This window comes from Mustela lutreola, chromosome 9 (genome assembly GCF_030435805.1).
Source record: "Mustela lutreola isolate mMusLut2 chromosome 9, mMusLut2.pri, whole genome shotgun sequence".
Taxonomy (NCBI): domain Eukaryota; kingdom Metazoa; phylum Chordata; class Mammalia; order Carnivora; family Mustelidae; genus Mustela; species Mustela lutreola.
The window spans coordinates 54379841-54451393 of NC_081298.1; the positions used below are offsets into that span (position 1 = coordinate 54379841).

At 47.7% G+C, this 71553-nt stretch overlaps 1 long non-coding RNA gene across 1 annotated transcript; it reads left to right on the forward strand.

Annotated features, from left to right (window-relative positions):
* Window positions 1–5559: 5559 nt before the first annotated feature.
* Window positions 5560–21807, forward strand: LOC131808285 (uncharacterized). Its single transcript, XR_009344768.1, has 3 exons — window positions 5560–5735; window positions 20064–20207; window positions 21697–21807. It is a non-coding gene; the product is annotated as an uncharacterized LOC131808285 (long non-coding RNA).
* The last annotated feature ends 49746 nt before the right edge of the window (window positions 21808–71553 follow it).

The following is a 71553-nucleotide window of genomic DNA, read 5'->3' on the forward strand; positions in this document are numbered from 1 at the left end:
GGAAAAATTATTTGGCAGGTAATTTTCTTAATTGCATTATTATTTATTATTATCATAGTCTGTGTGTGTCGGTGGGAAGTGGCTGCTATTCCAGTGAGTTCCATATCTGTGTTACACTGAGGTCCATGTCTGTAGTCAGTCTTCTTTTTTCTTTTAATTTATTTTCAGTGATCCAAAATTCATTGTTTATGCACCACACCCAGTGCTTCATGTAATAAATTCCCTCCTTAATACCCACCACTGGGCTCACCCAACCACCTGCCACCCTCCTCTTCAAAACCCTCAGTTTGTTTCTCAGAGTCCACAGTCTCTCATGGTTTGTCTCTCCCTCCGATTTCCCCCAGCACACTTCTCTCCATCTCCCAGTGTCCTCCACATCATTCCTTATGTATTGAGTCTTATAAAATCTTTTATTTCTTTCCCTATTCTGCTTTGCATATGCTTACCTTAGATGTTAAAATGTTATAAACCTCTCCTGCCTGGTCCATTTTCTCTCTCTTCTCTCATGATTTCTCATGCTCTCCCTGCCAACCCCACATGCCTTACAATATCTGGATATGACTAATTTCTTCCTGAGCTACTTTATTCTACTCTGCCATATGGTTGCCCTTCCCTCTTCTGTACCATAACTTCTATCCCCTGCATTTGTGCTTTAACAATACCTAATTCTTTTCACTACATCTGTATCTTTGAGGTCAATACTCAGTAGTGCAATCGCTGGGTCATAGGCTAGCTCTATTTTACTGGAAAGAAGGGCCATATGCACCCCAGTGTTCATAGCAGCAATGTCCACAATAGCCATTCTGTTGAAAGAGCCAAGACCCCCTTCAACAGACAAACGGATAAAGAAGATGTGATCTATGGATACAATGGAATATCACTCAGCCATCAAAAAGGATGAATACCCAACTTTTGCATCAACATGGATGGGACTGGAGGAGATTATGTTAAGTGAAATAAGTCATGCAGAGAAAGTCAATCATCACTTATTCACTTATTCACTTATTTGTGGAACCTAAGGAATAGCATGGAACATTAGGAGAAGGAAAGGAAAAATGAAGTGGGGGGATTGGAGGGGGAAATGAAACATGAAAAACTATGGACTCCAAGAAACAAACTGAGGGTTTTAAAGTTGAGAAGGATGTGGGGATGGGTGAGCCTGGTGATGGGTATTAAGGAGGGCACATATTGCATGGGGCACTGGGTGTTTTACACAAACAATGAATCATGGAACACTACTTCAAAAACTAATGATGTATTGTATGGTAACTAGCAACATAATTTAAAAAAAAAGGAGGGGGACAATACCTAACACTCAATCTTTACTAGTTTCTTGTTTAACTCCTTTTAAGAGTAAGCTCATTAGTGGTTTTTTGTTTGTTTGTTTGTTTTTTCTGTCTCAACTAAAAGAATAAAAATAATACACATTATTTTGAAAACTTTTTGAACAGTGTACAAACGTTAGTCAAGTCCACAATGTCTCATCTCTTCTTCCTCCTAACATGGCTAAGTTGAAAAACCCTTTATCTGGGAAAAGATCATTCTCCTGCCACCTTGTGTAAGATTTTGGCTTTAGCTTAGATTATCCTTTCTTTCCTTTTCTGAAAATAAGTTGAAAATATTAATAGCCTCAGTTTCTTCTTCCAGAATATGACTGCTTCATTACCAAGTGCAAAAGCAACCCATTTTGACCATAGTAAACAGCTTGGACCTACTTTTTTTGGCTCACTGTTTTAGTGAGACAAGTGGAGTGAAGATGACACACCATTTCCAAATGTATTAATAATTGGTAAACCATACTTCTAACTTGAAGTTTTGTTGCCATTAAACTACGACCAGACTCGCTATAATTACAGAGGTAAATTCTTTATATTTACTATATTTGAAATTACCAAATAATACCAAAATAAAATTATGATTATGTGAGGAGTCTGTAATATTAAGAAGATGACTTTGAAATTATTGCTTATCTAAATGAAATTTCCCATTTTATAATCTTGTATAGGATTCCATTGTCATTTTCTATTTAAAATCTATTAGAAGGCACTCTTATTGTCCCTTAAGTTGGAATTCAAATGTGGAAAAAATCATCCCAAAGGAACTGATTCTATATTCCACTGTGAACCAGGTGGCTTCCTTGTGGCATTTTGCCCCTTGCATATTGTTCATCTCCTACAACAAATGGGGGTATGCTCTTTAGTAAATTAATTCAACTCAATTAGAGACATTGTCTTCAAGGGATAACATTATAGAGACTAGAATCAGAATCATACTTTTGGGAAAAGTGGGCCCAGGTTTTTTGTTTTGTTTTGTTTTGTTTTAAGATTTTATTTATTTATTTGACAGACAGCGTCCAGAAGTAGGCAGAGAGGCAGAGAGAGAGGGGGAAACAGGCTCCCTGCTGAACAGAGAGCCTGATGCAGAGCTCGATCCCAGGACCCTGAGATCATGGCCTGAGCCGAAGGCAGAGGCTTAACCCACTGAGCTACCCAGGCGCCCCTGGGCCCAGGTTTTGATGGCTTCTTTCCTCAATCTTATAAAACCTATTTGAACTCTACTGGATGCCAGAACTGCTTACAAATATTTGGTCCCTTGTAATTTTAACCTTCCAGTATTCAATGCACCTGATCCATGTAATATCCTATAGTATTTTTGTCAAATGAAGACTCTCAAAGTGTGTTTCTTGGGAGACACTTTTCAATTGGCTGCTTACATTTCTGCATTTATTATTTGTTATAGACCATCCTTTGAAGATGGTTGTATTGAATAGACTTCGAAGACAGAAATAGTATCTTTTTTTTTTAACTTAACCTGTTGTGTTTGCAAATATTATCTGCCTCTGTTTTGATTCTTCTTGTGGGAACTGAGGCTCAGAACTGAAATATAACTCCCACCCCTACACACACACACACACACACACACACACACACACACAAATACTGTTAATATTCTGGCTACCTCTATTGCTGTGAATAATAAACTATATTATTTCTGAACCATGAGTCTGCGTCTTCTATCAACACCCAAGAAACCACAGAAGACTCATACACCAGCTTTCAAATAAGGGAAAATAATCTCAGATGCTTTATATTTTTTGATAGTGTTACCTACTTCTGAACATATGACTGAACACATATAAAGCTGGAGCCATGACCATTTAGAGCTTCTTCTGTGGAAGAACTATGCATTCACTAGTAAACAAAAGTAGTTTCATCTTTTTTTTTTTTTCCTCCTGGACACCATTTCCTCTCTCACACTGTTGCTCAAATTGGATGGAGTCTAAGGTCCTTTGAGGAAATTTTTGTTTAATGACTCAAAATAAAATAGGAAGAGTCTAAAGTGCTAAAAATAATTCTAGATAAAAGGTATAAGATCATGCCAGAAAGGATAGTAATTTTATCTAACAACTGCCTGTTCACCCCTTATTTGTTCATTAACTAATCTCCAAATTCCTGACTAAATCCCTTTTGTAAGCCAGAATGTAAGCTAAAAACTGGGATTTTAAAAAAGTTTTCATTTGAAATCCAGTTAGTTAACATATATGGTTGTATTAGTTTCATGTGTACAATATAACATATAGCACTCGGTGCTCATCATGACAAGTGCTCTAATTAACCCCCATCACTTATTTAATCCATCACTCCTTTCAGATCCCCTCAAGTAACCATCAGTTTGCTCTCCGTAATGAAATGTCTGTTTCTTGCTTTGTTTCTCTTTCTATGTCTTATTATTTTCCCCTGTGCTTGTTTGTTTTGTTTCTTTTTTTTTTTTTTTTTAAAGCTTTTTTTTTTTTTTTTTTTTTTTAAATTTTTTTTTTTTTTATTTATTTATTTGTCAGAGAGAGAGCAGTGGAAGGCAGAGTCAGAGGGAGAAGCAGGCTCCCCGCGGAGCAAGGAGCCCGATGTGGGACTCGATCCCAGGACGCTGGGATCATGACCTGAGCCGAAGGCAGCTGCTTAACCAACTGAGCCACCCAGGCGTCCCTGTTTTGTTTCTTTTGTTCCATATATGAGTAAAGGTATTTGTCTTTCTCTGACGGACTTATTTCACTTTTAGCATTATACTGTCTAGTTCCATCCATGTTATTGCAAATGGCAAGATTTCAGTCTTTTTTATGGCAGAATAATATTCCATTGTATATACATACCACTTATTCTTTATTTATTCATCAATTGATGGATACTTGGGCTCTTTCCATATCTTAGCTTTACAAATAATGCTGCTATAAACATAGGGTGCCAGGATCCCTTTGAACAAGTTTTCTTATATTCATTGGGTAAATACACACCAACAGGATTGTTGGATCACAAAGGACTTCTATTTTTAAATTTTATGGAAATTCCATACTGTTTTCAAATATGGCTGTATCAGTTTGCATCACCACCAACAGTTCACAATTGTTACTTTTTCTTTTTTTTTACGATTTTATTCATTTGACAGAGAGAGATCACAAGTAGAGAGAGAGAGGAGGGAGCAGGCTCCATGCCTGGCAGAGAGCCCAATATGGGATTTGATCCCAGGACCCTGAAATCATGACCTGAGCTGAAGGCAGAGGCTTAACCCACTGAGCCACCCAGGCAGCCCCCACAAGTGTTACTTTTTCACATCCTCTCCAACACCTTTTGTTTCTTGTAGTGTTGATTTTAGCCATTCTGACAGGTGTGAGGTGGTATGTCTTTCTAGTATTGCTTTGTAATTTCCTGATGATACATGATGATGGACATCTTTTCATGTATCTACTGAACATTTGGATGTGTTCTTTGGGGAAACACTTGTTCATGTCTTCTATCCATGTTTTTATTGGATTATTTGTTTTTGGATGTTGACTAAAAACTGGATATTAAGTAACACACAAGACAGGTTTCCTTGAGCTTCAATTTTATTTGCATGAGTATCATTAACAGGAAAAAATATGCATATGTGTATGTACAAGTGTGTTTACATATACATCTATCTATCTATCCTCTATCCCCTGTCTTCTAATTGTGGTAAATCCTGTAAGGTGGGGAATGGGATAGTCTGAAGTAATGTGCTGCTGGATATGTTGGGTAAGCAAATTTAATTGCACTCAGATGCATTGGATATAAGTGAATCACTCAAATGAGTTATTTAATATAATATAGAAACAAATTAACATTTTATGTAGTTGAAAATAATAGGTAGTTAAAATAATTTTTGTTGTTTTTTGTTTTTGTGTCTTTTTTTGTTTATATATACTATGGTTTGAATGTTTATGTCTCCCAAAATCATATTATGAAATCTAACTCTGGAAGTGATAGTATTAAAACATAGGAGCCTTTGGGAGGTGACTAGGTCATAAGTGGGATTACAGTCCTTTTAAAGGAGACCCCAGAGAGTTCTCTTGATTCATTCATCATGTATGTTTACAGTGAGAAGATAGCCATCTATGAGGAAGTGGGCTCTCCCTGGATCTGCCCATTCCTTAATCTTGAACTTCTCAGTTCTAGAATTCTGAGAAATAAATTCCTGTTCCTTATAAGCTATTCAGTGTATATCATGTCCGTTATAGCAGCCTGCATGCAGAAGGACACTATGACCTAAAACGAGAGCAATAAATATAAAGTTTCAGTAAAGTCAGTTGGTACATTGTTTTTTTACTTAGAGAAGACATGCTGCTTCATGTTAAACCTTGATATTGTATATGTTTCTTGAAGGGCCACTTCTTACTCCTTTGTGTGTTCTCCACAAAGTCCACGATGATGCCTTACATAAAGGTAATATTTTATAAATACTGTTGGAAATATATACTTCTCTAAAATCTTATTTTGCCTACAGATTACATGGATCCACTTTGCCTTGTGTAGAATATTTGAAATATATTAAGAACAGGATGTCTCTCTAAATAACATTTAGAATCATCATTAGTTTATGACTCCTGACTCATTTGTTTATGCAGTGATACTTACTGCAAGAACACTGAAGTTTGTAATATAATTTTTGAATTAATCACCAAGCTAGTTTATTATAACTTATGAAAAAATAATTTCTCATGTTGGTTTAATTCTGCTCTTTTGTTATGGTCATGACATTTTCATTAAAATAAAGTAGAAACTAGAAGTAAATAATAAATGAAAAATAAAAAATAATAAATAAAAAAATAAAAGTAAAACTCTTGTGAAATGTTAAACTTTTCTTACATATTTTGTTTTGCTTTTCCTCTACCATACTGGCAAAGCTGTATTTTGCAGATAGATACAATTTTCTATTTCCTAGGTTTGTTACTTTTGCTAAAATTTTCAAAATATAAGAAGTTGAATAGTCATGGATTGTTTATTAAACTCCTTATCTACACATGTAAAAATAAAACAGTGATGGTGACCTGGGTATTTCTAAAATTGTATTCTGTTTTTCCATATTATGTTTTACAATGTAATTAATGAAGATTCTGCATATATTAACACCCATCCCCTTCTATCTCATCTGTATGTCCATTACAGAGCATGTATGATTTCTATTCATTGCTATGTTGTGGTGAAGAGATTGTCTGAAGTAGTCCTATATTTATGCAGGTAGATCTTAAGCTACGGTGCTCTTGTTTATTTGCTTGTTGGTGATCAGTATGTCTGAAAGATGGTAACTATTGCATCAGGTATGACGATTAAAAAATATTATTGGTGCCTGATAAATTGTGATGAAATAGGTAAGTCGATTCATAATTTGTTAATTAAATTAGAAAAAAATTCCTTTGGATTTGTCCTTTATTAAGAGTTTTTTTTTTTAAACAAATTCCTTGGGATGTTTTTTGTGTAATATATATCACATGCCTCAACCTTTAAATTTGAATGTAGAAAAGAGTTATCAGAATGAGCCTAGAAAATATTGTTATGAAATATTTGTGTTCTGTTATATTATGTTAACTTGGGAAATAATGGTAGTTATTTTTATTAGCATTTCCTACTTTCCACATGCCCTTACAGATGAGATATCATGTTTTTCCTACTTTTTTTTTATCGTGGTTGTTATATTCTTCATGATCAATAACAATCAATGAAAATTCATAACATTAATTTTCTTTGGGAAAGTGATATTTAGCAAGAATCCATGACCAAAAATTTTAGCTGTTGTTCTTCCAGGAGATGAGACTATCAATGTTCCCGAAATTTCAAGAAATAGAACTTATTAATTGTGTTGGTTGATGTTTATTGTCTCTGAACTTAGAGGTGCATAATTCACTTTAAAATTTATTTTGGGGGCGCCTGGGGGGCTCAGTGGGTGAAAGCTTCTGCCTTTGGCTCAGGTCATGATCCCAGGGTCCTGGGTAGTAGTTTCAGTGCCTACAGTATACTTTCAGGGAGAGAGTCATATAGGCTCTGAGTCACTTTCTGCCTAGAGATGACCTTATAGTGGTTCTGCCATTGTTTCTTTGTTTTTAAAATACATTCCTGGGCGTCATTCAGAAAATGCAGAGTTTGGCAATCTATATAAATTAAGAATGATTTTTTTGAATGTTTGTCTTTCACTACATCAAATTAACAGAATTAGACAGAAATTCCACTAAATTAAGCATTGTTAGGAAACGTGTAAATTGGAGCTGCTCAAATTAGTTGCTCTTTGAACTATGTGCTGTTGGTTCAGGATTAGATAAGGAGTTTGAAGGAAAACCTAAACCATTGCTTCATTTTTTGAGAGAGTCTTAGCATATTTTCTTAAAATTAGCTGAAATAAACAATGTGTTTAGTTGCAAAGTGATTTGCATTTTTGCACAAACTCCCTATCTCCTTGAGAATTATAAAAAATATTTCATGAAACATCATTGATCTTTACTTTGTGACACTGCTGTAAAGTACATTCAGAATTGCCAGTTAAAAGTGTTAGTGTTGAGATGAAATGTCATGCATTTTTTCTTCACTTCCATGCAAATGAACACAGTAATTTATTAAGAAACAATGAAGAAAAAAAAATTGACAATAAGTTCCAGATTTTAAAAATCACTTGCCATTCAATCCAAATTGTGAGTTTGATCAGTTACCGAACACTTTATAATGCACCCCCGGTAATTTTACAGAGATTATTTTTTTCTTAACAATTCTTGATTATTCTGTCTTGCAATGCAGAGAAAGCTAACTAATTTAAAATAAACTTCCGTTAATTTTGATTGTTGTAAACTTAAAATTGATTAATTTCCATATACAGAGTTGAAAACGTTCACAATTTACATTAAATATATATTCTGTGTATACCTTGGAAAAATTATACTGAAAATTGAAATTAAAATGATGTTGTATATAGCTGCAAGAAGCCGCCTGTCCCATTTCATCTTCCTATATACGTTGTGTCAGGTAATTTATAAAATCCCTACTGCATAACAAGTCTATTTTTTGTTGGAATGGGTAGTAATGTTTCTTCTTATTTCTAAATAAGAGTTGGTCTATGAGTGCATCTGCAACTGTATTTTTCCTAAGTGGCTTCATGGTCTTGAACTGAGAAAGCTCAGAACATTAAACATCAAAATAATATATTTTGACATAATTAGACATCAAGGAAATGCAATTAAAATGACACTGAGATATCACTACACACTTACCAGAATGGCTAAAATAAAATATAATGACAAGACCAAAAGAAAAAAATATACCATTTGATGATACACAATGGCAAGTTGTACCATCACTTAACCATCTCAGACTAGTGTAGTGTTAAATTTGTTTTTCTAAGCAATGTTTTGGGTCACTTACCACTTTTCAAGGATATAAAGTGCTACCATTTTACTTAAAACTGTGAAATTTGGTCAGATTTAAATTTCAATTTATGTTAAAACATTCTGTAAACTGTGTTAAACTTTGACATTTGTTCCCTCTGTTCAGTGAATAACACTATATCATATTCTGAAAAATACGCTAATTTTCATTTTGAAAAATATCCCTTTTTCCTATTATGGTAATTATTAATATGAATTAATAGTAGAATTTGATATGGTTCCATATGCCCATAAATACTTTATTGTATATTATCAAATTTAATAATGAATATAATGTACTTCTTTGGACAATTTTTAAAGACCAGTCTACTCTTAAAACAAAAAAATGGAGACGCACTTCTTTAGTTCAAACAAAATTCATTTTATTATAAAAAACCTCAGATAAATTTCAACCAATCATAATTTATTAAAATTATGTGTACTTAAAATTCTCATAGAAGAGTAAAACCATCATAAATAAAAATAAACACACACATCACCCATGTATTGGCAAATTACAATTGCTGTAACAATACATTAGGCATTCCATAGTTAAGGGCTATCAAAATTTCCATCAGTGGCAAAAAGATTTGTATCCAAATGGACTGATTTTCCAGAATCCAAGAAAAAGTCTCCTAGGGTTTATTTAAAGATAAATATTTGAACAAATACTTCTTAAATTTAGGAAATTCAGAACATACGATTAAAGAATATTTGCAGTGCAGACTATATTCAATCCTTCCTTTAAAATGGGCCTTTGAGTACATAATTCTGTTTTCTCTATCTAAATTGAGCTGTCCTCCAAGGAAGTTTTCTAAAATGTGTGTCTCTGTGTGATAAATGTTCTAAGACCTAACATGCTTCATTGTATTTTTACTGTGCTCTCAAATTTAATCAATAATTTGGCTTGATGTATAATATCTAGTTTCAAATATCTTTTCCATCTATACAAACACCCAGCTGTCACCTTTATATGCTATTACTATTGAGAATTCTGCTGTCAGCATTATTCTTGTACATTTTAGGTGATCTGTTCTTCTCTTGGGCATCATTTATGCTCTTCTCTGCTTTTGATATTCTTAAAACTCACCATAATGTATATGAGTGGTTTTGTGTGTGTGTGGTTTTTGTTTCTGATTTCTCATGTTCGGCATCATTTTAAGTCTGGTATCTTTTATCTTTCTTTAATTCTCCAAAATTCATCTCAGTACTTATTTAAATATTTTCTTTATTTTTTTTCTCTTCTGCTGCATTTGGGCAGAAGTCATTAATTTGTTTGTTTGTTTGTTTTTCCCAACTCTTTATTCATTTTACAGCTATATTCATCTTAGTCTCCATTTATTGTATTCTTTATTTCAACAATTTTCACTTAATTTATATTCACAGTATAGTATCTTTTCTTTGTATATGTATATCATTATTTTATCATATACTTTTAAGCTATTTTTAAAAATATTTTATTTATTTATTTGACAGTGAGAGATCACAAGTAGGCAGAGAGGCAGGCAGAGAGAGAGGAAGGGAAGCAGGCTACCTCCTGAGCAGAAAGCCCGATGTGGGGCTTGATCCCAGGACCCTGAACTCATGACCTGAACCGAAGGCAGCGGCTTAACCCACTGAGCCACCCAGGCGCCCCTTTTAAGCTATTTTTTTTAAAGTACAGTCATTCTTTTTTTTTTTATAAGATTTTCTTTCTTTATTTATTTGACAGAAAGAATTCACAAGTAGACGGAGGGCAGGCAGAGAGAGAGAGAGAGAGAGAGAGGGAAGCAGACTCCCTGCTGAGCAGAGAGCCTGATGCAGGACTTGATCCCAGGACCCTGAGATCATGACCTGAGCTGAAAGCAGTGGCTTAATCCACTGCCCCACCTAGGCGCCCCTAAGCTATTTTTTTAATTCCTGTTCCAATAACACTTGGATTGCCATATAAAGTTAACCACATCATCTTTTTTAGGTAAGTAATTGTACTTTTTATGTGCATAGTTATTTTGATCCATGAGTTCAGCTCCTCTTAGGATCATAAAATCTCTGTAAAGTCTGGATATGCTAGGATATTCTAAGCAACAATAAAATACATTGAAACCTGGTAGCTTAATTATAATAATGATTTCTTTCTCAATCATTCACAATAGCATTACATTCTGAGTAGCTTCCTTCTATTTTGCAGCTATAGTGTTTGGAAAAACTTGAATTGTGATATCACTGTGATAATGTGAATTAGTCAGGGTTTTTCAGAGAATCGGGAAGAGAAAACAAGGAAGATATTCTCCAGGGCCAACTCTAGAAGTGACTATTAAAACATCTGTCCAAATTCAATTGAACAAAACTCAGAAATGCCATCTCCAGTGAAATACAAAGAAGATTATATATAGTTCTGGGCACACACATCTCATTTGACCCAATGATGTACATCAATGAAAGACTGAAGGCCAATCACCACTCCATGGGAGAATTTAAAAATAAAATTACTAATGAGGCCAAGAATTCAGAATCACAAATACTTCAGAACTAATAATAACTGCCTTCACTTGATGTTATTCTATAAGATAAATCCTACGATCAAGTTTCAATTTTAAATTCTTACAATTTTAAATTCTTAAATCCTTATGAAGAAGCATCATTTGGAGGGAGCAGTTTTCATAATTTATCATCCATCAGCCTTTTTTAAAGATTTTATTTATTTATTGGACACAGAGAGAGAGAAAGAGAGAGAGAGAGAGATCACAAGTAAGCAGAGAGGCACGCAAGCAGGGAGGGAAGCAGGCTTCCTTTTGAGCAGAGCCCGATGTGGGGCTGGATCCCAGGACCCAGAGACCATGACTTGAGATGAAGGCAGAGGCTTAACCCACCACCCACGTGTGAGAGAGCCACTCAGGTGCCCCTCATCCATCAGTCTTAATTGATTGGAGGAAAATGTGTGGAGGAATAATGCCTTAGGGAGCTAATCTCTCTAAAGAATTTTCAAGTCTTTACCCCTTCAAGGTTTTTGTACAGTTCTGATAGCCTCTAAACATCCAGCTGATTTCTACAGTGACAGGCCTGTTAAAATCTGTCTTCAAACCAGGAATAGAGCTTGAAACATACCAGTCAAGTGCAACTTTGAATCTTTTAAGGAATTTATAATCATTTCTTTGTTTTTGGTTAATATCTGAAATAGTTCCATATTACACTTGCATAATTTCTCCGGAGCTGACTTTGAAGGAGGCATTCAGTTCCAGCTAGTTCCATATTTTGGCAAGAACTATAATTCTATATAAAAAAAACATATTTTAGGGCGCCTGGGTGGTTCAGTGGGTTAAAATCTCTGCCTTCGGCTCAGGTCATGATTCCAGGTTCCTGGGATTGAGTCCCACAGTGGGCTCTATTCTCAGCAGGGAGCCTGCTTCCATTCCTCTCTCTCTGGCTGCCTCTCTGCCTTCCTGTGATCTCTGTCAAGTAAATAAATAAAATTTTTTAAAAACATATTTTATACCGGTTATTCATGTTTATTAACTACGATATCACAATACAAATAATACAAACAGTTGCTCTTTATTAATACCTTCAACCAAGATCAAAAAATATGTCATATTTTCTCCAAAAATTTTATATCATCTGATAGGTCAGATATATATAAAATTACATTTAAAGTTTTAAAAATATCAGCAAATATTTCCATTTAAATGCAAATTTTAAAAAAATCTACTTTTCCAAACACGACTTTTATCCTATTTTTTTTGAATTTAGTTGACAACTGATAAAATGTTTAGCGAGACTATAAATGTTAGATCGAAAAAAATGATTAATACATGTAGGTTCAAATTATTATGTTCCATTAAAAATGATTTAGTCTTTGATGAACATCTGTTTGGTAATATGTTGTATCCAGATATAGTAAATTAATGATATATATAAAATTATAGGGAAATGACACCTTCCATTCCATTATGAGTAGAGCTTTTAAAATGCTATTTGTCACAACCTGTCATCTTGTCATTATGTAGCATTTAAAAAATGTATACTCTTCACTTTGAAGTCTTTAGAAATCTAAAATATGACTTTTTATGGTTTGTGTCTCCATATTCCTTTATTGCCAGTTTGAACAAATCCACATGCTTGGATTCAAAGGTAATAAATTCCTCTTATTTTGAAAAATGATGTTTATTTTTGTTCTCTCACCCTTCGCAGGTGGTTTCATTTTAGCACACTTCAGAGTTAAATTTCATGCTTATTAAAAACATTTATTATGATCTACATAGATGAATGAAACTTTTATTTTATTAAATTATTTGACAAAAAATCTGTTATTTTTAAAAATGTATTTCCTTTGAAGGGTTATTTTAGAGCGTTCAGAGAGGATCTAGGAGTGTGGTATTATGCAATTTTTAAGCAGGTATGAAATGGTTATTTATATGATTGTTTCTTTAAGGCTTATGTATATTGTCCATTATATGCTATAAAATATTTTGAAAGCAAATTTAAAGTATGTTTTACATAGTTTATTTTTTGGAAAAATATTTTTTTTTAAAGATTTTATTTATTTATTTGACAGAGAGAGAGATTACAAGTAGGCAGAGAGAGAGAGGAGGAAGCAGGCTCCCCGCTGAGCAGAGAGCCCGATGCGGGACTCGATCCCAGGACCCTGAGATCATGACCTGAGCCGAAGGCAGCGGCTTAACCCACTGAGCCACCCAGGCGCCCTTTTTGGAAAAATATTGAAATGACTTATGAAATTCAGTATACTCTCAACATTAATTTATTTTGAAATTTACCAGTTGTCTACTGAACCTATTATATGGCAGATATTACTTCAGACTACACTGGTAAATGAAATACTTGGCTTTATAGAACTTTTATTTTCATGGGTGAGACAGTTAAAAGCTATAAACCTTAATAAAAATTGCATAGTGCATTCAAAAATGATGAGTACAATGGGGAAAAAGAAAAATTCGATCAGGGTGAGAAAAATCAAGGTTGCTAGGCAGGGGATGGGGAGTTAAAATTTTTAATAGGAAGATCAGGGTAGTTACAATGAAGCTGACAATTGAACGAAGGTATGGAAAGGTGATGAATTTGCCCAGAACTATCAGCAATAAGGTCACTCCAGACAAAGGAATTGGCTATCTTGAAGGCCATAAGGTTGGATCATGCCTGGCATATCTGAGGAATAGCAAGGAGGCCACTGTGAGTGACTGAAGAGTAGCAGGGAAAGAGGTCACAGAGGTTAAATGAGTGGCTAGATCATGTAAAAGCTTAGAAGTCATTGTAAAACTCTGGCTTTTATGTTTGGAAACTTACTGTGTGATAGAATTTCTGCTAATAACGGAGAGTTCAAATGTCCATAAAATTTCAAGGATTCTTATTCCAGTAAGACAGAATAAAGAAAAAGAGTTCATATTTTCACATGGTGTAACAAATGCTCGGAGATCCAAGTGTAGGAAGCTATGGGAGCACAGAAGAAGGTACTAACATCACACCAATATATTTGATGACTGTGACTATATATAAATTTGTATTTTCTAGATTTTTAATAGTCATGGAATCACACAGTATATACTATTCATTGCCTGGCTTTTCTTTTCTCAGCATCATTACTTTGAGAATCTCCAATTCTAAATAGTTCATTTTGATGTTGAATAGTAATATCTTTAATTTATTGATCATAATTCGTCTTTGCTCTATTGATGGACATTGATGAACATTTCCACTGTTTTCAATTCTTAAAAATAAAGCTGCTATGAAATTCATATACAAGTCCTTGTATGAACATAGGGTTTGTTTCTCTTGGTTAAATGCCTAGAAGTAAAATGGCTATTTGTGTATCTGCAACATATTTTGCATTTAAAAAATTTTTCAAACTATTTTCCAAAGTGGTGGTATCATGATATATGCCAACAACAGTTTAGATTTTTTGTTGCTTCCCAATCTAGCTCAGACGAAGTACAATTAGCCTTTATAATTTTAGCCATTCTAATAGATATGTAAGTATGTCTCATTATGATTTTAATTTGTATTTCTTTAATGTCTAAATGTTGAGAAATTTGTCATGTGCTTTTAAGCCATCCATATACTTTTGGTGACATGTCTCTTCAATAATTTTCTTCACATGTAAAATTGGATACTTTGTTTGGTTATTAGTAAGGTTTTTTATTTTTATTCATTTTTTAATAATCAGAGTAGATGTCCATTATCAGATATATAATTTGAAAATCCCTTCTCCATCTTTACGGTTTCTCAATGGAGCTTTGATAGCTGTGTCTTTCAAGAAATATGCTACTTCTTTCCTGGTACATGGAGGTAAGACTAGAACAGTATCAATGTTGACCTTTGCAAAGAAAATCATGGCTTAAGTTATAGGTAGTCTGCGGTTGTTGGGAGTGCTCTGTAATATCAAGCATATCTAGTTAGTTGATAATTTTGTTCAAGTCTTACATAACTTACCAATTTGATGACCATTTGTCTATATAATCTTATATAATCTTAAAATAAGGGTGTTGAAATTCTTTTCCATTTCTCTTCTAAGGTAGAAGTTATGATTTTTGTTCTTAGTTTTTCCCTATATATCCCCAAATCTGTTATTAAGTATTAAAAGTCAAGAATTATTATACTCCATGATGAATTCATCCTTTTACTCTTCTGTAATTTTGACTTGATCTTTATGTCTGATAATGAAATTTGCTTTAAAATCACTTTTCATTATCTTGATATAACCACCAAAGTTATAGTGTGATTAGGGTTAATATAGCATATTTTTTCTTTTACTTTTTAAAGCACTTCTATATTTAATCCTGACAAAGAAACAAAACAGCTTTTTAACTTTGGAAGCATCTTTCTAAATTATCTTTTTTTTTTTTAAATAAAGCAGTAGCAATTTTTGTTAAGGGACCTAAAGTGAAAGTAGATTTAGAAATTAATTAATTTATTTAATTATTTATTTAGTAAAAGATTTTATTTTGTTTATTGACAGCAAGAGAGAGAGATAGAGAAGAAGAAGCACACAAGCAGGGGGAATCACATGCAAAGGGAGAGGAAGAAGCAAGCTCTTTGGGGTGCAAGTAATCCCATGCAGGGCTGGATCCCTGTACACTGGAATCATGACCTCAGCCAAAGGCAAACATCTGCTTAAACAACTGAGTCATCCAGGCACCCCTCGAAAATTAAAAAAAAAAAAGACATTTTAAAAACATATTGTTTCTTTCTTGTATTTTCTTTAAATATTTTATTTATTTGACAGACAGAGAGACAGGATGAGGAACTATAAGCAGGGCAGAGGGAAAAGGAGAAGCAGGTTTCCCACTGAGCAGAGAGCCTGATGTGGGGCTCCATCCCAGGACCCTGGGATCATGACCTGAAAAGAAGGGACACTTATGGAGGAAGCCACCCAGACACCTCTTTTCTTTGTTTTTAATATATGGCAACTGATGCTTCCCAGCCACGAGGAGCATATTACCCATTGATTAAATCTTTGATAACAACCTATTTAAAAAGGTGTGTAAATATATACTTACTCAGATTTATACACTTTGTGTTTTCTTCATAGTTTGGGGCTGGACCCCATGGTCACAACACTGCTTCCAGTCTTTGCCTTCCCATCTTTTGATACCAGGTATTTGGTCAGCAAAGCAAATTAGTATCAAAATTAATAAGCCCTTGGCACCATATCTCTGGAGCAGGGGTTGCTCTTAGCCAAGGCCCAGAGCAGTTGACCTCCCCTCGCTAGTGCTATAGCCCCAAGGACTAGGTCCCTGCCACCAGAACTCAGTCTTACATGTTATGCTAAGCAGACAAAACCAAAACAGGAAAGCTCCGTCAGCTCTCACTGGCATGCCTCATCTCCAACTCCCTCGACGTCCAGGCAGTACCAGATGACAGGGAGGGGTCTTGGTCCAACATATGGGAGGGAAGGAAGTAGCCATGAGCAAGTACCTGCCTCTCTGTTCCTTTCTTTCATGAGCAGGTTGTAAGGATGAGGAGAAGGAAGGGGAAGAGAGGTGCACTTCAAGGGGTGAAGGCCTCAGGTAGGCAGCTGGCTCCTGCCAGTAGGAAAGGGGCAAAGGAGAAGGCCTTGAGTCTTTCAGGGAGGATGGGGGGTAAGGGTTACAGCTTATGATGGAATCTGTACAGGAGTAATAGGGATACTAGTCATTTGAGTCTACCATTGGCAAGCTGGGCTGGGTGTCAGGGCAGATAGGCCTCCCTGGGCAATGGCAAATGAGAGAAGGTGGAATTCTTCTCTGAGGAGCAGGTGGAGCTTTGGGTGTTGGGAAAGCATAGACAGTATTGTTCCAGGGCAAAGAACAGGTCCGGGTACTCCTGGTTGGAGGTCAAGGCCACAGTATGATCCAGGTCTTCTACCAGCAGCTCGAAGGTACCACATGCCAGCCACCCCTCATCATTGTGTATAACTCTCTGGTGCACTTATTGGCTTATCCATCAAATGACTCCTTCAGCAGCTTGAAAACCACCTCCACAGGCACTCCAGGATATGGGAGGCTCCCAGAGTGAAAATTTTGCACAGGATCACCCCCAAAAGACCAGAAGTCACTCTGGTGGATGTAGATCTGGTCAAACATGGCCTTAGGGACCATCCACTTCACAGGCAGTCCACTGTTGGTTGTCTTTTTATAGTAACTGATGTGGTGATATCTCTGGCAAGGCTGAAGTCTGAGATCTTCATCATGTTGTCCTTTGTCACCAGCACTTCCCTGGTGGCCAGGTCTTGGTGTATGCACTTCTTGGAGGCAAGGTACTCCATGCCTCAGGCTACCTGGTAGGCACAGGATACCAGGTCCTTGGAGGAGAGTTGCTCTGCTGCATTGTGGCTGATATTGTAACAGTACTCCAGGTCAGGAGGCCTCTGTGCATGCAGGTACTCCTGTATGTTGTCTTTGGAGGCATATTCCATGAGAGTGTACGAAGGACCATCCTGTGTGCAGGACCCAGCAGGTTGATGGTGTCCTTGTGCTGTCCAATCATCTTCAGCATCTCCATTTCTGAGATTAGGTTTGACAGGTCGTTCTCTGTTGCATCTGACTTCAACATCTTCACAGACACATTAGTCAAATGGTTGGATTTGTCTTTGTCCAGCCCAATGGCCTCCTCCAACACCACCTGCCCAAAGGAGGCCTGCCTTAGTGGTCTGCCTAAACTGCCTACAACCAGCCTGCCTCAAGGCAGTTATGAACTCTAGATTATCCTCAAAATATTAACATTAAACCACAAGCTAAAAATTCTCTTCACTAGGTCTCTGTCGCAGGTCTAATTTTCTTATCTTTCATCATTTATCTTTTTCCTAATTCTTATTTTCAGTATAGTTTATTTTGCTTCCAGTTGTTTCCCCTGGTTTCTGTATGCTGTTTCATAGGGAAGAATTATCCTGTCATAAAATTATTTCTTGAGCATTCATTACATCTCTCAGTTAAAATGGGTTCTTTTATGGTATTGATTCATTTGAGTTTTCTGAAAATGGGAAGAATTTTCAAAATGGTGTTTTCCTCAAGGTTCAGAGTATGTCTTAGCCTCATCTTTACTCTTTTTGAAATTCACTTTTCAAATTCTTGTCCCTCTTTTTCTCTTTTTAAAATAAAATGTTTAATTTTTACTATTTTTTATTTGAGTATAGTTGATATTCAGTGTCATTTGGTTTCAGGTTTTCAATATCTCCATACATTATTCTATGATCACTACAAATATAGCCACCATCTGTCACCATATAACACTATTATAATATCATTGACTATATTCTCTACACTGTCCCATATCTCTTTTTAAAATCTCTGATTTTTATGTTTTCTGTTATTCTAATTTTCGACCATCATTTTACTTGGTTACATTAATAAAATATGCCTGATTACACACTCTTTGCTGAACACCATAGCATTTGATTTATAGTAGTCTTCTTCTTCTTCTTCTTCTTCTTTTAAATTAACATATAATATATTATTTGCCCCAGGGGTACAGGTCTGTGAATCGCCAGGTTTACACACTTCACAGCACTCACCACAGCACATACCCTCCCCAATGTTCATAACCCCACCACCCTCTCCCTACCCTCCCCCCCCACCCCGGCAACTCTCAGTTTGTTTTGTGAGATGAAGAGTCTCTTATGGTTTGTCTCCCTCCCAATCCCATCTTGTTTCATTTACTCTTTTCCTGTCCCCCAAACCCCCCACATTGCACCTCCATTTCCTCATATCAGGGAGATCATATGATAGTGTCTTTCTCTGGTTGACTTATTTTGCTAAGCATAATACCCTCTAGTTCCATCCATGTCAACGCAAATGGCAAGATTTCATTTCTTTTGATGGCTGCATAGTATTCCATCGTATGTATATATACATATATACCATTCATTTATTGATGGACATCTAGGTTCTTTCCATAGTTTGGCTATTGTGGATATTACTGCCATAAACATTTGGTGCACGTGCCCTTTTGGATCATATAGCAGTCTTCTTTACCTCTATCAGAACCCCAGGAAGCTTTATTTATTTATTTACTCACATAAACAGATGATCCAACACAACGTTTTCTGATGTTCTAATGTATTATAATGTCTTACCGCTTAACACTATGCTTACTGCTCTCTTTCACTGTCTGACTAAATCCTCATCATCACTATGCCATTTAATGAGAAAGAACATTTGAACTCAGAGTTTTCTCCATATCAGGGAATGAAGACTCCACCCTTCTGTTTGTGCAGGTAAAATAAATGTTGATATTGTCTGTCCTGCACATACCCCATCCTGTTCACCAGAATATTCATCATCAAAATATATACAAAATGAAAACCATACCTCACCACTTCTATTACCACCCAGCATGCTAAAAACACCATCATATGTTCCTGAATTATTGACTTGATTGATAACCCCACTTCCACACACCTGCACTCCTTTCTACCTGCAAATTTATTTTGGTACAGCAATTTAACCTAACAATCAAGTCAGATGATTTTATTCTGCTGTTGAAAGTCTTTTGGTATCTTCCCCTTTCATATTAAATAAAAACTGAAGGCGTTTCAATGTACTAGAAGGTCATACATCAATACGTTCTTCCTCTCTCCACCACTATGAACTCCTCATTGGCCTCCTTGCTTTTCCTCAAAAGTAACAGACAAGCTGTTCACACAAAGTCTATATACTTACTTGCTCTGCCTAGAGCAATCTTTTCCTTTAATATTTGTATAACACTCTCCTTCACTTCCTGGGTCTTTGTGCAAATAACATCTCCTAAATGAGATATAACCACCCAACACAAAATAAAATTAAATTTCATCCCAGCATTCTGCAATGGCTTTTACCTTTCTTGTATTTCTTTGTAACACTCATCACCATCAACCATCAATCATTATTCTATTACTGGTTTATTTTCTTATTTGAGACAGAGAGAGAGAGAATTGGGAGGGTGCGCAGAGGAAGAAGAAAACACTCCACTCACTGCCTAGAAAGCCTGCTGGGGAGTTACATCCCAGGACCCTGAGATCATGACCCAAGCCAAAGGCAGTCACTCAAAGGACTGAGCCTCCGAGGTGCCCCTCTATTATTGGTTTATTTCACTATTATATTTCAAAAGAATGTAAGCTCTTTGTGGTCAGGTATTTTATATGTTTTATTAATTGAAGTATTCTCAGAAAGGTAGCTGGCAGATTGTAAGGGCTCACTAAACTGTATTTTGTTGTTATTATTGGGCTCCTTTATGGGCTTTACCTCTTACGCTAGAAGTCTATCCTTCCAATGTAAGCAATAAGTATAGAGCCCTGCTGCCTGTTCAAATGTGTATAAAGCCTATATTAAGTGGATATTTTAAAAGCTAAATGAATGGCTTAATAGTTGTATATAGGGAGAAAGGGAACATATTTTCCACAGTTCAGAAGTGGAGTTCTTTTATAGAGTTCTTGTACAAGCCTACACTATTGAACGATAATGGGCAGTTGTACATTACAATTATACAAACACTTTGGTAATTTATATCCTTTTTTTGTAATTCATGACTGGATCATTTAATTCCTTAGGAGCATTATAGCATTTCAACTTTTCATGTTCAATAAACTTATTGGGGTTGCTACCTTTTTTATTCAAATGGAGAAATAGTCATGATTTAATCTAAATAAAGTGCTACTGATTGTGTTGTTTTCTAGGAATGAGTCGCACATGCTAGTTTAAAAGTTTTGTTAAATTCCCAAGTCTGTCACTGATAAAAGCCTTTTGTAGATTAGTAACTTGATCAAAACGGAAAAGTTATGTAACACCAATTGTTATACTATCTTTGTTTCCATCTTGAATTGTAATAACACCCATCTTAACTCTATTTAAGACTAATCATTGTCAGATGGATTTGTGGCATTGATTGCATGATATGAAATCTAGTATAACTAAAAGTTTTTGGTTTTAGTAGCATATAAATCAATTTAGAAAAATATATGTATTTGAATATAAGATAAAGTTTTAAATTATTTGGCAATAGTAAACTAAACTTTTTTTTGGTAAATTTTTATTTTCTAAAATTTCATTGAGCTCTTTTGCAATAAGAAACAAGTTACAAAAAATTAAGGTTTATTTACCCCAATTCAAAATTATTAGGAATATAATCATTGAGGTTGAAGTATTTAAAATATTGAACCCAAAATATTTTATTAGGTAAATTCATCAATGCTGAACATTCACTGTTTAAATATACTAATACTATTGATAGACTGGTCGAAGCCTAAAATCAAATATTTATTAAATATTTATATCCATATCTTTTCATGGCTTGGTAATTCATTTTTCTAACATTAGATAATATTCCATTGTTTGCCTGTACTACACTTTATTTTTCCTTTCACCTATGGAAGGATATCTTGGTTGCTTCCAAGCTTTTGTCAGTTATGAATAAAAGTACTATAGACATCTTTGTGGGTATAGATTTCATCTTCTTTGGATGAATACCAAGAACTGCTACTGCTGAATCATCTGGCAAGAATATGTTTAGTTTTGTAAGAAACTGCCAAGTTGTTTTGCATTCTTTATTCTCAATAGACATGGAAGAACATTCCTGTTGCTCCACATCCTCACCAACATTTCGTGTTCTGTTGTCAGTGCTCTGGATTCTGGGTATGTACTGGTGTCTCTTTTTTGTTTTAATTTGCATTTTCCGGATGACATATGATGTGAAGCATCTTTTTATATGCTTATTTGCCATCTGTAATATTGTCTTTTGTGAGGTATGTGCTAAGGTCTTTGGCTCATTTTTAATCAGGTTTTTCCCCCATTGTTGAGTTTTAAGGGGTCTTTGTGTATTTTTGATTTACAGTCCTTTGCCAGATGTGTATTTTGAAAATTTTTTCTCATTGTCTGTGCTTTGCCTTTTCATTCTCTTGGCATTGTGTTTCACAGAGTAGACATTTTTAAATTCAGTGCTTGTGCTTTTGTAGCTAAAGTTATTGCCAAAACCAAGGTCATTTAAATTTTCTTCTGTATTACCTTCTACATGTTTCATGTTTAGGTTTATAATCCAATCTGAGTTAATTTTTGTGAAGAGTGTATGATATCTGCCTGGATTTATTTTATTTTATTATTTTATTTTATTTTATTTTATTTTATATTTTTACATTTAGCTTCACCATTACTCCAGAACCATTTGTTTAAAAGATTGTATTTTGCTCTCTTGTATTGCTTTTGCTTTTATATTAAATATAAAATATAATTGATAATATATATTCTGTTGCTTTAATCTAGTCTTTCTGTGGTATTACAATATCTTGCTTACAATTATCGTTATGGTAAACTTTTTTTAAAATTTTTATTTATTTATTTGACAGAGATAGAGATCACAAATAGGCAGAGAGACAGACAGAGAGAGAGATGAGGAGAAGCAGGCTCCCTGCTGAGCAGAGAGCCCAATGCGGGACTCGATCCCAGGCCCTTGGGATCATGACCTGAGCCGAAGGCAGAGGCCTAACCCACTGAGCCACCCAGGTGCCCCATCGTTATGGTAAACTTAGAAGTCAGTCCTCAGTCTTTGTTCTCCTTCAACACTATGTTGACAATTGTGAGTCTTTGCCTCTCCATATAAACTTTAAAATAAGTTTGTTAATATTTAAAAAAAGAACTTGCTGGAATGCATTAATTGTATAGATAAACTGGGAAACCAGTGACCTCTTGAGCTTAGCAGGAGATAGACCATGGACATCAGTTGTCACAGTGGTGCCTCTGGCAGAACCTATTGCAAATCCCTAGGCAAAATGAGACCTCAAGGATCTGAGAGAATGTCTAAGAAGTACTTGATACATCCCTTGGGTATGGTTTATTGAAGTGTCCACCTGTCTGAAAGCTGGGGAATCTAGATAAGGGAGGGAAAATTAGTTATGATCAAACATATCAACAAACATCAATAAATTTTGTAAAACTAATTGTCATGGCTCATATACACTATGACCAACAGAGGGACCATCAGAAGGAAAGCATCAGTTATGTTTATTGTGAAATTTTTTATTCAAAATAAAGCAATGTGAGGGGAAGACACAATGAGAAAATTACCATTTTTTAAATGGTTAAACTTCTTACAAAATGGAATAGGTTTTATATTCTAAGTAGTATATTGAAAAGTAAAACATTGGGGCACCTGGGTGGCTCAGTGGGTTGGGCTGCTGCCTTCGGCTCAGGTCATGATCTCAGGGTCCTGGGATTGAGCCCCGCATCAGGCTCTCTGCTCTGCAGGGAGCCTGCTTCCCTCTTTCTCTCTCTCTCTGCCTGCCTCTCTGCCTACTTGTGATCTCTCTCTGTCAAATAAATAAATAAAATCTTTAAAAAAGAAAAGAAAAGAAAAGTAAAACATTAAAAAATAAAATTTTAATTAAAAAATTATGTAATTTAAAAAAAAGGTTAAACATAGCAGAACCATTTTTCTTATAACTGGAAAATACATTGTATATATATCTATCAAAAATAACTTGTATGGGGGCGCCTGGGTGGCTCAGTGGGTTAAATCCTCTGCCTTCGGCTCAGGTCATGATCCCGGGATCCTTGGATCGAGTCCCACATCGGGCTCTCAGCTCAGCAGGGAGCCTGCTTCCTCCTCTCTCTCTCTGCCTGACTCTGCCTACTTGTGATCTCTGTCAAATAAATAAATAAAATCTTTTATAAAAAAAATTTTAAAAAACAACTTGTCATGTCTGGAATCAGGAGCATATGGAAAAAAATAATATCTGAGGACAATACTTCTGCCATGTTTTGTGCCTTGTTAATATTTTTAAACCATCAGGCAACTTTTAGCTTTATTGAAATACCTGCTAAGATACCAGCAGTGCCTTTTAGAGCCCTATGACTATAAAAATTAATTGCAAATATTCAAAATGTTTACTATGGTGTCACTATTTAGGGCCACCACCAAGTATGTTTCAGAAGTAAGCATAACTGTTACTCTTCCTTAAGGCAAAAGGGCATATTTTCAGGAGTTCCATCTGCTGTACCAGGAGGTGAATCAAGTAATGATTTTTGTCTATAAAATAATTCACTTTTCAATCTAACATTCCTCATTCCACATTATAATAATAAAAACTAGGAGGAGACTAAAACAAACAAACAACTACAACTACAACAACCAGCTTTTCCTTCAGTGGAAAAGTAAATATAACCTTATGAGTAGCCTGAAATTTATTTTTAAATATTTTTAAGATAAACGTTTTTGTTAGAAAACCATATATTTTATATTACTAAGAAATAACAGGCAAAGTTTTATTAACTTCTAAAAAGTCTAATTACTTCTATTTATCTATTAACTCATCTCTTTATGAAGTAGAACATGATCACACCTATTGTATCTACCCAAGTTTGTATGCTTTGGTTATTTTATGTTTGCTATTTCCTTGCTTAATTTTTACAATATTTGATACATAATAGTATCTTTAAGTCCATCTATGGTTTCACAGAATTTGTTTGAACTTCATAAAAATGTACCATACTTTTTGCACTGTCCTTGTTTTACTTCTCTATTAGCTTTCCAAGATTTATTCACTTTAGAGTGTGTATTTTATTTTTATTCCTCCATAATGCTATGTTTACAAATTTGTATTTATCTGTACTTTTAAAAATATCTTAATTATATACCATTTCTCATCTCACGTAACACTCATGTTACTCCTACACTTATCAGATATTATGTAACTGAAAACCACAACTCAGCAACAAGAGAACACCATTTTTCAAAATTAAGTGGCTTACCAGAATTCTTTAATTCTATCCTTTATTTGTATTAGATGACCCTTTATTCTGGTATTTGGCATTGTTCATATGGAGGAAAGCTTATAAGTTGATATTCCATAAATAGAAGGATTTATTATGATTGAGTAATTATTTTCATTTATAATGCATAGAATATGGTTGATTTAATATTTCTTTCTTACCCTCTGCCTGGAACATAGTGCTATCTATGTAATAGCCACTAAAATATTAAGTTAATTACCTAGACTTTAAACTGCTTATTAATAGGAATGACATATGGAACTCTTCTCACATTGGGACACCTGGGTGGCTCAGGGTCCTGGGACTGAGTTCTGCAACAGATTCCCTGCTTAGCCGGGAGTTTGCTTCTCCCTCACCCTGCTGCTCCCCCTGCTTGTGCTCTCTCTCACTCTCTCTCTTACAAATAAATAAAATTAAAAAAATAAATTCTTCTCAGATAGCTAATATAGAATATCGTCTTTGTATTCATCAAAGGGAAAGTGCCATATAATAATGAAATTCAGACTACTTCAAATTCATTTTTTAACCAGTAAGAAAGTACTGGAAACAAGCCAAAAATGTCTTCAATGAATTAAAGAAATAGATTGATTTTCAATATCTTAATATTTCTAAAATAAATTGCAAGATTTTTATACTAGATATCAGTGTAAATATTCATTATACAAGGATATTCTAAAAATAAACTCGAGAAAACTACTTGACATATATGATGACCAAAACGAGTTTGACAAAAGTCAGTTTGGGTAAAACTTACAACACCTACCACCTGAAACTCTTGTTCTATAATTTAATTATTTTAATTTACAAAAATACAAAAATAATATGTCAGAGTAAGTATATTGATAGCTTTGAAGGTATGCTCTGGTTGTGCACTGTTTACTATTTAAAGGGAAATCAAATATGTGATGCTTATGGTGTGACTATATTAAAATTCAACAAGTTCAGAAGCATACGAGGAATAGAATAAAGACAAAAGATGACCCTTACTTATCCTAAAGATAGACAATGGTATATATGTGCTAGTTGGGGAGAGAATCCAGTCAGTAGATGGACGATGTGGTAGTGGAAAAAAAAAGACACAACGTTTTGGTTGAAAGTTTAGCACTATATTTAACAAAGTGAAATTGTATGTTAATAGCCTTGAATAAAATCCAAAAAATATTTTCAATTCATTGAAGATTATTTAGGAAAAACTTGAAAAGTACAACTTGATAAGGATTCCAATAAAAGATTCATAAGCAATACAAGTTTCAGAATTTTTAGTATATTTTCCCTAAAAAGCCATTTGATTTAAATTAAAAACAATTCTATTTACCTGCCACTTAAATAAGAGGAAATTATTTGGTTTTGTAATAAGTCAATAAAATAAATTAACATATCTTTAGAAAACAGATATGCACACTAATTTAAAAAGAATAGTGCTTAATCTGTTCAGCAAACATTTGTAAAATTCCTTGCCATCAGCTAGCTCTGGAGTTCTGCTAGGTGAGTAAGGCCATGTATGTTACTGCTCAGAGTACTGACGAAAAGCAATTGTCCCCTTCACATCCATTTTTTGCTGTTGATAAGTCATGCTATGTTGTTTAGAGATCCATAGATGGCCCTACATGAAGACCTTCTTTTGGGTGTATATGGGTGACTGTGATTTACCTTTCAAATAAGATGGCTCCTGATTTACAATGATTCAACTTATGATATATTTGGCAATGATGTGAAAGTGAAAATGATTCAGTAGAAACTGTACTTTGAATTTTGAATTTGGGTCTTTATAAAAAGGGCCAGTGACATGTGGTATGGTGCCATCTTGTGATGCTGGGCAGCGGCAGTAAGCCACAGCTCCCAGTCAGCTATAAGATTACAGGGGTGAACACCTGATATTCTTACAAGCATTCTATATATAAACATTCTTCTTTTTTTTAGTGTAATATTTAATAAATTGCATGTGATATTTGATACTTTGTTATAAAATAGGCTTTGCTTAAGATGATTTTGCCCAAATGCAGGCAAATGTAAGTGTTCTGAGTATGTTTAAATAAGCTTAAGGTAAGCTATGATATTTGATAGTTTAGGGGTATTAAATGCATTTTCAATTGTTTATGTGTTTCTCTGTACATAGCCCCCTTGTAAGCTGAGGAACATCTCTATATGTATATGTAGCCTTGGTATGGCTTACATATTGGCCATGTAACATCTAGAACAGTACGTGTGCCATATAATTGTCTACAACATCCAACAAGTTTCTTGAAAACTTGTGCCAAATGGTTATATCTTTAAGGATTCTTATTTCAGAAGGGTTCTCTCAAACGTAAGATTTTTCAGAAGTTAAGTGAAAATCTGACCAAACTAAACATTTTTCCATTTTCCCTAGTGAGCAAAGATAGCTAAAATCTATCTGCCATTTTCAACACTGTACTCAACGATTGTAATTCTAATTTAAGAACAGATTATTTATATCAAAACCACATGTTGGTCTAATCTTATACAATATTCATAAATCTCACTCAGAGCCCTGGACACTTTTATTTGTTGAGTCTATATGGTACTACGGACATTCATCTTTTTGGACCTCATAGCTTCATGTATGTCTATACTTTTGAAAATACATGCATCATAGTTCCATTGTAAAATGTCTGGGTTATAAAATGTGCTATGCTATCAAAATGGTAATAAGAACATACAAATGACCTGATGTAATGAATTGGACCAGATTGCCAGATATCACATTTCATGCCAGAAAGATTCAGTGGTAAGTTTTAAAATGGCCAGCTATACTTCGACTGAATTATAACTCATTTAACTTCTTTCTTTGTGTACAGTATTATACATTATTCAGTATTATAGTAAATAAGTATTTTGGACAGATGTAAATATGCTGTAATAAAAAATGTTTTTCTTCTTTCTTTTAGTCCTTTTTACTTGTAAGACTAGCCACAAATACCATGCCTCCCCCAAAATAATTTGCAATCCAAATTTATCTCTAAACGAATTTATTGCACAGAAAAAAAAATATATATATATACACTCACAGTAGACATGTTCAAAAATAGTTACACAACAGTTACACAACAGCAGTATCGTTGTTTTGTTTTGTTTTGTTTTGTTTTTTTCTTTAAAAAAAAAGAGGTTATGTAAAATATTGGAATTTTATTTCCAGGCCTAGTATTTCAAGACAGTTAACTACACTTACGGTGTCAACAGCCTCTTGTTGGCAGTATGATTTTATTGGCTCCATGGAATAACAGCAAGAATTTACTATTGCTTCTTTCTTTTATGACACACACAGAAAAAAAAATTAACACATTTGCTCAAGACCAACCAGAATCATTTTAACCTATCAAAATTGATGGGAGGCCTTCACTGCCAAAGTCACTGCTGGGTTTTCACAATTCATTGCAGACAATCTGCTACTCCCATTAGGATAAAGGAGAGAAGAGTCATAATCAGGGAAGAAAGCTGGATTAATACTTGTAATTATCATTGAATTATTTAGCCTGCTATAGGATTATTATTATTAGTGTCATTTGATAATTTTCTCTCATCTTATTAAACACAACTGTGAGTAATTACCCTACCTAATATTTCTCTGTATTGGCTGACTAGCTAGCAAACATTCATGAAAATATCCATTAGCCACACATATAAAATGCTGCATGATAATGCTGTTGAATCAGAACATACCACTACCTGATCCTGTAGCTCTTTGAGGATTTGCAAATCAGTTAATTCTATGTTTATTGGATTCTTCCCATACAATTAGAAAATTTATAATAGAGTCCATGAACATTATTAGTTTTACCATTTTAAACCAGCAATCACACTTTGATTTCTACAACAAAAGCAGAAATATAAACACACACATTTGGATCAGTTTTCTGTTAGTCTGTCTGGACTTCAAAATCCTATTCCTCAAGATAATGCACACCAAAGTTTTGGATTAAACAAGAAATTAGATGGCACCTGAACACTTGGTTTAATATTCTCAAAAGAACTATGCAACTTATTTCTCACATTATGACATTGTTTTACAAAGATCCACACTTTTATAATGTTAGTATTTTTAATAATCAATAAAGTCAATTAATCATGATTAAAAATCAAACATAAAAATTTCTACGTTTTGCTTTTGCCCCCTCCATTTAGAACTTATTTATAGCCTGATAATTCAAAGGTCCCTATGTTTATGAAAATCTGGACAGAAATAGCTCTAAGATCCCATTCAGAACTTGATATTAATCTAAGTCTTTTGGCTCCGTTTATCCTGAGAGCAAAGAGTAGGACAAAGGATTTGAGTACTGTTAGTTGATCTGGGAGATTACCCAAGGTAGAAAAGAATGGGAAAGTGATACAGTGAAGAAGCAACTTTGTCAAAGAGGTACATTGTTGATATAATTGTTGTGGATAAAAAATGTAGGCTTGCTTTTACTGAAAGGTCCTGAGAAACTTCTTTAAGTTGTCCTCATGAAGACCTGAAAACTGACAATTTTACCTATGGTTCTTATTTCCACTTCACTGAGAGCTGTCCTCAGAGGACATTAACTCTCCTACACATTTGGGTTGTGTTGGAGACATTTTAAAATGAGAGAAAGAACATGAGATGCTATCAGTGTTAAGTAACTGCAATTTCCCATGGAACTATCCACCACAGGTTTGGCTATAATCAGGGGTTGGGCCTTGATATCAGAGGGATTTGAGGCAGTATCATTTTAGGTTAATCATTATATCTGAAATTTCGAAAAACTTCAACTGATGAAACCTTGATTATAAATCTATAAATATAACAATAAATCTACAGTATTCAAATTATTTTCATAGAAATACACAAACAAAGCATCAATTGATTAATATTTAAATGTTACAAAATACTGAACTGAAAGAATTTGGTCATAGAACAACGTGTAAGAAGTAGAACTTAGGTTTAGGTTAGAACTCAGGATGCATTTGAGACTCAGTTAAGAAATTGAATGGAGGGACGCCTGGGTGGCTCAGTGGGTTAAGCCACTGTCTTTGGCTCAGGTCATGATTCCAGGGTCCTGGGACCGAGCCCCAAATCAGGCTCTCTGCTCAGCAGGGAGCCTGCTTCCTCCTCTCTCTCTGCCTGCCTCTCTGCCTGCTTGTCATCTCTCTCTGTCAAATAAATAAATAAATAAATAAAATCTTAAAAAAAAGAAAGTGAATGGATGTCTGACTATCTTATAGGTTTGCTAAAAATCAGTGACTTTGTGTTCACGTGTGGCTATGCAGGAATTTTTAACTTTCTCTAAGAAGTTATTAGATTTGATTATATAAGGGCAGTAAAGGATGGGGAAAAGCAAAGTACAAACCCCATAAAGACAAAGACACTGAGTATGAGAAAAGAGTAATAGATAAGAAGAATCAATGCATTTGAGGAAAATGGGAATTGAAATACACAATGATTGTTGATTTTTTTAGATGGAGAAAACAAAACTAGCTTGCAAGAAGGAAATAACAGAAGACATGTTGTGATGTGATACAGAATCCTGGAAAAGGCAGTAACGTGGATTAAAGGAGTAGGGAGAGCATATCAGGTAATTTGGATAGGAAGGAGTTAGGAGATAATTGCTTGATAAATTTTATATGGCCCACTTAAATGCACAGATTTCTCTTCTTTAATTTATATGGAGAACAGGGTGTCCTTTTTCTTCCGTTTCAGAGCACCAGAGGTGTACTCTTTCAGACTGAAAACCTGAAAAGCTCAGGACTCAGTTGCTTAAGCACAGCTGAGAGGACATATTTCAATTAAGATTTACATTTTGCTGTAGGTAGTAGACTGTCAAAAGTGGTTTAACCATATTTTTTCATTTAACAAGAAGACTACAGAGAGTGTTTTCTGGTGTTAGTTCAGAGTCTTAAGAAAGTCAAGTGAAGTATCTTAGAGGTTTTCATGGCTTTTTATTCACAGTTGCAAAAATTGCTGTTGGAGTTCTCACTATTAAGCCCACATTTCTGGCAGAAAGATAGAGGTAAAAGAGAATGATATCTTGTACGACTGATACTTTGTCATATGGTTACAATGTAACTAGAAAAGAGACAATAAAATATTTGATGTTGTTTTAAGTTTCCTTGTTGTCAATTCCTCAGTGCTTTCTGATATTAAAGGAAAAAGTAGATGGATATTGACCTGGCAACTATCAACACCTGTCAGTCTCTCTGGATAACAGATATTTCTATAATCTCTTCTTCCCAGTAAAAAAAAATAAAATATATTCATAACCCACACTGTGCCATCTCAAGTTACTGCACCAAGATAAAATTACAATGATTTTCAGTTGTTCCAAATGGACAGAATACCCTTCCTTATGATATCATGTCTTATAAGATAGATAATTGGCTTGCTACCAATATACCCAGATATGACTGTGGAAGAGACAGGAAAAAAATAATAATATTTATTTATTCCTTGGGTTGACCCTGTTTACACAGATGCATTACTATTAGAAAAGGTTGGTCTGGGACATTGGAATGAATTTACTTAATGGGTCTGTATGTAATTGGGTTGGAGAAAATTTTTAATTTCTACAAAAATTATTAGAATTTTATCTTATTCTCTTTTGTTAATTTTCACATGTTAACAAAGCCAACATTGTTGTCTAGCAGACAAGATCTTAAATCCTAACAAAACTCAATTTTTTCCTTTTTTTTTAAGTTTGAGAGCCTCATGTTCTCTCATGCTGCTTTAAATACAACTCAAAAAAAAAAAAAAAAAGGAGCTAAATGGGGCAGTAAGACCAGACTTTTTATTTTATTTTATTTATCTTATTTTTAATTAAAAATTTAAAGATTGTATTTATTTATTTGAGAGAGAGAGAGAGCATGAGTGGGGCAGGGGGATGTAGTGGCAGAGAGAGACTGAGAAGTATATTCCCTAATGAGCAGCAAGCCCGATATGGAGCTCGATTCCAGCATCCTGACTGAGATCATGACCAGAGACAAAGGCAGATACATGTGCAAAATCCCTTTTTTTCTGGGAAACAATACTTTACAAGAGATGTTTGAAAAAGTACTGGGGAATCAACTTTAATCGGAGATACAAAAATTCAATTGACTTTTGTAAAGCTACAGGGATCCAAATGATGGGAATCCCAGCCCGTTTAGGTTGTGGACCACAGAGTATTCTTCTTTGTAATATTTTATTTTCTTTCATGTCTACTAACTCCTGTCCAAGTTCACTGATCTCTTTTTAGATAGTGCAAAACATGGCAAAGAATACCAAACAAGTGCTCAATATTCTACATTTATTACATCATTTCTAACATATAGAAGTGTGTTATCAAGGCTAGTTCTGTGAACGAACCTAGTTATGCTAAAGTGTGTTTTGTTCTCCAAGAAATTAAATGCATGATTATCACACAATTATAAAATACTTGTGTCAAGAATTTTTATTCAAAAATTAATAAGAGAAGCAGATATTAAAACTCGTTCACATGGTTATTTGGGATATAAGCAGAGTTGTGCAGCAGAAGTGCTCTGGGCCCATAATTTGGGTTATAGAATTTATGTTCTCTAATGAAAAATCACTAACTTGCATTATTGTCAACAAGAATCTTGTACATTACCATCAGTTTTCTACATTACAACCTCTTGCTCTACAGTTTGTAAATAACTTTGTCAATAGCAAGCTAATAAATGGGGTGTCTCCAATGGATTGAGATAATCTCCAAAGTTTCTGCTACATTATGCTTCTTCATCCATTTCCAGTCTATTTTCATGTATGGTGTAAGGAAATTGTCTAATTTCATTTTTCTGCATATGGCTGTTCAATTTTCCCAACACCATTTGTTGAAGAGGCTGTCTTTTTTCCATTGGACATTCCTTCCTGCTTTGGTGACGATTAGTTGACCATAGATTTGAGGGTGTATTTCTGGGCTCTCTATTCTGTTTCATTGATCTATGTCTGTTTTGGGGACATTTCCCTACTATCTTGATGATGACAACTTTGTAATAGAGCTTGAGGTCTGGAATTGTGATGCCAACAACTTTGGCTTTCTTTTTCAATATTCCTCTGGCTATTCGAGGTATTTTCTGGTTGCATATATATTTTAGGATTATTTGTCCCATTTTTTTGAAAAAAATGGATGGGATTTTGATAGGGATAGCATTAAATGTGTAGATTGCTTTAGGTAGCATAGACATTTTCACAATATTTGTTCTTCCAATACAGGAGCATGGAACATTTTTCCATTTCTTTGTGTCTTCCTCAATTTCTTTCATGAGTACTTTAGAGTTTTCTGAGTATAGATAGTCTCTTTGGTTTGTGTTATTCCTAGGTATCTTAGGGTTTGGGGTACAATTGTAAATGGGACTCACTCCTTAATTTCTATTTCTTCAGTCTTGTTGGTTTAAAAAAATGCAACCAATTTCTGTGCATTGATTTTATATGCTGACACTTTACAGAATTCCTATACAAGTTATAGCAGATTTGGAGTGGAGTCCTTTAAGTTTTCCTCCTACAGTATCATATCATCTGAAAACAGGGATAGTTTGACTTCTCTTTTGCCAATTTGGCAAAATTTGGATGCCTTTAATTTCTTTTTGTTGTCTGATTGCTGAGGCTAGGACTTCTAGTACAATGTAGAATAGCAGTGGTGATAACAGACATCCCTGCCGTGTTCCTGACCTCAGCGGAAAAGTATTCAGTTTTTCTCCATTGAGAATGATATTTGCAGTGGGTTTTTCATAGATGGCTTTGATAATATTGATAATATGTGCCCTCTATCCCTACACTTTGAAGAGTTTTAATCAGGAAGGGATACTGCACTTTGTCAAATGCTTTTTCAGCATCTATTGAGTATCATATGGTTCTTGTTCTTTCCTTTATTGATGTCTTGTATCACACTGATTGATTTGAAGATGTTGAACCAACCTTGTAGCCCTGGAATAAATCCCACTTGGTCGTGGTGAATAATCCTTTTAATGTACTGTTGAATCCTATTGGCTAGTATTTTGGTGAGAATTTTCGTATCTGTGTTCATCAAGGATTTTGGTCTGTAGTTCTATTTTTTGATGGGATCCTTGTCTGGTTTTGGGATCTAGGTGATGCTGTCCTCAGTAAAAAAGAGTTTGGGCGTTTTCCTTCCATTTCTATTTTTTTTGGACCAGTATCATGAGAATAGGAATTAATTCTTCTTTAAATGTTTGGTAGAGTTCCCCTGGGAAGCCATCTGGCCCGGGGCTTTTGTTTGTTTGGAGATTTTTGATGACTGTTTCAATCTCCGTACTGGTTATGGGTCTGTTCAGGTTTTCTATTTCTTCCTGGTTCAGTTGTGGTAGTTTATATGTCTCTAGGAATGTATCCATTTCTTCCAGATTGTTGAATTTGTTGGCTTAGAGTTGCTCGTAGTATGTTCTTATAATGGTTTGTATTTCTTTGGTGTTGGTTGTTATCTCTCCTCTTTCATTCATGATTTTATTTATTTATTTATTTATTTCATGATTTTATTTATTCTTTTCTTTTTGATAAGTCTGGAAAGGCGTTTATCAATCTTATTAATTCTTTCAAAGAACCAGCTCCTAGTTTCGTTGATTTGTTCTATTGTTCTATTGTTTTTTGTTGTTGTTGGTTTTTTGTGGTTTTTGTTTCTTTGTTATTTGTTTCTATTTCATTGATTTCTGCTCTGATCTTGATTATTCCTCTTCTTCTGCTGGGTTTAGGTGTTCCTTGTTGTTCTTTCTGCAACTCCTTTAGGTGTAGGGTTATGTTGTGTATTTGAGATCTAAGAGAGAAGCGTGGTTGAACACGTCTGTCGCTGCGCTCCCCAGGAACAAGTCTGGGGAAGGCGCAGCACGCCGCCCCCAGAGAAGGAGCCGTTGGCCTTGTGGTCGGGAAAAGGTCGGGAAGCAGGAGAGCATGCCCTGGCAGGAACAGCAGGCCGGAAGCAAGACAAATGTCACCTGATCCCTGTGCGGAGAGAGGAAGCCTGGCTGCTAAGGAGACATGAAGGGACGACTAGGACAGGGACAAGTGCTCCATTCTGAGGACGGAGTCTGGGCAGAAGGCAGGCCTGTGCTTTACCTCTGGTCCCAAGGGGACAGCATCACCTTGGACAACTGTCCGTAGGGCAGACTTGGGCTAGCTAAGTGGCGCCATACCCAGAACTCGCAGAAACAGCTCCCTCGAGAAATGCGCCGTCAGATGCCATCTTCCTCCAAGATGTGACAGCGTTGTCTGTGGCAGGGGGTGTACCGGGAAAAGAGTGGGGACAATCCCCGAAAGCTACCCATTCCAGTAAAAGGCAGTGATCAGGGATCCTGTCGCCTCTCCTCTCCTGTGAGGAAGCCACTGGCCTAGTCCGCGAGTCCTCCTGTGCACCAAGGGAAAAGGCCAAGCGATGCCTACACCGGGAGATGGTAGTGTGCCTAGAGTGCCATCCTAGGCTACGCACGCTACTGCACGGTTGTGGCTGTGCCTGCTTAGTTCGGCCTGGCAGGGTGAACCCAGGATGCGAACATGGAGGCCGGGAAAGCAAGGCCCAAGAGGCATCAGCTCTCCCGCAGCTCTTCTTCCCTGATGCGACTGAAGCCTTGCTGAGGAAGCAGCGGCCAAGTGCTGTTCGCTCCAAGCCAAAGCCTCTGCGAAAGCACAGCGTTCGCCGATAAATGTTCTGCCGGCTGCTGCTGCTTGCCTGAGCCCAGTCTCGCGGTGGGAGAAACCCGCATACAGCGAAAGCCTCTTTGCCTGGGCATCTCCCTTGGGAAAGCACAGCATTCGTTGGGAAATCAGAGTTGGTTTTGGGGATGCTGCTGCTGCTTGCCTGAGCTAGTCTCCGCAGCAGGGTGGAAGATACCTGCATGGAGCGAAATACTCTTTGCCCTAGCATCCCTTCTTCTCAGAGAGAAGCGTGGTCGCACACGTCTGTCACAGCGCTCCCCAGGAGCAAGTGTGGGGAGGCTGCAGCACGCCGCCCCCGGGGAAGAGAAGGAGCCGTTGGCCTTGGGGTTGGGAAACGCTCCTGAAGCAGGATCGCCTACCGTGCAAGAACAGCAGGCCAGTGGCAAGACAAGTGTCACCCGCTCCCTGTGCGGAGAGATGGAAACCTGGCTGCTAAGGAGACATGAGGGGACGACTAGGGCAAGGGCACGTGCTCCACTCTGAGGAAGGAGTCTGGGCAGAAGGCAGGCCTGTCATGTGCCTCTGGTCCCAAGGGGACATCATCTCCTTGGCCACCTGTCCCAAGGGCAGACAGGCTTGCCCCCAGGTGCCATACTCGGAACTCGCAGTAACAACCCCATGGAGAAATGGGCAGTCCGATGCCGCCTTCCGCCAAGATGTGGCAGTGTTGTGGGTGGCAGGGTGTGTGCCGGGGAAGGAGGGGAGACAGTCCCCCACAGTTCCGCATCCCAGTGCACGGGCCGTGTGCAGGGATCCTGTCGCCTCCTCTCTCCTGTGGTGAAGGCACTGGACTAGACCCCGAGTCTGCCTGAGGGCGGAGCAAAAGGCAAAGCCTTACCTACGCCAGGAGATGGTACTAGGCATAGAGTGCCATGCTAGGCCACGCACGCTGCTGCAGGGTTGTGACTGTATCTGCTGAGTTCGGCTTAGCAAGGTGAACCCCGGGCGCGAACATGGAGCCCGGGAAAGCAAGGCCCAAGAGGCACCAGCTCTCCCGCGGCTCTTCTTCCCTGCCGTGACAGAGCAAACGACCAAAGCCTTGCAGAGGAAGCAGCAGCGAAGTGCGGTTTGCTCCAAGCTGAAAACCTCTGCGAAAGCTTAGCAGTCACTGGGAAATCAGAGTCGGTTTTGAGGGCTGCTTTTGTTTTTTGCCTTAGCCTAGTATTCGCAGCAGGATGGGAGGAACCCGCATAGAGCGAAAGCCCCTCTGCCGGGGAATCCCCTCTGGGAAAACACAGCATTCTTTGGGAAATCAGAGTCCAGTGTGTGGGATTCTGCCTGCTGCTTGCCGGAGCTAGTCTCCACAGCACAGTGTAATATCCCGCATGGAGCGAAATCCTCTTTGCCTGGGCATCCCCTCTGCCTGAGAGAGAAGCGCGGTGGCGCCTGTGGAAAGAGCCTTAAGGAAAGGGACACGTCTGTCACTGCAGAGGGACGGAGGAAGCCTGGCTGCTGAGGAGACACGAGGGGCTGATTAGGGCAGGGGAAAGGGCTCCACTCTGAGGAAGGAGTCTGGGCAGAAAGCATGCCTGTCCTGAGCCTTTGGGCCCAAGGAGACAGCAGCTCCTTGGCCACCTGTCCGTGGTGGAGACATGGGCTTGCCACCAGGCGCCTACCCTGAACTCGAGAAACAACTCCCAGAAAGAACTGGCCATCAGATGCCGTCTTCCTCCAGGATGTGGAAGCTTGGAGGAGGCACGGGGTTAGGGGGAAGGAGAGGGGACAGTCCCCCAAAGCTCCCTATTCAGGGCACGGGGCGGTGTGCAGGGATCCGGTCACCTCTCCTTTCCTGTGGGGAAAGCACTGGCCTAGTCCGCGAGTCCTCCTGTGCACTAGAGGAAAAGGCCAAGCGATGCCTACACCCGGAGATGGTAGTGTGCCTAGAGTGCCATCCTAGGCTACGCACGCTACTGCACGGTTGTGGCTGTGCCTGCTTAGTTCGGCCTGGCAGGGTGAACCCAGGATGCGAACAAAAAGCCCGGGAAAGCAAGGCCCAAGAGGCATCAGCTCTCCCGCAGCTCTTTTTCCCTGATGCGACTGAAGCCTTGCTGAGGAAGCAGCGGCGAAGTGCTGTTCGCTCCAAGCCAAAGCCTCTGCGAAAGCACAGCATTCTCCGAGAAATGTTCTGCCGGCTGCTGCTGCTTGCCTGAGCCCAGTCTCGCGGTGGGAGAAACCCGCATACAGCGAAAGCCTCTTTGCCTGGGCATCTCCCCTGGGAAAGCACAGCATTCGTTGGGAAATCAGAGTTGGTTTTGGGGATGTTGCTGCTGCTTGCCTGAGCTAGTCTCCGCAGCAGGGTGGAAGATACCTGCATGGAGCGAAATACTCTTTGCCCTAGCATCCCTTCTTCTCAGAGAGAAGCGTGGTCGCACACGTCTGTCACAGCGCTCCCCAGGAGCAAGTGTGGGGAGGCTGCAGCAAGCCACCACCGGTGAAGAGAAGGAGCCATTGGCCTTGGGGTTGGGAAACGCTCCTGAAGCAGGATCGCCTACCGGGCAGGACCAGCAGGCCAGTGGCAAGACAAGTGCCACGCGCTCCCTGTGCAGAGAGATGGAAGCCTGGCTGCTAAGGAGACATGAGGGGACGACTAGGGCATGGGCGCGTGCTCCACTCTGAGGAAGGAGTCTGGGCAGAAGGCAGGCCTGTCCTGTGCCTCTGGTCCCAAGGGGACAGCATCTCCTTGGCCACCTGTCCCAAGGGCAGACAGGCTTGCCCCAGGTGCCATACTCAGAACTCGCAGAAACAACCCCATGGAGAAATGGGCAGTCCGATGCCGCCTTCCGCCAAGATGTGGCAGTGTTGTGGGTGGCAGGGGGTGTGCCAGGGAAGGAGGGGATACAGTCCCCCACAGTTCCCCATCCCAGTGCACGGGCCGTGTGCAGGGATCCTGTCGCCTCCTCTCTCCTGTGGTGAAGGCACTGGACTAGACCCCGAGTCTGCCTGAGGGCGGAGCAAAAGGCAAAGCCTTACCTACGCCAGGAGATGGTACTAGGCATAGAGTGCCATGCTAGGCCACGCACGCTGCTGCAGGGTTGTGACTGTGTCTGCTGAGTTCGGCTTAGCAAGGTGAACCCCGGGCGCGAACATGGAGCCCGGGAAAGCAAGGCCCAAGAGGCACCAGCTCTCCCACGGCTCTTCTTCCCTGCCGCGACAGAGCCAACGACCAATGCCTTGCAGAGGAAGCAGCAGCGAAGTGCTGTTTGCGCCAAGCTGAAAACCTCTGCGAAAGCTTAGCAGTCACTGGGAAATCAGAGTCGGTTCTGTGGGCTGCTTTTGTTGCTTGCCTTAGCCTAGGATTCGCAGCAGGATGGGAGGAACCCGCATAGAGCGAAAGCCCCTCTGCCGGGGAATCCCCTCTGGGAAAGCACAGCATTCTTTGGGTAATCAGAGTCCAAGGTGGGATTCTGCCTGCTAATTGCCGGAGCTAGTCTCCACAGCACGGTGTAATAAACCCGCATGGAGCGAGATCCTCTTTGCCTGGGCATCCCCTCTGCCTGAGAGAGAAGCGCAGTGGCGCCTGTGGAAAGAGCCTTAAGGAAAGGGACACGTCTGTCACTGCAGAGGGACGGAAGCCTGGCTGCTGAGGAGACACGCGGGGAAGATTACGGCAGGGGAAAGGGCTCCACTCTGAGGAAGGAGTCTGGTAAGAAAGCACGCCTGTCCTGAGCCTTTGGGCCCAAGGAGACAGCAGCTCCTTGGCCACCTGTCCGTGGTGGAGACATGGGCTTGCCACCAGGCGCTTACCCTGAATACGAGAAACAACTCCCCGAAAGAACTGGCCATCAGATGCCGTCTTCCTCAAGGATATGGAAGCTTGGAGGAGGCACGGGGTTAAGGGGAAGGAGAGGGGACAGTCCCCCAAAGCTCCCTAATCAGGGCACGGGGCGGTGTGCAGGGATCCTGTCACCTCTCCTTTCCTGTGGGGAAAGCACTGGCCTAGTCCGCGAGTCCTCCTGTGCACCAGAGTAAAAGGCCAAGCGATGCCTACACCGGGAGATGGTAGTGTGCCTAGAGTGCCATCCTAGGCTACGCACGCTACTGCACGCTTGTGGCTGTGCCTGCTTAGTTCGGTCTGGCAGGGTGAACCCAGGATGCGAACATGGAGCCGGGGAAAGCAAGGCCCAAGAGGCATCAGCTCTCCCGCAGCTCTTCTTCCCTGATGCGACTGAAGCCTTGCTGAGGAAGCAGCGGCCAAGTGCTGTTCGCTCCAAGCCAAAGCCTCTGCAAAAGCACAGCATTCGCCGAGAAATGTTCTGCCGGCTGCTGCTGCTCGCCTGAGCCCAGTCTTGCGGTGGGAGAAACCCGCATACAGCGAAAGCCTCTTTGCCTGGGCATCTCCCCTGGGAAAGCACAGCATTCGTTGGGAAATAGAGTTGGTTTTGGGGATGCTGCTGCTGCTTGCCTGAGCTAGTCTCCGTAGTAGAGTGGAAGATACCTGCATGGAGCGAAATACTCTTTGCCCTAGCATCCCTTCTGCCTGAGAGAGAAGCGTGGTCGCACACGTCTGTCACAGTGCTCCCCAGGAGCAAGTGTGGTGAGGCTGCAGCACGCCGCCCCCGGGGAAGAGAAGGAGCCATTGCCCTTGGGGTTGGGAAACGCTCCTGAAGCAGGATCGCCTACCGTGCAGGAACAGCAGGCCAGTGGCCAAACAAGTGTCACCCGCTCCCTTTGCAGAGAGATGGAAGCCTGGCTGCTAAGGAGACATGAGGGGACGACTAGGGCATGGGCACGTGCTCCACTCTGAGGAAAGAGACTGGGCAGAAGGCAGGCCTGTCCTGTGCCTCTGGTCCCAAGGGGACATCATCTCCTTGGCCACCTGTCCCAAGGGCATACAGGCTTGCTCCCAGGTGCCATACTCGGAACTCGCAGAAACAACCCCATGGAGAAATGGGCAGTCCGATGCCGCCTTCCGCCAAGATGTGGCAGTGTTGTGGGTGGCAGGGGGTGTGCCGGGGAAGGAGGGGAGACAGTCCCCCATAGTTCGCCATCCCAGTACACGGGTGTGTGCAGGGATCCTGTCGCCTCCTCTCTCCTGTGGTGAAGGCACTGGCCTAGACCCCGAGTCTGCCTGAGGGTGGAGCAAAAGGCAAAGCCTTACCACGCCAGGAGATGGTACTAGGCATAGAGTGCCATGCTAGGCCACGCACGCTGCTGCAGGGTTGTGACTGTGTCTGCTGAGTTCGGCTTAGCAAGGTGAACCCCGGGCGCGAACTTGGAGCCCGGGAAAGCAAGGCCCATGAGGCACCAGCTCTCCCGCGGCTCTTCTTCCCTGCCGCGACAGAGCCAACGACCAAAGCCTTGCAGAGGAAGCAGCAGCGAAGTGCGGTTTGCGCCAAGCTGAAAACCTCTGCGAAAGCTTAGCAGTCCCTGGGAAATCAGAGTCGGTTCTGTGGGCTGCTTTTGTTGCTTGCCTTAGCCTAGGATTCGCAGCAGGATGGGAGGAACCCGCATAGAGCGAAAGCCCCTCTGCCGGGGAATCCCCTCTGGGAAAGCACAGCATTCTTTGGGAAATCAGAGTCCAAGGTGGGATTCTGCCTGCTAATTGCCGGAGCTAGTCTCCAGGGCACAGTGTAATAAACCCGCATGGAGCGAAATCCTCTTTGCCTGGGCATCCCCTCTGCCTGAGAGAGAAGCGCAGTGGCGCCTGTGGAAAGAGCCTTAAGGAAAGGGACACGTCTGTCACTGCAGAGGGACGGAAGACTGGCTGCTGAGGAGACACGAGGGGCAGATTAGGGCAGGGGAAAGGCTCCACTCTGAGGAAGGAGTTTGGTCAGAAAGCACGCCTGTCCTGAGCCTTTGGGCCTAAGGAGACAGCAGCTCCTTGGCCACCTGTCCGTGGTGGAGACATGGGCTTGCCACCAGGCGCTTACCCTGAATTCGAGAAACAACTCCCCGAAAGAACTGGCCATCAGATGCCGTCTTCCTCCAGGATATGCAGGCTTGGAGGAGGCACGGGGTTAAGGGGAAGGAGAGGGGACAGTCCCCCAAAGCTCCCTAATCAGGGCACGGGGCGGTGTGCAGGGATCCTGTCACCTCTCCTTTCCTGTGGGGAAAGCACTGGCCTAGTCCGCGAGTCCTCCTGTGCACCAGAGTAAAAGGCCAAGAGATGCCTACACCGGGAGATGGTAGTGTGCCTAGAGTGCCATCCTAGGCTACGCACGCTACTGCACGCTTGTGGCTGTGCCTGCTTAGTTCGGCCTGGCAGGGTGAACCCAGGATGCGAACAAAAAGCCCGGGAAAGCAAGGCCCAAGAGGCATCAGCTCTCCCGCAGCTCTTCTTCCCTGATGCGACTGAAGCCTTGCTGAGGAAGCAGCGGCGTAGTGCTGTTCGCTCCAAGCCAAAGCCTCTGCGAAAGCACAGCATTCGCCGAGAAATGTTCTGCCGGCTGCTGCTGCTTGCCTGAGCCCAGTCTCGCGGTGGGAGAAACCCGCATACAGCGAAAGCCTCTTTGCCTGGGCATCTCCCCTGGGAAAGCACACCATTCGTTGGGAAATCAGAGTTGGTTTTGGGGATGCTGCTGCTGCTTGCCTGAGCTAGTCTCCGCAGCAGGGTGGAAGATACATGCATGGAGCGAAATACTCTTTGCCCTAGCATCCCTTCTTCTCAGAGAGAAGCGTGGTCGCACACGTCTGTCACAGCGCTCCCCAGGAGCAAGTGTGGGGAGGCTGCAGCAAGCCACCCCCGGTGAAGAGAAGGAGCCATTGGCCTTGGGGTTGGGAAACGCACCTGAAGCAGGATCGCCTACCGGGCAGGACCAGCAGGCCAGTGGCAAGACAAGTGCCACGCGCTCCCTGTGCAGAGAGATGGAAGCCTGGCTGCTAAGGAGACATGAGGGGACGACTAGGGCATGGGCGCGTGCTCCACTCTGAGGAAGGAGTCTGGGCAGAAGGCAGGCCTGTCCTGTGCCTCTGGTCCCGAGGGGACAGCATCTCCTTGGCCACCTGTCCCAAGGGCAGACAGGCTTGCCCCAGGTGCCATACTCAGAACTCGCAGAAACAACCCCATGGAGAAATGGGCAGTCCGATGCCGCCTTCCGCCAAGATGTGGCAGTGTTGTGGGTGGAAGGGGGTGTGCCTTGGAAGGAGGGGAGACAGTCCCCCACAGTTCCCCATCCCAGTGCACGGGCCGTGTGCAGGGATCCTGTCGCCTCCTCTCTCCTGTGTTGAAGGCACTGGACTAGACCCCGAGTCTGCCTGAGGGCGGAGCAAAAGGCAAAGCCTTACCTACGCCAGGAGATGGTACTAGGCATAGAGTGCCATGCTAGGCCACGCACGCTGCTGCAGGGTTGTGACTGTGTCTGCTGAGTTCGGCTTAGCAAGGTGAACCCCGGGCGCGAACATGGAGCCCGGGAAAGCAAGGCCCAAGAGGCACCAGCTCTCACGCGGCTCTTCTTCCCTGCCGCGACAGAGCAAACGACCAAAGCCTTGCAGAGGAAGCAGCAGCGAAGTGCGGTTTGCGCCAAGCTGAAAACCTCTGCGAAAGCTTAGCAGTCCCTGGGAAATTAGAGTCGGTTCTGTGGGCTGCTTTTGTTGCTTGCCTTAGCCTAGGATTCGCAGCAGGATGGGAGGAACCCGCATAGAGCGAAAGCCCCTCTGCCGGGGAATCCCCTCTGGGAAAGCACAGCATTCTTTGGGAAATCAGAGTCCAAGGTGGGATTCTGCCTGCTAATTGCCGGAGCTAGTCTCCAGGGCACAGTGTAATAAACCCGCATGGAGCGAAATCCTCTTTGCCTGGGCATCCCCTCTGCCTGAGAGAGAAGCGCAGTGGCGCCTGTGGAAAGAGCCTTAAGGAAAGGGACACGTCTGTCACTGCAGAGGGACGGAAGCCTGGCTGCTGAGGAGACACGCGGGGAAGATTAGGGCAGGGGAAAGGGCTCCACTCTGAGGAAGGAGTCAGGTCAGAAAGCACGCCTGTCCTGAGCCTTTGGGCCCAAGGAGACAGCAGCTCCTTGGCCACCTGTCCGTGGTGGAGACATGGGCTTGCCACCAGGCGCTTACCCTGAATACGAGAAACAACTCCCCGAAAGAACTGGCCATCAGATTCCGTCTTCCTCCAGGATATGGAAGCTTGGAGGAGGCACGGGGTTAAGGGGAAGGAGAGGGGACAGTCCCCCAAAGCTCCCTAATCAGGGCACGGGGCGGTGTGCAGGGATCCTGTCACCTCTCCTTTCCTGTGGGGAAAGCACTGGCCTAGTCCGCGAGTCCTCCTGTGCACCAGAGTAAAAGGCCAAGCGATGCCTACACCGGGAGATGGTAGTGTGCCTAGAGTGCCATCCTAGGCTACGCACGCTACTGCACGCTTGTGGCTGTGCCTGCTTAGTTCGGCCTGGCAGGGTGAACCCAGGATGCGAACATGGAGCCCGGGAAAGCAAGGCCCAAGAGGCATCAGCTCTCCCGCAGCTCTTCTTCCCTGATGCGACTGAAGCCTTGCTGAGGAAGCAGCGGCCAAGTGCTGTTCGCTCCAAGCCAAAGCCTCTGCGAAAGCACAGCATTCGCCGAGAAATGTTCTGCCGGCTGCTGCTGCTTGCCTGAGCCCAGTCTCGCGGTGGGAGAAACCCGCATACAGCGAAAGCCTCTTTGCCTGGGCATCTCCCCTGGGAAAGCACAGCATTCGCTGGGAAATCAGAGTTGGTTTTGGGGATGCTGCTGCTGCTTGCCTGAGCTAGTCTCCGCAGCAGGGTGGAAGATACCCGCATGGAGCGACATACTCTTTGCCCTAGCATCCCTTCTGCCTGAGAGAGAAGCGTGGTCGCACACGTCTGTCACAGCGCTCCCCAGGAGCAAGTGTGGGGAGGCTGCAGCATGCCGCCCCCGGTGAAGAGAAGGAGCCATTGGCCTTGGGGTTGGGAAACGCTCCTGAAGCAGGATCGCCTACCGTGCAGGAACAGCAGGCCAGTGGCAAGACAAGTGTCACCCGCTCCCTGTGCAGAGAGATGGAAGCCTGGCTGCTAAGGAGACATGAGGGGACGACTAGGGCATGGACACGTGCTCCACTCTGAGTAAGGTGTCTGGGCAGAAGGCAGGACTGTCCTGTGCCTCTGGTCCCAAGGGGACATCATCACCTTGGCCACCTGTCCCAAGGGCAGACAGGCTTGCACCCAGGTGCCATACTCGGAACTCGCAGAAACAACCCCATGGAGAAATGGGCAGTCCGATGCCGCCTTCCGCCAAGATGTGGCAGTGTTGTGGGTGGAAGGGGGTGTGCCTTGGAAGGAGGGGAGACAGTCCCCCCAGTTCCCCATCCCAGTGCACGGGCCGTGTGCAGGGATCCTGTCGCCTCCTCTCTCCTGTGGTGAAGGCACTGGACTAGACCCCGAGTCTGCCTGAGGGCGGAGCAAAAGGCAAAGCCTTACCTACGCCAGGAGATGGTACTAGGCATAGAGTGCCATGCTAGGCCACGCACGCTGCTGCAGGGTTGTGACTGTGTCTGCTGAGTTCGGCTTAGCAAGGTGAACCCCGGGCGCGAACATGGAGCCCGGGAAAGCAAGGCCCAAGAGGCTCCAGCTCTCCCGCGGCTCTTCTTCCCTGCCGCGACAGAGCAAACGACCAAAGCCTTGCAGAGGAAGCAGCAGCGAAGTGCGGTTTGCGCCAAGCTGAAAACCTCTGCGAAAGCTTAGCAGTCACTGGGAAATCAGAGTCGGTTCTGTGGGCTGCTTTTGTTGCTTGCCTTAGCCTAGGATTCGCAGCAGGATGGGAGGAACCCGCATAGAGCGAAAGCCCCTCTGCCGGGGAATCCCCTCTGGGAAAGCACAGCATTCTTTGGGAAATCAGAGTCCAAGGTGGGATTCTGGTGCTAATTGCCGGAGCTAGTATCCACAGCACGGTGTAATAAACACGCATGGAGCGAGATCCTCTTTGCCTGGGCATCCCCTCTGCCTGAGAGAGAAGCGCAGTGGTGCCTGTGGAAAGAGCCTTAAGGAAAGGGACACGTCTGTCACTGCAGAGGGACGGAAGGCTGGCTGCTGAGGAGACACGCGGGGAAGATTACGGCAGGGGAAAGGGCTCCACTCTGAGGAAGGAGTCTGGTCAGAAAGCACGCCTGTCCTGAGCCTTTGGGCCCAAGGAGACAGCAGCTCCTTGGCCACCTGTCCGTGGTGGAGACATGGTCTTGCCACTAGGCGCCTTCCCTGAATTGGAGAAACAACTCCCCGAAAGAACTGGCCATCAGATGCCGTCTTCCTCCAGGATGTGGAAGCTTGGAGGAGGCACGGGGTTAAGGGGAAGGAGAGGAGACAGTCCCCCAAAGCTCCCTATTCAGGGCACGGGGCGGTGTGCAGGGATCCGGTCACCTCTCCTTTCCTGTGGGGAAAGCACTGGCCTAGTCCGCGAGTCCTCCTGTGCACCAGAGTAAAAGGCCAAGCGATGCCTACACCGGGAGATGGTAGTGTGCCTAGAATGCCATCCTAGACTACGCACGCTACTGCACGCTTGTGGCTGTGCCTGCTTAGTTCGGCCTGGCAGGGTGAACCCAGGATGCGAACATGGAGCCGGGGAAAGCAAGGCCCAAGAGGCATCAGCTCTCCCGCAGCTCTTCTTCCCTGATGCGACTGAAGCCTTGCTGAGGAAGCAGCGGCCAAGTGCTGTTCGCTCCAAGCCAAAGCCTCTGCAAAAGCACAGCATTCGCCGAGAAATGTTCTGCCGGCTGCTGCTGCTTGCCTGAGCCCAGTCTTGCGGTGGGAGAAACCCGCATACAGCGAAAGCCTCTTTGCCTGGGCATCTCCCCTGGGAAAGCACAGCATTCGTTGGGAAATCAGAGTTGGTTTTGGGGATGCTGCTGCTGCTTGCCTGAGCTAGTCTCCGTAGTAGAGTGGAAGATACCTGCATGGAGCGAAATACTCTTTGCCCTAGCATCCCTTCTTCGCAGAGAGAAGCGTGGTCGCACACGTCTGTCACAGTGCTCCCCAGGAGCAAGTGTGGTGAGGCTGCAGCACGCCGCCCCCGGTGAAGAGAAGGAGCCATTGCCCTTGGGGTTGGGAAACGCTCCTGAAGCAGGATCGCCTACCGTGCAGGAACAGCAGGCCAGTGGCCAAACAAGTGTCACCCGCTCCCTTTGCAGAGAGATGGAAGCCTGGCTGCTAAGGAGACATGAGGGGACGACTAGGGCATGGGCACGTGCTCCACTCTGAGGAAGGAGTCTGGGCAGAAGGCAGGCCTGTCCTGTGCCTCTGGTCCCGAGGGGACAGCATCTCCTTGGCCACCTGTCCCAAGGGCATACAGGCTTGCTCCCAGGTGCCATACTCGGAACTCGCAGAAACAACCCCATGGAGAAATGGGCAGTCCGATGCCGCCTTCCGCCAAGATGTGGCAGTGTTGTGGGTGGCAGGGGGTGTGCCGGGGAAGGAGGGGAGACAGTCCCCCACAGTTCGCCATCCCAGTACACGGGCCGTGTGCAGGGATCCTGTCGCCTCCTCTCTCCTGTGGTGAAGGCACTGGCCTAGACCCCGAGTCTGCCTGAGGGCGGAGCAAAAGGCAAAGCCTTACCACGCCAGGAGGTGGTACTAGGCATAGAGTGCCATGCTAGGCCACGCACGCTGCTGCAGGGTTGTGACTGTGTCTGCTGAGTTCGGCTTAGCAAGGTGAACCCCGGGCGCGAACATGGAGCCCGGGAAAGCAAGGCCCAAGAGGCACCAGCTCTCCCGCGGCTCTTCTTCCCTGCCGCGACAGAGCAAACGACCAAAGCCTTGCAGAGGAAGCAGCAGCGAAGTGCGGTTTGCGCCAAGCTGAAAACCTCTGCGAAAGCTTAGCAGTCCCTGGGAAATTAGAGTCGGTTCTGTGGGCTGCTTTTGTTGCTTGCCTTAGCCTAGGATTCGCAGCAGGATGGGAGGAACCCGCATAGAGCGAAAGCCCCTCTGCCGGGGAATCCCCTCTGGGAAAGCACAGCATTCTTTGGGAAATCAGAGTCCAAGGTGGGATTCTGCCTGCTAATTGCCGGAGCTAGTCTCCAGGGCACAGTGTAATAAACCCGCATGGAGCGAAATCCTCTTTGCCTGGGCATCCCCTCTGCCTGAGAGAGAAGCGCAGTGGCGCCTGTGGAAAGAGCCTTAAGGAAAGGGACACGTCTGTCACTGCAGAGGGACGGAAGCCTGGCTGCTGAGGAGACACGCGGGGAAGATTAGGGCAGGGGAAAGGGCTCCACTCTGAGGAAGGAGTCTGGTCAGAAAGCACGCCTGTCCTGAGCCTTTGGGCCCAAGGAGACAGCAGCTCCTTGGCCACCTGTCCGTGGTGGAGACATGGGCTTGCCACCAGGCGCTTACCCTGAATACGAGAAACAACTCCCCGAAAGAACTGGCCATCAGATGCCGTCTTCCTCCAGGATATGGAAGCTTGGAGGAGGCACGGGGTTAAGGGGAAGGAGAGGGGACAGTCCCCCAAAGCTCCCTAATCAGGGCACGGTGCGGTGTGCAGGGATCCTGTCACCTCTCCTTTCCTGTGGGGAAAGCACTGGCCTAGTCCGCGAGTCCTCCTGTGCACCAGAGGAAAAGGCCAAGCGATGCCTACACCGGGAGATGGTAGTGTGCCTAGAGTGCCATCCTAGGCTACGCACGCTACTGCACGCTTGTGGCTGTGCCTGCTTAGTTCGGCCTGGCAGGGTGAACCCAGGATGCGAACATGGAGCCCGGGAAAGCAAGGCCCAAGAGGCATCAGCTCTCCCGCAGCTCTTCTTCCCTGATGCGACTGAAGCCTTGCTGAGGAAGCAGCGGCCAAGTGCTGTTCGCTCCAAGCCAAAGCCTCTGCGAAAGCACAGCATTCGCCGAGAAATGTTCTGCCGGCTGCTGCTGCTTGCCTGAGCCCAGTCTCGCGGTGGGAGAAACCCGCATACAGCGAAAGCCTCTTTGCCTGGGCATCTCCCCTGGGAAAGCACAGCATTCGCTGGGAAATCAGAGTTGGTTTTGGGGATGCTGCTGCTGCTTGCCTGAGCTAGTCTCCGCAGCAGGGTGGAAGATACCCGCATGGAGCGACATACTCTTTGCCCTAGCATCCCTTCTGCCTGAGAGAGAAGCGTGGTCGCACACGTCTGTCACAGCGCTCCCCAGGAGCAAGTGTGGGGAGGCTGCAGCATGCCGCCCCCGGTGAAGAGAAGGAGCCATTGGCCTTGGGGTTGGCAACGCTCCTGAAGCAGGATCGCCTACCGTGCAGGCCAGTGGCCAGACAAGTGTCACCCGCTCCCTGTGCAGAGAGATGGAAGCCTGGCTGCTAAGGAGACATGAGGGGACGACTAGGGCATGGACACGTGCTCCACTCTGAGTAAGGTGTCTGGGCAGAAGGCAGGACTGTCCTGTGCCTCTGGTCCCAAGGGGACATCATCACCTTGGCCACCTGTCCCAAGGGCAGACAGGCTTGCACCCAGGTGCCATACTCGGAACTCGCAGAAACAACCCCATGGAGAAATGGGCAGTCCGATGCCGCCTTCCGCCAAGATGTGGCAGTGTTGTGGGTGGAAGGGGGTGTGCCTTGGAAGGAGGGGAGACAGTCCCCCACAGTTCCCCATCCCAGTGCACGGGCCGTGTGCAGGGATCCTGTCGCCTCCTCTCTCCTGTGGTGAAGGCACTGGACTAGACCCCGAGTCTGCCTGAGGGCGGAGCAAAAGGCAAAGCCTTACCTACGCCAGGAGATGGTACTAGGCATAGAGTGCCATGCTAGGCCACGCACGCTGCTGCAGGGTTGTGACTGTGTCTGCTGAGTTCGGCTTAGCAAGGTGAACCCCGGGCGCGAACATGGAGCCCGGGAAAGCAAGGCCCAAGAGGCTCCAGCTCTCCCGCGGCTCTTCTTCCCTGCCGCGACAGAGCAAACGACCAAAGCCTTGCAGAGGAAGCAGCAGCGAAGTGCGGTTTGCGCCAAGCTGAAAACCTCTGCGAAAGCTTAGCAGTCACTGGGAAATCAGAGTCGGTTCTGTGGGCTGCTTTTGTTGCTTGCCTTAGCCTAGGATTCGCAGCAGGATGGGAGGAACCCGCATAGAGCGAAAGCCCCTCTGCCGGGGAATCCCCTCTGGGAAAGCACAGCATTCTTTGGGAAATCAGAGTCCAAGGTGGGATTCTGGTGCTAATTGCCGGAGCTAGTCTCCACAGCACGGTGTAATAAACACGCATGGAGCGAGATCCTCTTTGCCTGGGCATCCCCTCTGCCTGAGAGAGAAGCGCAGTGGTGCCTGTGGAAAGAGCCTTAAGGAAAGGGACACGTCTGTCACTGCAGAGGGACGGAAGGCTGGCTGCTGAGGAGACACGCGGGGAAGATTACGGCAGGGGAAAGGGCTCCACTCTGAGGAAGGAGTCTGGTCAGAAAGCACGCCTGTCCTGAGCCTTTGGGCCCAAGGAGACAGCAGCTCCTTGGCCACCTGTCCGTGGTGGAGACATGGTCTTGCCACTAGGCGCCTTCCCTGAATTGGAGAAACAACTCCCCGAAAGAACTGGCCATCAGATGCCGTCTTCCTCCAGGATGTGGAAGCTTGGAGGAGGCACGGGGTTAAGGGGAAGGAGAGGCGACAGTACCCCAAAGCTCCCTATTCAGGGCACGGGGCGGTGTGCAGGGATCCTGTCACTTCTCCTTTCCTGTGGGGAAAGCACTGGCCTAGTCCGCGAGTCCTCCTGTGCACCAGAGGAAAAGGCCAAGCGATGCCTACACCGGGAGGTGGTAGTGTGCCTAGAGTGCCATCCTAGGCTACGCACGCTACTGCACGGTTGTGGCTGTGCCTGCTTAGTTCGGCCTGGCAGGGTGAACCCAGGATGCGAACATGGAGCCCGGGAAAGCAAGGCCCAAGAGGCATCAGCTCTCCCGCAGCTCTTCTTTCCTGATGCGACTGAAGCCTTGCTGCGGAAGCAGCGGCGAAGTGCTGTTCGCTCCAAGCCAAAGCCTCTGCGAAAGCACAGCATTCGACGAGAAATGTTCTGCCGGCTGCTGCTGCTTGCCTGAGCCCAGTCTCGCGGTGGGAGAAACCCGCATACAGCGAAAGCCTCTTTGCCTGGGCATCTCCCCTGGGAAAGCACAGCATTCGTTGGGAAATCAGAGTTGGTTTTGGGGATGCTGCTGCTGCTTGCCTGAGCTAGTCTCCGCAGCAGGGTGGAAGATACCTGCATGGAGCGAAATACTCTTTGCCCTAGCATCCCTTCTTCTCAGAGAGAAGCGTGGTCGCACACGTCCGGCACAGCGATCCCCAGGAGACAGTGTGGGGAGGCTGCAGCACGCCGCCCCCGGTGAAGAGAAGGAGCCATTGGCCTTGGGGTTGGGAAACGCACCTGAAGCAGGATCGCCTACCGTGCAGGAACAGCAGGCCAGTGGCAAGACAAGTGTCACCCGCTCCCTGTGCGGAGAGATGGAAGCCTGGCTGCTAAGGAGACATGAGGGGACGACGAGGGCATGGGCGCGTGCTCCACTCTGAAGAAGGAGTCTGGGCAGAAGGCAGGCCTGTCCTGTGCCTCTGGTCCCGAGGGCACAGCATCTCCTTGGCCACCTGTCCCAAGGGCAGACAGGCTTGCCCCCAGGTGCCATACACGGAACTCGCAGAAACAACCCCATGGAGAAATGGGTAGTCCGATGCCGCCTTCCGCCAAGATATGGCAGTGTTGTGGGTGGCAGGGGGTGTGCCGGGGAAGGAGGGGAGACAGTCCCCCACAGTTCCCCATCCCAGTGCACGGGCCGTGTGCAGGGATCCTGTCGCCTCCTCTCTCCTGTGGTGAAGGCACTGGCCTAGACCCCGAGTCTGCCTGAGGGCGGAGCAAAAGGCAAAGCCCTACCGACGCCAGGAGATGGTACTAGGCATAGAGTGCCATGCTAGGCCACGCACGCTGCTGCAGGGTTGTGACTGTGTCTGCTGAGTTCGGCTTAGCAAGGTGAACCCCGGTAGCGAACTTGGAGCCCGGGAAAGCAAGGCCCAAGAGGCACCAGCTCTCCCGCGGCTCTTCTTCCCTGCCGCGACAGAGCCAACGACCAAAGACTTGCAGAGGAAGCAGCAGCGAAGTGCGGTTTGCGCCAAGCTGAAAACCTCTGCGAAAGCTTAGCAGTCCCTGGGAAATCAGAGTCGGTTCTGTGGGCTGCTTTTGTTGCTTGCCTTAGCCTAGTATTCGCAGCAGGATGGGAGAAACCCGCATAGAGCCAAAGCCTCTCTGCCGGGGAATCCCCTCTGGGAAAGCACAGCATTCTTTAGGAAATCATAGTCCGGTGTGTGGGATTCTGCCTGCTGCCTGCCGGAGCTAGTCTCCACAGCGCGGTGTAATAAACCCGCGTGGAGCGAAATCCTCTTTGCCTGGGCATCCCCTCTGCCTGAGAGAGAAGCGCGGTGGCGCCTGTGGAAAGATCCTTAAGTAAAGGGACACGTCTGTCACTGCAGAGGGACGGAAGCCTGGCTGCTGAGGAGACACGCGGGGAAGATTATGGCAGGGGAAAGGCTCCACTCTGAGGAAGGAGTCTGGTCAGAAAGCACCCCTGTCCTGAGCCTTTGGGCCCAAGGAGACAGCAGCTCCTTGGCCACCTGTCCGTGGTGGAGACATGGTCTTGCCACCAGGCGCCTTCCCTGAATTCGAGAAACAACTCCCCGAAAGAACTGGCCATCAGATGCCGTCTTCCTCCAGGATGTGGAAGCTTGGAGGAGGCACGGGGTTAAGGGGAAGGAGAGGAGGCAGCCCCCAAAGCTCCCTAATCAGGGTACAGGGCGGTGTGCAGGGATCCTGTCACCTCTCCTTTCCCGTGGGAAAAGCACTGGCCTAGTCCGCGAGTCCTCCTGTGCACAGGAGTAAAAGGCCAAGCGATGCCTACACCGGGAGATGGTAGTGTGCCTAGAGTGCCATCCTAGGCTACGCACGCTACTGCACGCTTGTGGCTGTGCCTGCTTTGTTCGGCCTGGCAGGGTGAACCCAGGATGCGAACATGGAGCCCGGGAAAGCAAGGCCCGAGAGGCATCAGCTCTCCCTCAGCTCTTCTTCCCTGATGCGACCGAAGCCTTGCTGAGGAAGCAGCGGCCAAGTGCTGTTCGCTCCAAGCCAAAGCCTCTGCGAAAGCACAGCATTCGCCGAGAAATGTTCTTCCGGCTGCTGCTGCTTGCCTGAGCCCAGTCTCGCGGTGGGAGAAACCCGCATACAGCGAAAGCCTCTTTGCCTGGGCATCTCCCCTGGGAAAGCACAGCATTCGCTGGGAAATCAGAGTTGGTTTTGGGGATGCTGCTGCTGTTTGCCTGAGCTAGTCTCCGCAGCAGGGTGGAAGATACCCGCATGGAGCGACATACTCTTTGCCCTAGCATCCCTTCTGCCTGAGAGAGAAGCGTGGTCGCACACGTCTGGCACAGCGCTCCCCAGGAGCAAGTGTGGGGAGGCTGCAGCATGCCGCCCCCGGGGAAGAGAAGGAGCCGTTGGCCTTGTGGTTGGGAAACGCTCCTGAAGCAGGACCGCCTACCGTGCAGGAACAGCAGGCCAGTGGCAAGACAAGTGTCACCGGCTCCCTGTGCGGAGAGATGGAAGCCTGGCTGCTAAGGAGACATGAGGGGACGACTAGGGCATGGGCGCGTGCTCCACTCTGAGGAAGGAGTCTGGGCAGTAGGCAGGCCTGTCCTGTGCCTCTGGTCCCGAGGGGACAGCATCTCCTTGGCCACCTGTCCCAAGGGCAGACAGGCTTGCCCCCAGGTGCCATACACGGAACTCGCAGAAACAACCCCATGGAGAAATGGGCATTCCGATGCCGCCTTCCGCCAAGATGTGGCAGTGTTGTGGGTGGCAGGGGGTGTGCCGGGGAAGGAGGGGAGACAGTCCCCCACAGTTCCCCATCCCAGTGCACGGGCCGTGTGCAGGGATCCTGTCGCCTCCTCTCTCCTCTGGTGAAGGCACTGGCCTAGACCCCGAGTCTGCCTGAGGGCGGAGCAAAAGGCAAAGCCCTACCGACGCCAGGAGATGGTACTAGGCATAGAGTGCCATGCTAGGCCACGCACGCTGCTGCAGGGTTGTGACTGTGTCTGCTGAGTTCGGCTTAGCAAGGTGAACCCCGGGCGCGAACTTGGAGCCCGGGAAAGCAAGGCCCAAGAGGCACCAGCCCTCCCGCGGCTCTTCTTCCCTGCCGCGACAGAGCCAACGACCAAAGCCTTGCAGAGGAAGCAGCAGCGAAGTGCGGTTTGCGCCAAGATGAAAACCTCTGCGAAAGCTTAGCAGTCCCTGGGAAATGAGAGTCGGTTCTGTGGGCTGCTTTTGTTGCTTGCCTTAGCCTAGTATTCGCAGCAGGATGGGAGAAACCCGCATAGAGCCAAAGCCTCTCTGCCGGGGAATCCCCTCTGGGAAAGCACAGCATTCTTTGGGAAATCAGAGTCCGGTGTGTGGGATTCTGCCTGCTGCCTGCCGGAGCTAGTCTCCACAGCGCGGTGTAATAAACCCGCGTGGAGCGAAATCCTCTTTGCCTGGGCATCCCCTCTGCCTGAGAGAGAAGCGCGGTGGCGCCTGTTGAAAGAGCCTTAAGGAAAGGGACACGTCTGTCACTGCAGAGGGACGGAGGAAGCCTGGCTGCTGAGGAGACACGAGGGGCAGATTAGGGCAGGGGAAAGGGTTCCAGTCTGAGGAAGGAGTCTGGGCAGAAAGCATGCCTGTCCTGAGCCTTTGGGCCCAAGGAGACAGCAGCTCCTTGGCCACCTGTCCGTGCTGGAGACATGGGCTTGCCACCAGGCGCCTACCCTGAACTCGAGAAACAACTCCCAGAAAGAACTGGCCATCAGATGCCGTCTTCCTCCAGGATGTGGAAGCTTGGAGGAGGCACGGGGTTAAGGGGAAGGAGAGGGGACAGTCCCCCAAAGCTCCCTATTCAGGGCACGGGGCGGTGTGCAGGGATCCTGTCACCTCTCCTTTCCTGTGGGGAAAGCACTGGCCTAGTCCGCGAGTCCTCCTGTGCACCACAGGAAAAGGCCAAGCGATGCCTACACCGGGAGATGGTATTGTGCCTAGAGTGCCATCCTAGGCTACGCACGCTACTGCACGGTTGTGGCTGTGCCTGCTTAGTTCGGCCTGGCAGGGTGAACCCAGGATGCGAACATGGAGCCCGGGACAGCAAGGCCCAAGAGGCATCAGCTCTCCCGCAGCTCTTCTTCCCTGATGCGACTGAAGCCTTGCTGAGGAAGCAGAGGCCAAGTGCTGTTCGCTCCAAGCCAAAGCCTCTGCGAAAGCACAGCATTCGCCGAGAAATGTTCTTCCGGCTGCTGCAGCTTGCCTGAGCCCAGTCTTGCGGTGGGAGAAACCCGCATACAGCGAAAGCCTCTTTGCCTGGGCATCTCCCCTGGGAAAGCACAGCATTCGCTGGGAAATCAGAGTTGGTTTTGGGGATGCTGCTGCTGCTTGCCTGAGCTAGTCTCCGCAGCAGGGTGGAAGATACCCGCATGGAGCGACATACTCTTTGCCCTAGCATCCCTTCTGCCTGAGAGAGAAGCGTGGTCGCACACGTCTGGCACAGCGCTCCGCAGGAGCAAGTGTGGGGAGGCTGCAGCACGCCGCCCCCGGGGAAGAGAAGGAGCCGTTGGCCTTGGGGTTGGGAAACGCTCCTGAAGCAGGACCGCCTACCGTGCAGGAACAGCAGGCCAGTGGCAAGACAAGTGTCACCCGCTCCCTGTGCGGAGAGATGGAAGCCTGGCTGCTAAGGAGACATGAGGGGACGACTAGGGCATGGGCGCGTGCTCCACTCTGAGGAAGGAGTCTGGGCAGAAGGCAGGCCTGTCCTGTGCCTCTGGTCCCGAGGGGACAGCATCTCCTTGGCCACCTGTCCCAAGGGCAGACAGGCTTGCCCCCAGGTGCCATACACGGAACTCGCAGAAACAACCCCATGGAGAAATGGGCAGGCCGATGCCGCCTTCCGCGAAGATGTGGCAGTGTTGTGGGTGGCAGGGGGTGTGCCGGGGAAGGAGGGGAGACAGTCCCCCACAGTTCCCCATCCCAGTGCACGGGCCGTGTGCAGGGATCCTGTCGCCTCCTCTCTCCTGTGGTGAAGGCACTGGCCTAGACCCCGAGTCTGCCTGAGGGCGGAGCAAAAGGCAAAGCCCTACCGACGCCAGGAGATGGTACTAGGCATAGAGTGCCATGCTAGGCCACGCACGCTGCTGCAGGGTTGTGACTGTGTCTGCTGAGTTCGGCTTAGCAAGGTGAACCCCGGGCGCGAACTTGGAGCCCGGGAAAGCAAGGCCCAAGAGGCACCAGCTCTCCCGCGGCTCTTCTTCCCTGCCGCGACAGAGCCAACGACCAAAGCCTTGCAGAGGAAGCAGCAGCGAAGTGCGGTTTGCGCCAAGATGAAAACCTCTGCGAAAGCTTAGCAGTCCCTGGGAAATCAGAGTCGGTTCTGTGGGCTGCTTTTGTTGCTTGCCTTAGCCTAGTATTCGCAGCAGGATGGGAGAAACCCGCATAGAGCCAAAGCCTCTCTGCCGGGGAATCCCCTCTGGGAAAGCACAGCATTCTTTGGGAAATCAGAGTCCGGTGTGTGGGATTCTGCCTGCTGCCTGCCGGAGCTAGTCTCCACAGCACGGTGTAATAAACCCGCGTGGAGCGAAATCCTCTTTGCCTGGGCTTCCCCTCTGCCTGAGAGAGAAGCGCGGTGGGGCCTTTGGAAAGAGCCTTAAGGAAAGGGACACGTCTGTCACTGCAGAGGGACGGAGGAAGCCTGGCTGCTGAGGAGATACGAGGGGCAGATTAGGGCAGGGGAAAGGGCTCCACTCTGAGGAAGGAGTCTGGGCAGAAAGCATGCCTGTCCTGAGCCTTTGGGCCCAAGGAGACAGCAGCTCCTTGGCCACCTGTCCGTGGTGGACACATGGGCTTGCCACCAGGCGCCTACCCTGAACTCGAGAAACAACTCCCAGAAAGAACTGGCCATCAGATGCCGTCTTCCTCCAGGATGTGGAAGCTTGGAGGAGGCACGGGGTTAAGGGGAAGGAGAGGGGACAGTCCCCCAAAGCTCCCTATTCAGGGCACGGGGCGGTGTGCAGGGATCCGGTCACCTCTCCTTTCCTGTGGGGAAAGCACTGGCCTAGTCCGCGAGTCCTCCTGTGCACCAGAGGAAAAGGCCAAGCGATGCCTACACCGGGAGATGGTAGTGTGCCTAGAGTGCCATCCTAGGCTACGCACGCTACTGCACGGTTGTGGCTGTGCCTGCTTCGTTCGGCCTGGCAGGGTGAACCCAGGATGCGAACATGGAGCCCGGGACAGCAAGGCCCAAGAGGCATCAGCTCTCCCGCAGCTCTTCTTCCCTGATGCGACTGAAGCCTTGCTGAGGAAGCAGCGGCCAAGTGCTGTTCGCTCCAAGCCAAAGCCTCTGCGAAAGCACAGCATTCGCCGAGAAATGTTCTTCCGGCTGCTGCTGCTTGCCTGAGCCCAGTCTCGCGGTGGGAGAAATCCGCACACAGCGAAAGCCTCTTTGCCTGGGCATCTCCCCTGGGAAAGCACAGCATTCGCTGGGAAATCAGAGTTGGTTTTGGGGATGCTGCTGCTGCTTGCCTGAGCTAGTCTCCGCAGCAGGGTGGAAGATACCTGCATGGAGCGACATACTCTTTGCCCTAGCATCCCTTCTGCCTGAGAGAGAAGCGTGGTCGCACACGTCTGGCACAGCGCTCCCCAGGAGCAAGTGTGGGGAGGCTGCAGCACGCCGCCCCCGGGGAAGAGAAGGAGCCGTTGGCCTTGGGGTTGGGAAACGCTCCTGAAGCAGGACCGCCTACCGTGCAGGAACAGCAGGCCAGTGGCAAGACAAGTGTCACCCGCTCCCTGTGCGGAGAGATGGAAGCCTGGCTGCTAAGGAGACATGAGGGGACGACTAGGGCATGGGCACGTGCTCCACTCTGAGGAAGGAGTCTGGGCAGAAGGCAGGCCTGTCCTGTGCCTCTGGTCCCGAGGGGACAGCATCTCCTTGGCCACCTGTCCCAAGGGCAGACAGGCTTGCCCCCAGGTGCCATACACGGAACTCGCAGAAACAACCCCATGGAGGAATGGGCAGTCCGATGCCGCCTTCCGACAAGATGTGGCAGTGTTGTGAGTGGCAGGGGGTGTGCCGGGGAAGGAGGGGAGACAGTCCCCCACAGTTCCCCATCCCAGTGCACGGGCCGTGTGCAGGGATCCTGTCGCCTCCTCTCTCCTGTGGTGAAGGCACTGGCCTAGACCCCGAGTCTGCCTGAGGGCGGAGCAAAAGCCAGAGCCCTACCGACGCCAGGAGATGGTACTAGGCATAGAGTGCCATGCTAGGCCACGCACGCTGCTGCTGGTTGTGACTGTGTCTGCTGAGTTCGGCTTAGCAAGGTGAACCCCGGGCGCGAATTGGAGCCCGGGAAAGCAAGGCCCAAGAGGCACCAGCTCTCCCGCGGCTCTTCTTCCCTGCCGCGACAGAGCCAACGACCAAAGCCTTGCAGAGGAAGCAGCAGCGAAGTGCGGTTTGCGCCAAGCTGAAAACCTGTGCGAAAGCTTAGCAGTCCCTGGGAAATCAGAGTCGGTCCTGTGGGCTGCTTTTGTTGCTTGCCTTAGCCTAGTATTCGCAGCAGGATGGGAGAAACCCGCATAGAGCCAAAGCCTCTCTGCCGGGGAATCCCCTCTGGGAAAGCACAGCATTCTTTGGGAAATCAGAGTCCGGTGTGTGGGATTCTGCCTGCTGCCTGCCGGAGCTAGTCTCCACAGCACGGTGTAATAAACTCGCGTGGAGCGAAATCCTCTTTGCCTGGGCATCCCCTCTGCCTGAGAGAGAAGCGCGGTGGCGCCTGTGGAAAGAGCCTTAAGGAAAGGGACACGTCTGTCACTGCAGAGGGACGGAGGAAGCCTGGCTGCTGAGGAGACACGAGGGGCAGATTAGGGCAGGGGAAAGGGCTCCACTCTGAGGAAGGAGTCTGGGCAGAAAGCATGCCTGTCCTGAGCCTTTGGGCCCAAGGAGACAGCAGCTCCTTGGCCACCTGTCCGTGCTGGAGACATGGGCTTGCCACCAGGCGCCTACCCTGAACTCGAGAAACAACTCCCAGAAAGAACTGGCCATCAGATGCCGTCTTCCTCCAGGATGTGGAAGCTTGGAGGAGGCACGGGGTTAAGGGGAAGGAGAGGGGACAGTCCCCCAAAGCTCCCTATTCAGGGCACGGGGCGGTGTGCAGGGATCCTGTCACCTCTCCTTTCCTGTGGGGAAAGCACTGGCCTAGTCCTCGAGTCCTCCTGTGCACCAGAGGAAAAGGCCAAGCGATGCCTACACCGGGAGATGGTAGTGTGCCTAGAGTGCCATCCTAGGCTACGCACGCTACTGCACGGTTGTGGCTGTGCCTGCTTAGTTCGGCCTGGCAGGGTGAACCCAGGATGCGAACATGGAGCCTGGGAAAGCAAGGCCCAAGAGGCATCAGCTCTCCCGCAGCTCTTCTTCCCTGATGCGACTGAAGCCTTGCTGAGGAAGCAGCGGCCAAGTGCTGTTCGCTCCAAGCCAAAGCCTCTGCAAAAGCACAGCATTCGCCGAGAAATGTTCTGCCGGCTGCTGCTGCTTGCCTGAGCCCAGTCTCGCGGTGGGAGAAACCCGCATACAGCGAAAGCCTCTTTGCCTGGGCATCTCCCCTGGGAAAGCACAGCATTCACTGGGAAATCAGAGTTGGTTTTGGGGCTGCTGCTGCTGCTTGCCTGAGCTAGTCTCCGCAGCAGGGTGGAAGATACCCGCATGGAGCGACATACTCTTTGCCCTAGCATCCCTTCTGCCTGAGAGAGAAGCGTGGTCGCACACGTCTGGCACAGCGCTCCCCAGGAGCAAGTGTGGGGAGGCTGCAGCACGCCGCCCCCGGGGAAGAGAAGGAGCCGTTGGCCTTGGGGTTGGGAAACGCTCCTGAAGCAGGACCGCCTACCGTGCAGGAACAGCAGGCCAGTGGCAAGACAAGTGTCACCCGCTCCCTGTGCGGAGAGATGGAAGCCTGGCTGCTAAGGAGACATGAGGGGACGACTAGGGCATGGGCGCGTGCTCCACTCTGAGGAAGGAGTCTGGGCAGAAGGCAGGCCTGTCCTGTGCCTCTGGTCCCGAGGGGACAGCATCTCCTTGGCCACCTGTCCCAAGGGCAGACAGGCTTGCCCCCAGGTGCCATACACGGAACTCGCAGAAACAAGCCCATGGAGAAATGGGCAGTCCGATGCCGCCTTCCGCCAAGATGTGGCAGTGTTGAGGGTGGCAGGGGGTGTGCCGGGGAAGGAGGGGAGACAGTCCCCCACAGTTCCCCATCCCAGTGCACGGGCCGTGTGCAGGGATCCTGTCGCCTCCTCTCTCCTGTGGTGAAGGCACTGGCCTAGACCCCGAGTCTGCCTGAGGGCGGAGCAAAAGGCAAAGCCTAACTGACGCCAGGAGATGGTACTAGGCATAGAGTGCCATGCTAGGCCACGCACGCTGTTGCAGGGTTGTGACTGTGTCTGCTGAGTTCGGCTTAGCAAGGTGAACCCCGGGCGCGAACTTGGAGCCCGGGAAAGCAAGGCCCAAGAGGCACCAGCTCTCCCGCGGCTCTTCTTCCCTGCCGCGACAGAGCCAACGACCAAAGCCTTGCAGAGGAAGCAGCAGCGAAGTGCGGTTTGCGCCAAGCTGAAAACCTCTGCGAAAGCTTAGCAGTCCCTGGGAAATCAGAGTCGGTCCTGTGGGCTGCTTTTGTTGCTTGCCTTAGCCTAGTATTCGCAGCAGGATGGGAGAAACCCGCATAGAGCCAAAGCCTCTCTGCCGGGGAATCCCCTCTGGGAAAGCACAGCATTCTTTGGGAAATCAGAGTCCGGTGTGTGGGATTCTGCCTGCTGCCTGCCGGAGCTAGTCTCCACAGCACGGTGAAATAAACCCGCATGGAGCGAAATCCTCTTTGCCTGGGCATCCCCTCTGCCTGAGAGAGAAGCGCGGTGGCGCCTGTGGAAAGAGCCTTAAGGAAAGGGACACGTCTGTCACTGCAGAGGGACGGAGGAAGCCTGGCTGCTGAGGAGACACGAGGGGCAGATTAGGGCAGGGGAAAGGGCTCCACTCTGAGGAAGGAGTCTGGGCAGAAAGCATGCCTGTCCTGAGCCTTTGGGCCCAAGGAGACAGCAGCTCCTTGGCCACCTGTCCGTGGTGGACACATGGGCTTGCCACCAGGCGCCTACCCTGAACTCGAGAAACAACTCCCAGAAAGAACTGGCCATCAGATGCCGTCTTCCTCCAGGATGTGGAAGCTTGGAGGAGGCACGGGGTTAAGGGGAAGGAGAGGGGACAGTCCCCCAAAGCTCCCTATTCAGGGCACGGGGCGGTGTGCAGGGATCCTGTCACCTCTCCTTTCCTGTGGGGAAAGCACTGGCCTAGTCCGCGAGTCCTCCTGTGCACCAGAGGAAAAGGCCAAGCGATGCCTACACCGGGAGATGGTAGTGTGCCTAGAGTGCCATCCTAGGCTACGCACGCTACTGCACGGTTGTGGCTGTGCCTGCTTAGTTCGGCCTGGCAGGGTGAACCCAGGATGCGAACATGGAGCCCGGGAAAGCAAGGCCCAAGAGGCATCAGCTCTCCCGCAGCTCTTCTTCCCTGATGCGACCGAAGCCTTGCTGAGGAAGCAGCGGCCAAGTGCTGTTCGCTCCAAGCCAAAGCCTCTGCGAAAGCACAGCATTCGCCGAGAAATGTTCTGCCGGCTGCTGCTGCTTGCCTGAGCCCAGTCTCGCGGTGGGAGAAACCCGCATACAGCGAAAGCCTCTTTGCCTGGGCATCTCCCCTGGGAAAGCACAGCATTCGCTGGGAAATCAGAGTTGGTTTTGGGGATGCTGCTGCTGCTTGCCTGAGCTAGTCTCCGCAGCAGGGTGGAAGATACCCGCATGGAGCGACATACTCTTTGCCCTAGCATCCCTTCTGCCTGAGAGAGAAGCGTGGTCGCACACGTCTGGCACAGCGCTCCCCAGGAGCAAGTGTGGGGAGGCTGCAGCACGCCGCCCCCGGGGAAGAGAAGGAGCCGTTGGCCTTGGGGTTGGGAAACGCTCCTGAAGCAGGACCGCCTACCGTGCAGGAACAGCAGGCCAGTGGCAAGACAAGTGTCACCCGCTCACTGTGCGGAGAGATGGAAGCCTGGCAGCTAAGGAGACATGAGGGGATGACTAGGGCATGGGCGCGTGCTCCACTCTGAGGAAGGAGTCTGGGCAGAAGGCAGGCCTGTCCTGTGCCTCTGGTCCCGAGGGCACAGCATCTCCTTGGCCACCTGTCCCAAGGGCAGACAGGCTTGCCCCCAGGTGCCATACACGGAACTCGCAGAAACAACCCCATGGAGAAATGGGCAGTCCGATGCCGCCTTCCGCCAAGATGTGGCAGTGTTGTGGGTGGCAGGGGGTGTGCCGGGGAAGGAGGGGAGACAGTACCCCACAGTTCCCCATCCCAGTGCACGGGCCGTGTGCAGGGATCCTGTCGCCTCCTCTCTCCTGTGGTGAAGGCACTGGCCTAGACCCCGAGTCTGCCTGAGGGTGGAGCAAAAGCCAGAGCCCTACCGATGCCAGGAGATGGTACTAGGCATAGAGTGCCATGCTAGGCCACGCACGCTGCTGCAGGGTTGTGACTGTGTCTGCTGAGTTCGGCTTAGCAAGGTGAACACCGGGCGCGAACTTGGAGCCCGGGAAAGCAAGGCCCAAGAGGCACCAGCTCTACAGCGGCTCTTCTTCCCTGCCGCGACAGAGCCAACGACCAAACCTTGCAGAGGAAGCAGCAGCGAAGTGCGGTTTGCGCCAAGCTGAAAACCTCTGCGAAAGCTTAGCAGTCCCTGGGAAATCAGAGTCGGTTCTGTGGGCTGCTTTTGTTGCTTGCCTTAGCCTAGTATTCGCAGCAGGATGGGAGAAACCCGCATAGAGCCAAAGCCTCTCTGCCGGGGAATCCCCTCTGGGAAAGCACAGCATTCTTTGGGAAATCAGAGTCCAGTGTGTGGGATTCTGCCTGCTTCTTACTGGATCTAGTCTCCACAGCACGGTGTAATAAACCCGCGTGGAGCGAAATCCTCTTTGCCTGGGCATCCCCTCTGCCTGAGAGAGAAGCGCGGTGGCGCCTGTGGAAAGAGCCTTAAGGAAAGGGACACGTCTGTCACTGCAGAGGGACGGAGGAAGTCTGGCTGCTAAGGAGACACGAGGGGCAGATTAGGGCAGGGGAAAGGGCTCCACTCTGAGGAAGGAGTCTGGGCAGAAAGCATGCCTGTCCTGAGCCTTTGGGCCCAAGGAGACAGCAGCTCCTTGGCCACCTGTCCGTGCTGGAGACATGGGCTTGCCAGCAGGCGCCTACCCTGAACTCGAGAAACAACTCCCAGAAAGAACTGGCCATCAGATGCCGTCTTCCTCCAGGATGTGGAAGCTTGGAGGAGGCACGGGGTTAAGGGGAAGGAGAGGGGACAGTCCCCCAAAGCTCCCTATTCAGGGCACGGGGCGGTGTGCTGGGATCCGGTCACCTCTCCTTTCCTGTGGGGAAAGCACTGGCCTAGTCCGCGAGTCCTCCTGTGCACCAGAGGAAAAGGCCAAGCGATGCCTACACCGGGAGATGGTAGTGTGCCTAGAGTGCCATCCTAGGCTACGCACGCTACTGCACGGTTGTGGCTGTGCCTGCTTAGTTCGGCCTGGCAGGGTGAACCCAGGATGCGAACATGGAGCCCGGGAAAGCAAGGCCCAAGAGGCATCAGCTCTCCCGCAGCTCTTCTTCCCTGATGCGACTGAAGCCTTGCTGAGGAAGCAGCGGCCAAGTGCTGTTCGCTCCAAGCCAAAGCCTCTGCGAAAGCACAGCATTCGCCGAGAAATGTTCTGCCGGCTGCTGCTGCTTGCCTGAGCCCAGTCTCGCGGTGGGAGAAACCCGCATACAGCGAAAGCCTCTTTGCCTGGGCATCTCCCCTGGGAAAGCACAGCATTCGCTGGGAAATCAGAGTTGGTTTTGGGGATGCTGCTGCTGCTTGCATGAGCTAGTCTCCGCAGCAGGGTGGAAGATACCCGCATGGAGCGACATACTCTTTGCCCTAGCATCCCTTCTGCCTGAGAGAGAAGCGTGGTCGCACACGTCTGGCACAGCGCTCCCCAGGAGCAAGTGTGGGGAGGCTGCAGCACGCCGCCCCCGGGGAAGAGAAGGAGCCGTTGGCCTTAGGGTTGGGAAACGCTCCTGAAGCAGGACCGCCTACCGTGCAGGAACAGCAGGCCAGGGGCAAGACAAGTGTCACCCGCTCCCTGTGCGGAGAGATGGAAGCCTGGCAGCTAAGGAGACATGAGGGGACGACTAGGGCATGGGCGCGTGCTCCACTCTGAGGAAGGAGTCTGGGCAGAAGGCAGGCCTGTCCTGTGCCTCTGGTCCCGAGGGGACAGCATCTCCTTGGCCACCTGTCCCATGGGCAGACTTACTTGTCCCCAGGTGCCATACACGGAACTCGCAGAAACAACCCCATGGAGAAATGGGCAGTCCGATGCCGCCTTCCGCCAAGATGTGGCAGTGTTGTGGGTGGCAGGGGGTGTGCCGGGGAAGGAGGGGAGACAGTCCCCCACAGTTCCCCATCCCAGTGCACGGGCCGTGTGCAGGGATCCTGTCGCCTCCTCTCTCCTGTGGTGAAGGCACTGGCCTAGACCCCGAGTCTGCCTGAGGGCGGAGCAAAAGCCAAAGCCCTACCGACGCCCGGAGATGGTACTAGGCATAGAGTGCCATGCTAGGCCACGCACGCTGCTGCAGGGTTGTGACTGTGTCTGCTGAGTTCGGCTTAGCAAGGTGAACCCCGGGCGCGAACTTGGAGCCCGGGAAAGCAAGGCCCAAGAGGCACCAGCTCTCCCGCGGCTCTTCTTCCCTGCCGCGACAGAGCCAACGACCAAAGCCTTGCAGAGGAAGCAGCAGCGAAGTGCGGTTTGCGCCAAGCTGAAAACCTCTGCGAAAGCTTAGCAGTCCCTGGGAAATCAAGTCGGTCCTGTGGGCTGCTTTTGTTGCTTGCCTTAGCCTAGTATTCGCAGCAGGATGGGAGAAACCCGCATAGAGCCAAAGCCTCTCTGCCGGGGAATCCCCTCTGGGAAAGCACAGCATTCTTTGGGAAATCAGAGTCCGGTGTGTGGGATTCTGCCTGCTGCCTGCCGGAGCTAGTCTCCACAGCACGGTGTAATAAACCCGCATGGAGCGAAATCCTCTTTGACTGGGCATCCCCTCTGCCTGAGAGAGAAGCGCGGTGGCGCCTGTGGAAAGAGCCTTAAGGAAAGGGACACGTCTGTCACTGCAGAGGGACGGAGGAAGCCTGGCTGCTGAGGAGACACGAGGGGCAGATTAGGGCAGGGGAAAGGGCTCCACTCTGAGGAAGGAGTCTGGGCAGAAAGCATGCCTGTCCTGAGCCTTTGGGCCCAAGGAGACAGCAGCTCCTTGGCCACCTGTCCGTGGTGGAGACATGGGCTTGCCACCAGGCGCCTACCCTGAACTCGAGAAACAACTCCCAGAAAGAACTGGCCATCAGATGCCGTCTTCCTCCAGGATGTGGAAGCTTGGAGGAGGCACGGGGTTAAGGGGAAGGAGAGGGGACAGTCCCCCAAAGCTCCCTATTCAGGGCACGGGGCGGTGTGCAGGGATCCTGTCACCTCTCCTTTCCTGTGGGGAAAGCACTGGCCTAGTCCGCGAGTCCTCCTGTGCACCAGAGGAAAAGGCCAAGCGATGCCTACACCGGGAGATGGTAGTGTGCCTAGAGTGCCATCCTAGGCTACGCACGCTACTGCACGGTTGTGGCTGTGCCTGCTTCGTTCGGCCTGGCAGGGTGAACCCAGGATGCGAACATGGAGCCCGGGAAAGCAAGGCCCAAGAGGCATCAGCTCTCCCGCAGCTCTTCTTCCCTGATGCGACCGAAGCCTTGCTGAGGAAGCAGCGGCCAAGTGCTGTTCGCTCCAAGCCAAAGCCTCTGCGAAAGCACAGCATTCGCCGAGAAATGTTCTGCCGGCTGCTGCTGCTTGCCTGAGCCCAGTCTCGCGGTGGGAGAAACCCGCATACAGCGAAAGCCTCTTTGCCTGGGCATCTCCCCTGGGAAAGCACAGCATTCGCTGGGAAATCAGAGTTGGTTTTGGGGATGCTGCTGCTGCTTGCCTGAGCTAGTCTCCGCAGCAGGGTGGAAGATACCCGCATGGAGCGACATACTCTTTGCCCTAGCATCCCTTCTGCCTGAGAGAGAAGCGTGGTCGCACACGTCTGGCACAGCGCTCCCCAGGAGCAAGTGTGGGGAGGCTGCAGCACGCCGCCCCCGGGGAAGAGAAGGAGCCGTTGGCCTTGGGGTTGGGAAACGCTCCTGAAGCAGGACCGCCTACCGTGCAGGAACAGCAGGCCAGTGGCAAGACAAGTGTCACCCGCTCCCTGTGCGGAGAGATGGAAGCCTGGCTGCTAAGGAGACATGAGGGGACGACTAGGGCATGGGCGCGTGCTCCACTCTGAGGAAGGAGTCTGGGCAGAAGGCAGGCCTGTCCTGTGCCTCTGGTCCCGAGGGGACAGCATCTCCTTGGCCACCTGTCCCAAGGGCAGACAGGCTTGCCCCCAGGTGCCATACACGGAACTCGCAGAAACAACCCCATGGAGAAATGGGCAGTCCGATGCCGCCTTCCGCCAAGATGTGGCAGTGTTGTGGGTGGCAGGGGGTGTGCCGGGGAAGGAGGGGAGACAGTCCCCCACAGTTCCCCATCCCAGTGCACGGGCCGTGTGCAGGGATCCTGTCGCCTCCTCTCTCCTGTGGTGAAGGCACTGGCCTAGACCCCGAGTCTGCCTGAGGGCGGAGCAAAAGGCAAAGCCCTACCGACGCCCGGAGATGGTACTAGGCATAGAGTACCATGCTAGGCCACGCACGCTGCTGCAGGGTTGTGACTGTGTCTGCTGAGTTCGGCTTAGCAAGGTGAACCCCGGGCGCGAACTTGGAGCCCGGGAAAGCAAGGCCCAAGAGGCACCAGCTCTCCCGCGGCTCTTCTTCCCTGCCGCGACAGAGCCAACGACCAAAGCCTTGCAGAGGAAGCAGCAGCGAAGTGCGGTTTGCGCCAAGCTGAAAACCTCTGCGAAAGCTTAGCAGTCCCTGGGAAATCAGAGTCGGTCCTGTGGGCTGCTTTTGTTGCTTGCCTTAGCCTAGTATTCGCAGCAGGATGGGAGAAACCCGCATAGAGCCAAAGCCTCTCTGCCGGGGAATCCCCTCTGGGAAAGCACAGCATTCTTTGGGAAATCAGAGTCCGGTGTGTGGGATTCTGCCTGCTGCCTGTCGGAGCTAGTCTCCACAGCACGGTGTAATAAACCCGTGTGGAGCGAAATCCTCTTTGCCTGGGCATCCCCTCTGCCTGAGAGAGAAGCGCGGTGGCGCCTGTGGAAAGAGCCTTAAGGAAAGGGACACGTCTGTCACTGCAGAGGGACGGAGGAAGCCTGGCTGCTGAGGAGACACGAGGGGCAGATTAGGGCAGGGGAAAGGGCTCCACTCTGAGGAAGGAGTCTGGGCAGAAAGCATGCCTGTCCTGAGCCTTTGGGCCGAAGGAGACAGCAGCTCCTTGGCCACCTGTCCGTGCTGGAGACATGGGCTTGCCACCAGGCGCCTACCCTGAACTCGTGAAACAACTCCCAGAAAGAACTGGCCATCAGATGCCGTCTTCGTCCAGGATGTGGAAGCTTGGAGGAGGCACGGGGTTAAGGGGAAGGAGAGGGGACAGTCCCCCAAAGCTCCCTATTCATGGCACGGGGCGGTGTGCAGGGATCCTGTCACCTCTCCTTTCCTGTGGGGAAAGCACTGGCCTAGTCCGCGAGTCCTCCTGTGCACCAGAGGAAAAGGCCAAGCGATGCCTACACCGGGAGATGGTAGTGTGCCTAGAGTGCCATGCTAGGCTACGCACGCTACTGCACGGTTGTGGCTGTGCCTGCTTAGTTCGGCCTGGCAGGGTGAACCCAGGATGCGAACATGGAGCCCGGGAAAGCAAGGCCCAAGAGGCATCAGCTCTCCCGCAGCTCTTCTTCCCTGATGCGACTGAAGCCTTGCTGAGGAAGCAGCGGCCAAGTGCTGTTCGCTCCAAGCCAAAGCCTCTGCGAAAGCACAGCATTCGCCGAGAAATGTTCTGCCGGCTGCTGCTGCTTGCCTGAGCCCAGTCTCGCGGTGGGAGAAACCCGCATACAGCGAAAGCCTCTTTGCCTGGGCATCTCCCCTGGGAAAGCACAGCATTCGCTGGGAAATCAGAGTTGGTTTTGGGGATGCTGCTGCTGCTTGCCTGAGCTAGTCTCCGCAGCAGGGTGGAAGATACCCGCATGGAGCGACATACTCTTTGCCCTAGCATCCCTTCTGCCTGAGAGAGAAGCGTGGTCGCACACGTCTGGCACAGCGCTCCCCAGGAGCAAGTGTGGGGAGGCTGCAGCACGCCGCCCCCGGGGAAGAGAAGGAGCCGTTGGCCTTGGGGTTGGGAAACGCTCCTGAAGCAGGACCGCCTACCGTGCAGGAACAGCAGGCCAGTGGCAAGACAAGTGTCACCCGCTCCCTGTGCGGAGAGATGGAAGCCTGGCTGCTAAGGAGACATGAGGGGACGACTAGGGCATGGGCGCGTGCTCCACTCTGAGGAAGGAGTCTGGGCAGAAGGCAGGCCTGTCCTGTGCCTCTGGTCCCGAGGGGACAGCATCTCCTTGGCCACCTGTCCCAAGGGCAGACAGGCTTGCCCCCAGGTGCCATATACGGAACTCGCAGAAACAACCCCATGGAGAAATGGGCAGTCCGATGCCGCCTTCCGCCAAGATGTGGCAGTGTTGTGGGTGGCAGGGGGTGTGCCGGGGAAGGAGGGGAGACAGTCCCCCACAGTTCCCCATCCCAGTGCACGGGCCGTGTGCAGGGATCCTGTCGCCTCCTCTCTCCTGTGGTGAAGGCACTGGCCTAGACCCCGAGTCTGCCTGAGGGCGGAGCAAAAGCCAAAGCCCTACCGACGCCAGGAGATGGTACTAGGCATAGAGTGCCATGCTAGGCCGCGCACGCTGCTGCAGGGTTGTGACTGTGTCTGCTGAGTTCGGCTTAGCAAGGTGAACCCCGGGCGCGAACTTGGAGCCCGGGAAAGCAAGGCCCAAGAGGCACCAGCTCTCCCGCGGCTCTTCTTCCCTGCCGCGACAGAGCCAACGACCAAAGCCTTGCAGAGGAAGCAGCAGCGAAGTGCGGTTTGCGCCAAGCTGAAAACCTCTGCGAAAGCTTAGCAGTCCCTGGGAAATCAGAGTCGGTCCTGTGGGCTGCTTTTGTTGCTTGCCTTAGCCTAGTATTCGCAGCAGGATGGGAGAAACCCGCATAGAGCCAAAGCCTCTCTGCCGGGGAATCCCCTCTGGGAAAGCACAGCATTCTTTGGGAAATCAGAGTCCGGTGTGTGGGATTCTGCCTGCTGCCTGCCGGAGCTAGTCTCCACAGCACGGTGAAATAAACCCGCATGGAGCGAAATCCTCTTTGCCTGGGCATCCCCTCTGCCTGAGAGAGAAGCGCGGTGGCGCCTGTGGAAAGAGCCTTAAGGAAAGGGACACGTCTGTCACTGCAGAGGGACGGAGGAAGCCTGGCTGCTGAGGAGACACGAGGGGCAGATTAGGGCAGGGGAAAGGGCTCCACTCTGAGGAAGGAGTCTGGGCAGAAAGCATGCCTGTCCTGAGCCTTTGGGCCCAAGGAGACAGCAGCTCCTTGGCCACCTGTCCGTGGTGGACACATGGGCTTGCCACCAGGCGCCTACCCTGAACTCGAGAAACAACTCCCAGAAAGAACTGGCCATCAGATGCCGTCTTCCTCCAGGATGTGGAAGCTTGGAGGAGGCACGGGGTTAAGGGGAAGGAGAGGGGACAGTCCCCCAAAGCTCCCTATTCAGGGCACGGGGCGGTGTGCAGGGATCCTGTCACCTCTCCTTTCCTGTGGGGAAAGCACTGGCCTAGTCCGCGAGTCCTCCTGTGCACCAGAGGAAAAGGCCAAGCGATGCCTACACCGGGAGATGGTAGTGTGCCTAGAGTGCCATCCTAGGCTACGCACGCTACTGCACGGTTGTGGCTGTGCCTGCTTAGTTCGGCCTGGCAGGGTGAACCCAGGATGCGAACATGGAGCCCGGGAAAGCAAGGCCCAAGAGGCATCAGCTCTCCCGCAGCTCTTCTTCCCTGATGCGACCGAAGCCTTGCTGAGGAAGCAGCGGCCAAGTGCTGTTCGCTCCAAGCCAAAGCCTCTGCGAAAGCACAGCATTCGCCGAGAAATGTTCTGCCGGCTGCTGCTGCTTGCCTGAGCCCAGTCTCGCGGTGGGAGAAACCCGCATACAGCGAAAGCCTCTTTGCCTGGGCATCTCCCCTGGGAAAGCACAGCATTCGCTGGGAAATCAGAGTTGGTTTTGGGGATGCTGCTGCTGCTTGCCTGAGCTAGTCTCCGCAGCAGGGTGGAAGATACCCGCATGGAGCGACATACTCTTTGCCCTAGCATCCCTTCTGCCTGAGAGAGAAGCGTGGTCGCACACGTCTGGCACAGCGCTCCCCAGGAGCAAGTGTGGGGAGGCTGCAGCACGCCGCCCCCGGGGAAGAGAAGGAGCCGTTGGCCTTGGGGTTGGGAAACGCTCCTGAAGCAGGACCGCCTACCGTGCAGGAACAGCAGGCCAGTGGCAAGACAAGTGTCACCCGCTCACTGTGCGGAGAGATGGAAGCCTGGCAGCTAAGGAGACATGAGGGGATGACTAGGGCATGGGCGCGTGCTCCACTCTGAGGAAGGAGTCTGGGCAGAAGGCAGGCCTGTCCTGTGCCTCTGGTCCCGAGGGCACAGCATCTCCTTGGCCACCTGTCCCAAGGGCAGACAGGCTTGCCCCCAGGTGCCATACACGGAACTCGCAGAAACAACCCCATGGAGAAATGGGCAGTCCGATGCCGCCTTCCGCCAAGATGTGGCAGTGTTGTGGGTGGCAGGGGGTGTGCCGGGGAAGGAGGGGAGACAGTACCCCACAGTTCCCCATCCCAGTGCACGGGCCGTGTGCAGGGATCCTGTCGCCTCCTCTCTCCTGTGGTGAAGGCACTGGCCTAGACCCCGAGTCTGCCTGAGGGTGGAGCAAAAGCCAGAGCCCTACCGACGCCAGGAGATGGTACTAGGCATAGAGTGCCATGCTAGGCCACGCACGCTGCTGCAGGGTTGTGACTGTGTCTGCTGAGTTCGGCTTAGCAAGGTGAACACCGGGCGCGAACTTGGAGCCCGGGAAAGCAAGGCCCAAGAGGCACCAGCTCTACAGCGGCTCTTCTTCCCTGCCGCGACAGAGCCAACGACCAAACCTTGCAGAGGAAGCAGCAGCGAAGTGCGGTTTGCGCCAAGCTGAAAACCTCTGCGAAAGCTTAGCAGTCCCTGGGAAATCAGAGTCGGTTCTGTGGGCTGCTTTTGTTGCTTGCCTTAGCCTAGTATTCGCAGCAGGATGGGAGAAACCCGCATAGAGCCAAAGCCTCTCTGCCGGGGAATCCCCTCTGGGAAAGCACAGCATTCTTTGGGAAATCAGAGTCCAGTGTGTGGGATTCTGCCTGCTTCTTACTGGATCTAGTCTCCACAGCACGGTGTAATAAACCCGCGTGGAGCGAAATCCTCTTTGCCTGGGCATCCCCTCTGCCTGAGAGAGAAGCGCGGTGGCGCCTGTGGAAAGAGCCTTAAGGAAAGGGACACGTCTGTCACTGCAGAGGGACGGAGGAAGTCTGGCTGCTAAGGAGACACGAGGGGCAGATTAGGGCAGGGGAAAGGGCTCCACTCTGAGGAAGGAGTCTGGGCAGAAAGCATGCCTGTCCTGAGCCTTTGGGCCCAAGGAGACAGCAGCTCCTTGGCCACCTGTCCGTGGTGGAGACCTGGGCTTGCCACCAGGCGCCTACCCTGAACTCGAGAAACAAGTCCCAGAAAGAACTGGCCATCAGATGCCGTCTTCCTCCAGGATGTGGAAGCTTGGAGGAGGCACGGGGTTAAGGGGAAGGAGAGGGGACAGTCCCCCAAAGCTCCCTATTCAGGGCACGGGGCGGTGTGCAGGGATCCGGTCACCTCTCCTTTCCTGTGGGGAAAGCACTGGCCTAGTCCGCGAGTCCTCCTGTGCACCAGAGGAAAAGGCCAAGCGATGCCTACACCGGGAGATGGTAGTGTGCCTAGAGTGCCATCCTAGGCTACGCACGCTACTGCACGGTTGTGGCTGTGC